Raw genomic sequence first — 72089 nt, 5'->3', positions numbered from 1 at the left:
CCATGCAGAAGCCAGAGAACAAGGATATCCATGTGAGTCATCCTCCCAGAACATGGAACGGAATGAAGAATGCTAAATGGGCACACCAGGCAACTTAGTGAGGAGATTTAAACCATAACGCTGAGTTTCAAATCACCGGGGTGCCACTTATAAGGTATGAGACCTTGGAAAAATTAACCCCACAAAATACAGTGATTATTATACTCATTATATAAAAACAATATTTGCTAAGATTTACACATTTACCATTTTCTTTATCCACCATTTTTGTACCTGAGACTTTCTTTCTTTCTGGAATTATTTCTACTAAAGTATGTCTTTGAAGTTTCTTTATTTTAGGTCTGGTGGTGGTAAACTGCTTTTATGCCTCATTTTGTCCTCATTCTTGAAAGAGTATTTTGTTAGTCAATTATTAATTCTTAGTTCACCTGATGATATTATTTCACTATTTCCTAGCTTCCGTTGTTGCTGTTAAGAAGTCTTTTGTCAGTCTACTTATTGTTCCTTCGTAGGTGCTCTATCTTTTCTCTTGGACTACTTTTAACATCTTCTTTTTGAATCTGGTATTTTGAAGGTTCATTACAATTAACTAGGTTGGTGGTATAGTGGTTAGCATAGCTGCATTCCAAGCAGCTGACCCAGGTTCGATTCCTGGCCAATGCAGACAAAAGCACTACTTTTGGAACCCTGGTGGTACAATGGTTAAGTGTTTAGCTGCTAACCAAAAGGTCAGCAGTTCGAATCTACCAGCTGCTCCTTGGACACCCTATGGGGCAGTTCTACCCTGTCCTATAGGGTCGCTATGGGTTGGAATCTGCTCAAAGGCAACAGGTTGGGGTTTCGTTAGGCCTTATACAACTTTGCATTCCAGTCTTACACCACTTCTGGAAAATCTTCATTAGCCACTATTCTTTCAAATGTTGTTGTTGTTAAGTGCCATCAAGTAGATTTTCAACTCATAGTGACCCCATGTGGCAGAGTAGAACTGTCAACAGGATTTTCTTAGCTGTAACCTTTGCGGGGACAGATCACTAGGTCTTTCTCCTGTGGAGAGCTGGGAGGGCTCAAACCACCAGCCTTTTGGTTAGCAGCTGAGTGCTTAACCATTGTACCACCAGAGTGCCTATCCCTTCAAATAGCAACTATAGATGTCTATCCTTCACAGGTTTAACCTTTCCTTCATATTCTGCATTTCTTTAGCCACACCCTGCTTTCAATTCACAAATTCTCTCTTCAGTTGTATTTTATCTGTTATTTAACCCATCCATTGAGTATTTTATTTAAATAATTGAATTCTTCTAATCATTCTAGTTGGTTCTTGTCTTAGTTATCTAAAGCTGCTATAACAGAAATACCACAAGTGGGTGGCTTTAACAGATAAAAATTTATTTTCTCACAGTTTAGAAACTAGAAGTCCAAATTCAGGGTGCCAGCTCTAGGGGAAGGTTTTCTCTCTCTGTCAGCTCTGGAGGAAGGTCCTTGTCTCTTCAGCTTCTGCTTCCTGGTTCCTTGGAGAACTCCATGTAGCTTAGCATCAATATTCCCCTGCCTCTGCCTCTACTTCTTTCTCTTGCTTGTTTAATTTCTTTCACATCTCAACACTCATTAACCCTACACTAATCTTGTCTCATCAACATAAAGATAATCCTTTCCCAAATGGAATTATAACCACAGATATAGGGGTTAGGATTTATAGCACGTATTTTGGGGGGACACAATTCAATCCATAACAGCTCCTTTGCAACTCTGGTGATTATTTTTTATATCTCTTACTACAGATTTGCTCATAATAGAGTAGTAGAGTGAGTAGAGTGCATCTTTAAAAAAAAAAAAAAAAAGTCTATATGAGACCAAAGGATCAACAATTACCCTAAAGCAAAGATGGAAGGGTAAGATACAGAGGAACTACATTATTGAAAATGAAACATTCAGAATGGAATTAATGAAAATGTTGACATATTGTGAAAATGTAACCAATGTCACTGAACAATTAGATAGTAATTTTTAAATATTAACCTAATTTGCTGTGTAAACTTTCACCAAAAACACAAAATATTATTTAAAAAAAAAGTAAATAGTCGTAGAATAGTGAGTCACTATAGTCATGGCTCAGTAACACTGGACTTGAATATCTTTGGTAGCAGGTATTTACATTTAGCATTCATATGAAGGTTGTGTATGTAAACATGAACAATTTCATGATACTGCCAGATGAAGATGTTTTATTTACCTGTCAATTTTCACAACTTAACAGAGTAACGTTCTATAGTATTCCTTATAGATCAAGGATATACATTTTTTCAGGGCTGGAGGATTAAACTAAGGTTAAAGAAGAAAAGTCATTACAGTTATCTGTCCAATCTGGGCTGGCAAAAAGCCCTTAGCTTTTTTTGTGACACTGTTGCTTTGGAGACAGCAAGAAGTCAAATCAATAAATATTTCAAGGCAATACTTCATACTTAGCACCGTATCAGGAACTGTGGGGACTAGAAGACTAAGAAAAAAGTAGAAGATGCATTCCCTGCATTTAGGAAATGTACACATTTGTTGGAAAGTAGGATATGTATACATGTGTATGAGAATGAGAGACACTGAAACACAATATTAGCCAGCTTGGCCATCAATGCTATTGATATAGATCCAATTATTTGCACAAGAGACATTAGAAAGGGAAATATTAGGTACAGCAGGAGTTAGAGAAAGCTGCATGGAGAAGAAGGAGCCTTCAAACTTATGTAGTTACAGTAGAGCAGGGTAGGCATTCCAGATAAAAAGAAAAGCACAGGGAGCACAACAGAGAACCCCTGAGGGAGCAGGAGATCAGTGCGATGCAGACCCCAAATTCTCAGAAAAAAACCAGACTTAATGGTCTGACTGATACTAGAGGAATCCCGGTGGTCATGGTCCCCAAACCTTCTGTTCGCCCAGGACAGGAACCATTCCCGAAGACAACTCATCAGACATGGAAGGGACTGGACAATGGGTTGGAGAGAGATGCTGATGAAGAGTGAGCTACTTGTATCAGGTGGACACTTGAGACTGTGTTGGCACCTCCTGTCTGGAGGGGAGATGGGAGGGTAGAGAGGGTTAGAAACTGGCAAAATTGTCACGAAAGGAGAGACTGGAAGGGCTGACTCATTAGGGGGAGAGTAAGTGGGAGTAAGGTGTATATAAGCTTATATGTGACAGACTGACTTGATTTGTAAACGTTCACTTAAAGCTCAATAAAAATTATTAAAAAAAAAAAAAAAAGTAATCCAGCAAGGGGAGAGGGGAGATGGGAGGGAGGTTAGTAGACGAAACAAGATTAGTCATAAACTGATAATTGCTAAAGCTGGGTGATGGGTACATAAAGGTTCATTATATACTATTCACCCTAAAAAAAAAAAAAAAAAAAAAGAATAGCACAGGTAAAGGCAAAGATATTCCCTTTTGCCTTCATTAATTCATTCACCAATCATTTAATAAGCACTTAGTTCACACCAGGACCAGTAACCAGTAACTTCAATGATGAAAGCATGCTCCCTACCTTTACAGGAATGGCTTAGGGGGATCTTCAATCTTCAAGCCGAGCTCCTACTGTGTAATCAGCATTTGTTCAACAGTTATTAAAAGAATGAAGACTAGAGGCTTGTGCTTCTTTCCCAATGTATCCACTTGTTTTTAATACCATCTGTCCGGGTCGCCCATGCTGTCATATTTTTCATAAGATTGTTTTCTTATGGTCTCAGCCTACAGTCATAAGCAGTATTAGCAGTTCCCTGGGAGCAACTACCAGAAACCCAGACGAGATGTGTGGGTCAATGAACTTCAACAATGAAATGACTTGTAAGCAGGGCTATTCCAGGGCATGCTAAAGGATGATCATGATTTGGAGCAGCCAAACACCACTGTCATCTGGCAGCTGAGGCACTGGTGGTGTTAGGCACCATCGAGTTGGTTCCAACTCATAGCAACCCTGTGTACAACAGAATGAAACACTGCCCAGTCCTGTGCCATCCTCAGAATCATTGCTATGTTTGAGCCCATTGTTGCAGCCACTGTGTCAATCCATCTTGTCAAGGGTCTTCCCCTTTTCCGATGACCTTCTACCTTACCAAGCATGGTATCCTTCTCCAGGAAATGGTCCCTCCTGATAACATGTCCAGAGTACATGAGAAGTCTCGCCATCTTGCTTCTAAGGAGCATTCTGGCTGTACTTCTTCCAAGACAGGTTTGTTTGTTCTTCTGACAGTCCATGGTAGATTCAATAGTCTTCACCAATACCATAGTTCAAAGGTATCAATTCTTCTTCAGTCTTCCTTACTCATTGTCCAGCTTTCATATAAGGTGATTGAAAATACTATGACTTGAGTCAGGTGCACCTTAGTCCACTAAGTGACTCCTTTGCTTTTTAGCACTTTGAAGAGGTTTTTTTGCAGCAGATTTGCTTGATTTCTTGATTGCTGCTTCCATGGGTAGTGATGCTATTCATAAGGTTTTCACTGGCCAATTATTTTTTTTAGAAGTAGATCTCCAGGTTTTTCTTCCTAGTATGTCTTAGTCTGGAAGCTCCACTGAAACCAGTCCAGCCTGGGTAACCCTGCTGGTATTTGAAAAATTGGTGGCATACCTTCAAGCATCACAGCAACATACAAGCCACCACAGTACAACTAACTGACAGACAAGTGGTGGCCGAGGAGCTAACTCCTGGGAAAAAACAGGGACTGCCCTTCCAGCTGAAGCTAAGTGAAGGCAAACGGAATCATCTTCTCCCCTGCCCCAAAGCCTGAACGGTGTTAGGCTCACATCCATAGTGATTAATGCAATGCCAGGACAGCCCGAAGGAACAATGTGATATGAGCTCTTTGTCTCCGGTGCCCTACTGTCATCTTCTTTGTTTCTCCTTTGGAGCTCCTTCTCTGTTCAATTGCCTGTTTCTTCAGGCCAAAAAACGGTTGTCCGAGGTTGGCCGAGTCCTGTCCCCAAAGTGGACCTTTTATGTGTCTACAGAGAGACAGCTGAGCATTTCTAGGGAAAATCACTCAATTGGGCAGAGTGGTTTCCTGGCATTTATCACAAACTTCTACTTCAAGAAGTAAATGACGGTCATCTCTTTCCACCATGAAATTTAAACCTGCCTGCATACATGTTCATCATCTCTTTTCCTGCCATTTCAACTGAGAGTTATAGTTAAGCACATGGAATTAGGTTATCTAAGTTCAGAGCCCAGCTCTACTGTTTACTAACAATGTGATCTTGGCCAAGTCTTTTAGCCTCTGTTTCTTCAAGAGTAAATCATAGAACCCACCTCACTGGATTATTGTGAACTGATAAAAGAAAGCCAGTGACCAGTACCGTGATCAATAAAGCAAGTTCCAACTACCTTCCAGGCAAGGAAACATGACCCAGTGAAGGGGGAAAAGTTAGTGGGCTTATACAAACAAATAAAGGAGCAGGATGGGGTTCATGGTGGTTTTGCTAATTAAGAAGAAGAAGCTGGCACTCTGGATAGGGAAGAGTAAGTCTATGAGTCTGTATAAGTTCTGGTTTTCATTGGTCAAGAAAGAGTCTTCAGTTAGGTTGAGTGAGGATTTGGTTTACAGTTCACTCAGAGTTCTTAGTGGTTTGTTTATCAGTTCCAGCTGATTAGAACCAGTTGTAGTAAAATACAATATTCACTTTTGGTTTCCCCTGAGCAAGTGCTGTTGTAAATGAGCACATGTCCTTATTTGGAGGATTAAATTATTTAATCCAGATGAAGCACTTAGAACATTGCCTGGCACATCATAGGCACTCATGAAATGTTAACTATCATTATTTATTATTACAATGATCTGGACCCTGTTCCTTCTTATCGTCTCATGGGTTTTGCTCCTGAATTTTCAAATCTCTTCCTCTTTACTGGATCATTTCTGTCAGTGTCCAAATATATTCCAGAACTTCCATAAAGTCTTCTTTTTTACTTAGTAAAGATACAGCTGGTATCTTAAACTCAATGGTGAAAAAGTAGATTTATTCTATAAATGATGCCGAGAACCTGAGTTGCCATACTAAAATAAAAATAAAGTTGTGTCAACACCTCCCACCTTACCTTCAGAAAAAACTCCAAACAGATCTAAGTGTAAATGATGAGACTATAATCATGCTGTAAAAAACCATGGGAAAATTCTTTCATAAACTTAAAGTGGGGAAAACCTTCCTAACAATGACACAAAACACAAGAACCATAAACAAAGATATTTGAGAATTTGATAACATAAAAAATCAAACATTTCTACAAGGCAAAAGCACAATAAATGGTCAAGAGGGAAACCACGAACTGAGAATGTATATTTGCAAGTTACATCACCACAGAGGGCTAATTTTACTAATGTACAAACTGTTAAGAAAAAAATACCAAACACTCATTTTTTTTTTTAAATGGACAAAATTCCATTAAAAAGGAAATACAAGAAATGGTCCTCAAATAAGAAAATGTGTTGAATCTCACTCACAGTTAAAGAAATACAAATTAAAATAACACTAAGCTACCATTTTTACCTATTAGATTAGCAAAGGTCAGAAGTTTGAGAATACTCTGTGTTGATGAGGTTATGTGGAAATAGGCATATAGACACTTTCATACTGCTGATGGGAATGTAAATTGGTACAATTTCTATGAAGAGGAATTTAGCGCTATCAAAATTTCAGTTATTCACACCTTTTGACCCAGCAAATTCCACTTCTAGGAATTATTCCATAGATTATATGTACACACATTTTCAAAATAACACCTAAATAAGGTTATCCATTAAAGGATTGTTTGTAAATGAAAAATATTAGAAACAACCATGACCTCCATCAATCTAAGTTAAATAAACTATGGCACATCTACACAAAGAGCTAGAGCACTGGCTCCTCCTCCACACACCCAGTTTATGTTGACTGTCCTCTACACTTGGTCCTAGGCCTTCTTCCATTTTCAGTCTCACTGGTATCATCCAAACCATGGTTTTAAATATCTTCATAGAAAATGGCTCATTCCAGAAACATAATAATCATCTTTATTGTTTCACTCTCCTTCATTCCCTTAACCAAATCCTTTTAATCTACCCTCAAAATATATTTTAAAAGTTTTTTTTAATTGCTTTATTGACGTATACAAGAAACAAAAAACCAAACTCATTGCTGTCGAGTTGATACCGACTCATAGCGACCCTATAGGACAGAATAGAACTGCCCCCATAGGGTTTCCAAGGAGCGCCTGGTGGATTTGAACTGCTGACCTTTTGGTTAGCAGGTGTAGCTCTTAACCACTACACCACCAGGGTTTATCAAATAAACTGTGCATATTTAAAGTGTGTAATTTGTTAAGTTTTGGCATGTGTATAAACCTGAAACTATCATTACAATCAAGATCAAGGACATATCTATCACTCCCAATAGCTTCCTAATGTATGTTGTAATCCCTCTTGCTCACCTCTCTCTGTCACTCCATAACCCTCCCCAGGTAGTCACTGATATGCATTATATCACTATACTTTAGTTTTCATTTTATATAAATAGAATCATATATTATGTACTCTTTTTTTTTTTTTAGGTGAAATTTACATAACAAAATCAAGCATTTTAAAGTGTACAATTCAGTGCATTTAGTACACTCACAGTACTGGGCAACCACCATCTCTATCCAGTTCCAACATATTTTCATCACCCCAAAAGGAAACCCTGTACCCATTAAGCCATTACTAGCCATTTCCGCTCCTGGCAGCCCCTGGTAACCAATCTGCTTTCTGTCTCTATAGATTTGACTATTCTGGACATTTTATATAAACAAGACCATACAACATGTGGTCTTTTGTGACTGAGTTCTTCCAATTAACATAATGTTTTTGAGGTACATTCACATCGTAACATATATCAGTACCTCATTCTTTTTATGGCAAAACAATATTCCATTAACCTGGACAGATTGTAATTTGTTTATCCACTCATCTGTTGATGGACATATGGATTTTTCCACTTTTTGTCTATCGTGAAGATTGTGAAGAGGTTAAGAACATCGTGTACGTGTATTTGAGTACCTGTTTTCAATTCTCTTGGATATATACTTAGGAGTGGAGTATCTGGGTCATAAGGTAATTCTAAGTTTAATTTTTGAGGAACTGCCACACTGCTTTCCACAGCAGCTGCATCATTTTACATCCCCACCAGTAATGCACAAGGGTTCTAATTTTTCCACATGCTCACCAACCTTATTTTCCAATTTCTTTTTTTATTATAGGTATCTTAGTGGGTGTGAAGCAGTATCTCGTTGCAATTTTGATTTGATTTTCCATAATGGTTAATGATGTTGGGCATCTTTTCATGCGCTTTTTGGCCATTCGTATATCTTCTTTGGAGAAAAAGCTATTTAAGTCCTTTATCCATTTTTTTAATTGAGTTGATTTTCTTTCTATCGTTGAGTTCTAAGAGTCCTTTATATATTCTAGATACTAGACTCTAATGAAATATATGATTTTTAAGTTTTTCTCCCGTACTGTAGGCTCTCTTTTCACTTTCTTGATAGTGTGCTTTGATATATAAAAGTTTTTAATTTTCAACCCACAGAAACTGTGAGATAATACATGCTGTTATTTTAAGCTGCTAAATTTTGGAGTAATTTGTTACACAGAATAGATAACTGATATACCTGTCTCTTGGCAAAAGGACTCACTATATATTTTTTTATAAAGTCTAATTTATCTCTTTTTTTTTTTTTTCCTTTTGTTGCTCATGTTTTTGTTGTCATATGTAAGAATCCTTAGCCAAATCCAAGGTCATGTTGACATGTAGTAAGCATGTAAATGAGTGATTAACATTATTAAAATTATCTGAGACATTGCACTGGGCTAAGAACATTCTTCATATGCAAGCTGCCTTTTCCATTTGTGTTGTCTCCTTTTCATCAGCCGGTTGTTTCACTATGTCTGCTATGTGCTCCTTTCCACTCCCAGAGACCTACTTTATGCTCAGCCCTGTCTCCTTGACTTCACACGGATTTTCCCCTTACTCTGAGCAGCAAGAACCAAGTCAGCTCTACCTTTGTTCCAGGTCAAGTCCTCCTCCACTGTGAAGCCTGTTTAGGCTTCTTAGTTTCCAAGGATCCCTCCCTTCTCTGAACTATTGAATTCTCTCTTCCATCTTGTAAGCCACTTCACTGATTTCGCTATACCTTCATATATGCTTGCTCAGCCTCCGCAAAGAGTGCATAAGCTTCTGTAAGACTCCACTTCTTTTTTATTATTATTATTTTCCATCTGTCATAGCACAGCTTGAGCTATAGAAGGGGCTCAGTAAATAATTAATAGATGGTTTGATATATTGTGCCCACCAATGATACAAGCCAAGTGCAAGGGCAAATCAGGATTATAGAGATCCGTATTTTTCAAACCAAAATTTAGAACACGTGATCTAGCAAGTATAAGTAAACTTGGGGGAAAATGGAGCCAGGATTCAAGTCCAGGTTGATTGACTACAAAACCCAAATTCCAGAACTCGATACCATCCTGATGTCAGGTACAGAAAATAATCAGCTTTTATGTGCCATCATGAGGACCAAATAAACACTAATCCTTTTTTTTTTTTAATTTTTATTGTGCTTTAAGTGAAAGTTTACAAATCAAGTCAGTCTCTCATACAAAAATTTATACACTCCTTTTTTTTGCTATATGTTCCTAATTGCTCTTCCCCTAATGAGACAGCATAGTCCTTCCCTCCACTTTCTCTTTTTGGTTCCATTCAGCCAGCTTCTGACCCCTCTGCCCACCTATCTCCCCTCCAGTCAGGAGATGCCAACATAGTCTCGTGTGTCTACTTGATCCAAGAAGCTCATTCTTCACCAGTATCATTTTCTATCCCATTGTCCAGTCCAATCCCTGTCTGAAGAGTCGGCTTTGGGAATGGTTCCTGTCTTGGGCTAACAGAAGGTCTGGGGACCATAACCACCGGGGACCTTCTAGTCTCAGTCAGACCATTAAGTCTGGTCTTTTTATGGGAATTTGGGGTCTGCATCCCACTGCTCTCCTGCTCCCTCAGAGGTTCTCTGTTGTGTTCCCTGTCAGGGCAGTCATCGGTTGTAGCCGGGCACCATCTAGTTCTTCTCGTCTGCGGATGATGTAGTCTCTGGTTCATGTGGCCCTTTCTGTCTCTTGGGCTCGTAATTGCTTTGTATCCTTGGTGTTTTTCATTCTCCTTTGATCCAGGTGGGTTGAAACCTGTTGATGCATCTTAGAGGCTGCATGCTAGCATTTAAGACCCCAAATGCCACTATCCAAAGTGGGATGCAGAATGTTATCTTACCAGATTTTATTATGCCAATTGACTTAGATGTCCCCTGAAACCATGGTCCCCAAACCCCCACCCCTGCTACACTGGCCTTCAAAGCACTCAGTTATTCAGGAGACTTCTTTGTTTTTGGTTTAGTCCAGTTATGCTGACCTCTCTCCTATATTGTGTGCTGTCTTCTCCTTCACCTAAAATAGTTCTTATCTACTAACTAATTAGTGAAAGTCCTCTCCCTTCCTCCCTCCCTCCCTCACTTCCCCCTCTCTTAACCATCAAAGAATACTTTCTTCTCCATTTAAACTATTTCTCGAGTTCTTATAATAGTGGTCTCATACAATATTTGTCCTTTTGCGACTGACTAATTTCACTCAGCATAATGCCTTCCAGATTCCTCCATGTTATGAAATGTTTCATGGACTCATTATTGTTCTTCATTGATGCGTAGTATTCCATTGTGTGAATATACCATAATTTACATATCCATTCATCCATTGATGGGCACCTTGGGGTTGCTTCCATCTTTTTGCTCTTGTAAACAGTGCTGCAGTGAACATGGGTGTGCATGTATCTGTTCGTGTAAAGGCTCTTATTTCTTTAGGATATATTCCAAGGAGTTGGATTGCTGGATCTTATGGTATTTCTATTTCTAGCTTTTTAAGGAAGTGCCAAATTGATTTCCAAAGTGGTTGTACCATTTTACTTTCCCATCAGCAGTGTATAAGTGTTCCAGACTCTCCACAACCTCTCCAACATTTATTATTTTGTGTTTTTTGGATTAATGCCAACCTTGTTGGAGTGAGATGGAATTTCATTGTAGTTTTGATTTGCATTTCTCTAATGGCTAATGATCATGAGCATTTCCTCATGTATCTGTTTGCCACCTGAATGCCTTCTTTAGTGAAGTGCCTGTTCATATCTTTTGCCCATTTTTTAATAGGGTTCTTTGTCTTTTTGTAGTTGAGCTTTGGCAGTATCATGTAGGTTTTAGAGATCAAGCACCGATTGGAAATGTCATAGCTAAAAACTTTTTCCCAGTCTGTAGGTAGTCCTTTTACTTTTCTGGTGAAGTCTTTGGATGAGCATAGGTGTTTGATTTAAACACTAATTCTTAAAACACTCTAAACTCTTCATAGGTAAGTGCTGTTATTTACTTGAGTACTTGACCTGCTGGTTATTATGGATGTATCAAATGCAGGAATGCTGCCTAGTATAGGAGGCACACACTCTTCCAGTCTTGGCCAAGCTGCTAATCAGCTGGGGGACTCTTACAAAGCCATTGATGCTTTGGTTCCTCTATGTGACCTTTAAGGTCACTCTTGTCTTTAAAATCTACATGCAGTATTTGTTTTGCATGCAAAAGGCTTACTTCTACTGACTACACCAAACATATCCTAACACAATGGTTGGTTGTATTGATTTAAAACATTCTTTGTTGCAGCTTTGAACTACTGATCATACAACCTGTTGACTGTACCTTTGTTATCCTTGGGTGTAGCAACAAATGCAACTAGGTATATTGCTTTAAAAATACAATACTCTCTATTGTGTAGAGACCAAAAGTTAGTTAGTGATTACCAGAAGAAGGAGGAAGGGGAAAAGGGGGACTTTTTGTTTATGGGACAATGAGTTTTTGTTTATGATGATGAAAAATTCACATTGCACAGCCAATTAATGTAATTACTGTCAAAAAATTGTACATCTGTAAAAAGTTGAATGAGCAAATAGTGTGTGATATGTATTCTCATAAGAAAAAAAGAGCAGCTGCAGAGGCTGCTTATGTACACTAAACACCTCATGGGATTTGGTTTCTTGGTTTGGAGATTTAAGGTTATGGTTTCATGGGATATACCAGGTAATTGGCCTAGTATCATTTTTCTAGTATTTCTGTTGTACCTCCTAATTTGGTGCAGTGGGGTCCTAAAACCCTGTAAGTGGCCATCCAAGGTACAACTGGTGTCCACTCACTTGGAGCAGCAGAGGAAGATGAAAAGTCAGGAAAACTAGGAGGAAATGAAATGTGTGCATAATCGCTTCCATGAACATCTGCCTCCTTGGCCATAGACCAGAAGAACTGAATGGTGCCCGGTTACCATTACCAAACATTTTCATCAGAGATTCTGTAGAAGAATCCTAATCAAAAGCTGGAGAAATGCAGAAAACAATTCCAAATTCTCATAGAATCCAGATTTTGTGGAGCCACTGAAGCTGGATGAAACTCCTAAACTGTTGCTGCAAGATAATTTTTTAACGTTAAACACTAAACCAAAAATATCCCCTGAAGTCTTCTTTAATCCACGCAATAACTTAGCTTATTTAGTAAAGAATGTTGCCTTGAACATCATGCTCTTTTTTTTTTTTTTTTCTGTGCTTTAGGTGAAAGTTTACAGCTCAAGTTAGCTTTTCATACAAAAATTTATACACACGTTGTTATATGACCCTAGTTGCTATCCCTATAATGTGAACGCAGGTTTGTCCTTTTCACCCCAGATTTCTCGTGTCCATTCAAGAAGTTCCTATCCTTTTCTGCCTTCTCATCTCGCCTCCAGACAGGAACTGCCCATTTAGCCTCCTGTATCTACTTGAACTAAGAAGCACACTCTTCATGAGTATCATTTAATGTTTTATATTCCAGTTTAATATTTGTCTGAAAAGTTGGTTTCGGGACTGGTCTTAGTACTGGGTTAACAGAAAGTCTGGGGGCCATGTCTTCTGGGGTTCCTGTAGTCTCAGTCAGATCATTAACGCTGGTCTTTTTACTAGAATTTGAGTTCTGTACCACAATTTACTCCTGCTTCATTAGGGACTCTCTCTTGTGTTCCCTGTCAGGACAGTCATTTGTGGTAGCCAGGTACCATCTAGTTCTGATTTCAGGCTGATGGAGTCTCTGGTTTATGTAGCCCCTTTTGTCTCTTGGGCTAATATTTTCCTTTTTTGTTTGGTGTTAATTCTCCTTTGTTCCAGGTGGGTTGGGACCAAGCGATGCATCTTAGAAAGCCGCTTGCTAGCTTTTAAGACCCCAGACACCACTCGCTCACCAAAGTGGGATGCAGAACTTTCTCTTAATAAACTTTGTTATGCTATTTGACCTAGATGTCTCCTGAAACCATGGTCCCCAGACCTCTGCCCCTGCTATCCTGTCCCTCAAAGTGTTTGGTTGAAACATCATGCTGTTTTGAAGAACTATCTATATAGAACCAAATTGACAACAGCAACTCAAAAGATCAGATAGGAAGCTTAGGGGGCAGTGAGTTCGTTTTAATGGGGAAGAAAAATTAGGCAAAGGAGGGTGAGAATGTCTGCACAATTTGAAGAATGTAACCCATGTCACTGAATTGTACATGTAGAAATTGTTGAATGGGTGTATGTTTTGCTGTGTATACTTTCAACAACAATAAAAAAACTGCTATATATATATATATATATATAGTAAACACATGTGTGTGTGTATGTGTGCCAGTTTTCTCACAAAGCTAAACATAACCTTACCATTCAATCCAGCTATCTCACTCCTAGGTATTTACCCAAGTGAGATGAAAACATATGCCCACATAAAACCCTGCACATGAATGTTGATAACAGCTTTATTCATAATTGCCAAGAACTGGAAGCAACTAAAATGTCCTTCTGTCTTGGAAGAAGTGCAGCCAGAATACTCCTTAGAAGCAAGGATGGCAAGACTTCGTCTCACACACTTTGGACATATTATCAGGAGGGATCGATCAGTCCCTGGAGTAGGACATCATGCTTGGTAAAATAGAGGGTCAGCAAAAAAGAGGAAGACCCTCAACAAGATGGACTGATGCAGTGGCTGCAACAACGGGCTCAAGCATAGCAACAATTGTGAGGATGGCATAGGACCAGGCAGTGTTTCATTCTGTTGTGCATAGGGTCACTGTGAGTCAAAACAGACTAGACGGCACCTAACAACAACAGCAAAATGTCCTCCAAGAGGAGAATGGATAAATAAACTGAGATTCACCCATACAATGGAGCTTTGCTCAATGATAAAAAGAAATGAACTATCAAGCAACAAAAAGATATGGAGGAACTGAAATGAATAATGCTAAGTGAAAGACACCAGTCTGAAAAAGCTATATACTATATGATTTCAACCATGTGACATTATGAAAAATGCAAACGTACAGAGACAGTGAAAAGATAAGCGGTTGCCAGGGTGTCAGAGGACAGGGAAAGGGATGAGTAGGTGGAGCCCAGGGCATTTTTAGGGCAGTGAAACTATTCTGTATGATACTGTAACAGTGGGTACATGGCATTATATATTTGTCAAAAATCATGGGACTATGCAACACAAAGAATGAACCCTAATGTGAACTATGGATTTCAGTCAGTAATAATGTATCAATATTGGTCAGTCAATGCACTAGGGAATTCAGGATGTTAACAGTAGAAACAGTGTGCAGGGGGGAGGGAGTAGAGGGGAACTCTGAACTTTCTGCACAATTTTTCTATAAAGTTCAAACTGCTCTAAAAAATAAAGTCTATTAAGAAAAAGTAAATGATCGCCATGCTGCTCAATTTGGGCCCAAGAACTGCAAGGTGTCAAGGCAAAGGGGAAGCTCTAAGTTATTCCGGAAAGAACATAAATTACAAAAGATATGTGAATGTCTAAGAAGCTGAGAGAAAACTTGTTTTTGTTGTTGTTGTTTTATTCCTAACTGAGCTCCCAAAACTTACTTGGTAGTGTTCAAGACATTTCTATGAAGAGAAAATCTCTTTTACTTTCTCTAGAGACTTTAACATTCTTTTAATCCAAGGAAAACAAAAATATTTCCAAAGCGGGTGTACTGTGTTTTAATGAACAGGGCATATTTTCGCATTAGGTTACTGCTTGTTTTCATTTTGTTTTGTTTTTCTCTAATTGGCTTAATGAAGTTAACTTCACATGAATCTCTGAGCATTATCTCCAAAACTGCAGGGCTGTGTTTAACCTATTTCTATAACAAAATATGCTGCTTTCCTTGTGCTTTAAATGGATAGCTTCTTCCATTTATTCTCACGCACCATGTTTATTCCTGTGACGTTGCTCCTCTTAAACACTCTTTTTTCTTACTACAGAAAATGAGAAACCTAAGGAACATAGGACTTCTAATGTAGGGTGATGAGAATGCTCAAGGATCAGTGGGGCTGGATTACAGCTAGGTCTTCCCACATGCCAATATCCATATTTCAAAATCTTGGGATGGGGCCTGAACTGTATTCTATTCCAGAATTTGTGATTTCATTCACTGTATTCTTCTATTCCAGATTTTGGAATCTCATTGGTATAGTGAGGCAGCCTGTTAAGCTACAAACTGTGAAGGGTTCAAGATTTTACCCTGCTTGTGAGCTAACAAGCTAGCCTGCTACATACATATATTGACAGAACACAAGACCTTTGGATCAGAGACAAAGACTGTTTATTAATCACAAATAAAAGCAACAAACAGAGCACTCTCTTGTGTTGGTTCCTCAAGCCCCAATCCCCACAAGGTGACGCAGTGAGGGCCAGATGTTACCTCGGTGTGCAGTGGAATACCTCAGAGGAGAGGAATCCCCAAATTAAGAAAGACTAAGAGAACACATATTGAGGTGTACACCAAAGGCAGGTTGAATATGAAAAATGTTCTTTGTCCACTGCTACGTATCTGATAATTACAGTAGTCATTCATTTCATGGTTACTAGGAAACCCAATGGGGCAGCTCTGCTCTATCCTATAGAGTCACTACGAGTTGGAATCGACTCAACCGCAAACAATAACAACACATGCCAAGTACTACGCTAAGTGTTTTGCATGTATTTTCTCATTTAATTTTTATGAGTAAGATACTTGTTTATACTTACTAGAAAACTCTGAACTTACATTAAGGCTGCTGGTGGCCTGCCCATCCTGCTCTCCATAGAGAGAGAGAACTTATTTTTACTCTGGGATGTCAGCAAAACTCTTCGGGGAGAGGAGGAGGATTTTACTATCCTCGAATGTCTCCAGGAAGGGACATATCTCTAAGGTTTATTAGTTCTAGCTTCCAAGGCCATTTCTTATCAAACATCCTTGAACAGATAGTTTGAAACATGTAGAAATGACATGAAGAACTGCCTCCCAACACAAACAGCACTGGGGACAGAAAGCAAGTGCCTCCAGAAAGCAGTTTACCAGAAATAAAAGCCAGAAGCTCTCAGGTCTCCCTCCCAGACCAGCTCACACCAGCAGGCCCTGGGCTCCAGGCTGGGGTTTCACATCCCAGCACTATCTTAGGGAGAAATTGAATCCAAAATTTGATGGACTATATATACACTGACAATCAGAAAAGGCTTGGCACAGAAGAGGAAGAACCCAAATACAAAACCATTAAGATGGAAATCAAGGAAATCAGATAATAGGTCCAAGGTGGTACCTGTGGGGTGTCGGGGATGTTTAAGGATTTGGAGAAATGTCTGAATCTGACCTGAATGACTCATTGCTCTTTTATAGGATACATAGAGCTTTGGACGCAGGTAGAAGAGAAGCCATTTAAGGTGCTGACCATTTTTTACAACATCCCTGGAGTTGGTGGATTACTCAAAGATCCCTCAGGTACGGCCGAGAGAAAAACGGTATTATCCATGATGGGTTTGGAGTGCAAGAGAATTTATCCTGTAATGTCCTATGACTACAGACTATACAATCTGGCTCCTCATCACATAGGCACACCATTCTGCCAGGAGAAGCTCATGTCAACAGCCCCCACAGTAAAGACACTTTGTTAGTATATTTCCATTTCTCAGTGAAAAAAAGACTGGTCTGAAATGGAACAAGCTATAGTTGACAATCCAGGGTACTGATCAATGTACTGTTTGAAAATACTGAAGTGGTTCCTCGGCAAGAAGAGCTTTGAAACTGGGTTACATTCTCAGAGGAAGCCCTGATGGTGTGGCGGTTAAAGCGCTCAGCTGCTGTTATGGATTGAATTGCGTCCCCCAAAAATGTGTGTCAACTCGACTAGGGCATGATTCACAGTATTGTGTGATTGTCCACCATTTTGTCATCTGATGTGATTCGACTATGTGTTGCAAATCCTACCTCTATGATGTTAATGAGGCAGGAGCAGAGGTGGTTATGTTAATGAGGCAGGACTCAATCTATGCGATTAGGTTGTATCTTGAGTCAATCTCTTTTGAGATATAAAAGAGAGAAGCAAGCAGAGAGATGGGGGACCTCCTGCCACCAAGAATGAAGAACCAGTAGGGGAGCATGTCCTTTGGACCAGGGTCCCTGTGCTGTGAAGCTCCTAGACCAGGGGAAGATTGAAGACAAGGACTTTTCCCCAGAACTGACAGAGAGAGAAAACCTTCCGCTAGAGTTGGCACCCGGAATTCGGACTTCTGGCCTCCTAAACTGTGAGAGAATAAACTTCTGTTTCTTAAAGCCATCCATTTGTGGTATTTCTGTTATAGCTGCACTAGATAACTAAGAAAGCTGCTAACCAAAAGGTTGGCTGTTTGAACCCATCAGCCACTCTTTGGCAGAAAGATGTGACAGTCTGCTTCCATAAAGATTACAGCCTCGGAAGCCCCGTGGGGCAGTTCTACTCTGTCTTATAGGCTCACTGTGAGTAGAAATCGACAAGATGGCAATTTCTTGGATTTTATGCTCTCAGCAACGAATCACCAGATGCTCCCGAAAAATTGAAGGCATCTTGTCTGGGAGAGAGGAGTTTCTTCATTTTCTAGTTCAGGTGCTCTTTTCTAGCACTCACTAGCTGGGCAGGCAAACAACCAAGATGCAATCTCTTCGGACTTTCATTTGCTGAGAAAAATGGCCCTTCAGGCTGCTTGTGATATTTTGGGAACATTAAGCTGAGTGAAATTCAGGGTCATCTAACAGGTTAATGATCCACATCATTAAAGGGCTACACTAATCTACCTTTCCACGAGAACAACGTCAGTCCTTTGACTTCTAAAAATGAAGAGAGTACGAAAGAGAAATTGAGATGAGAGAAACTGTGGGCAGCTTACATGCTCCTTAAACCAAAGTTTCCATTCTGACTAATTGAAGAGAACGAAGGTTTTTTCAGAAGGGCCTTCTCTCTCTGCATACAAGTTATACATAAAGATTATTTTTTCCTTTGCTTTTAGAATGTTATAAATTATAGTATTTAACCGCTAGGTTTATTGCCTGCATTTCTCATAGCTAAATTATGCTTTATATACTATAATTAAATTAAGCACTAAGTTAGGGGTAGATTACCCAGTAAGCAAGGTATGCACCAGTTTACATTAAGCAAGGTACGCATGGGTTTACTTGTGTTGATTTACTAATCTGTAGTGCACAATTTCACATGGGTTTTACCACATCTTTTTTTTATTTTTAGATGCATGTATATGCCAAAGACTGTTAATTACTCCCAATATCCATTCTCCTCTTCTTAAATACTACTAGAAGTTTTAGTTGGGCACATGGTTGTGAGGAATAAAACTATATTCCCTGAGCTCCCTTACAGCTAGCTATGGCTAGCCTCAGTGCCATTGAGTTGATTTCGACTCATTGTGACCCTATAGGATGGAGTAGAACTGCCCCATAGGGTTTCCAAGGAGTGCCTGGTGGATTCGAACTGCTGACCCTTTGGTTAGCAGCCGTAGCACTTAACCACTACACCACCAGGGCTTCCTAGGTATGGCTAGGATATAAATAGAAAGGTTATGTGGCAGCTTTCAGGAATCTTCCTTGGTGTATGCCCTTTGCTCCTCTTCCTTTTCTCCACCTTGCTGCCTGGAAAGTGGATGCTACCTCGAACCACAGGACAGGACGATGCCCTAAAGATGGTGAATTAGTGAGCTAGAGGAAACTGGCTCCCTGGGTAGGTCATGAAGCAGAGCCCTGCTCACAGTCCTGGTCTGCCAGCCCCCAGCCATTTAAAGAGAGAAATAAACTTCTATTTTTTAAAGCTACTGTTCTTTTTGGGTGTTCTGTTTCTTGAAAAAAAAAAAAAAAAAGACCTAATTCCTAACAAATACAATATTTAGGAAAATAAGAACACGTAGTCTCTCCACCCCTTCATTTACATAAATAATATTGAAAAGTTTCATATTACACTGTTCTGCACTTTTTTTGACTTAACAATATATTTTGTAGATCTTTCCATTTTGTATTATCAGAGAGGACAGGAAGCAGATGGCACACTACAAATAGATGATTAAAGAGAGTTTAATAATGGGACTACTGATACAGATTTGGGCACGGTTAGGGGAAACCAAAAGGGGATGGTGATGCACCCCAGGGATAGCAACAGCAGGAAGCCACTAGCACACTTAGGCCTTGTCTTAGAGAAGCAAAACCAGTGAAGTATATATAAATAGAGAGAGAGAGAGATTTATATCAAGGAAATGGCTCACACGGTTAAAAAAAAAACCAAACCCACTGCCGTTGAGTTGATTCCGACTCATAGCGACCCTATAGGACAGAGTAGAACTGCCCCATAGAGTTTCCAAGGAGCGCCTGGTGGATTTGAACTGCCAGCCTCTTGGTTAACAGCTCCAGCACTTAACCACTACACCACTTACAGAGGCTAGAAAGTCCCAAGTCTGAGGGTCAGGCTGGAGCCTTCTCCTGATTCACATAGCTGCAGGGGCTGGTGAACCCAAGATCAGCAGGTCAGATAGCAGTCCTCTGGCTCTCAGGGTGAGAAGGCTGACAAATCCCAAGGTCAGCAGATAAGCTACTACCTCAAGTCTCAAAAATTGGAGAGGTCAGTCAGATGAACAGGAGCCAGCTGCAGGATTCAGAGTAAGCAAAAGCCAACAAGGTTTGCCAGAATGTCCACCTATATTGGATTCAGGCTACACCCTCGAGGAAACTCCCTTTCAACTGATTGGCTGCTCATAACAGATCTCATTATGGGATTACATCATTATATAGCTACCAAACTACATCCTAACTGCCAAACAACTGAGAATCACGGCCCCACCAAGTCGACACACAACCTTATCCATCACAGGCCTGAAAAGGTAAGTAGAGAGACCAGTTATCAGAACCCAAAGAGATCTGTTACTTCAGGACAGGTTTACACAACAAGAATGTGGCTTTTGGTGGAGGAACATGGTCACTGCTGACCTTTGCATCAGCAAGACAGGAGCCAGAGAAATCCCTCCCTCTTTCTTCCCACCCTCCAGTCTCTGTTGGTGCCTCTAATTGACTGAATCCAACCAACAGCCAGAGGGCAAGGGAGCTTGGCTGGTGAAGTCCACAAGGGTCAGCCTCCTGGGGCTACAGCAGGGTGTAGAAAGGTAAGGAGTGCATCTGGAGGGACACATAGAAAATACCCAGCATTGTCCACCCCTGATGCTTATCAGCATCTATGTTTTATTATCCTTTGTGCAGATGCTTGGCTGCTAACCAAATGATCGGCAGTTTGAATCCACCAGCCGCTCCTTGAAAACTCTATGGCGCAGTTCTACTTTGTCCTATATGGTCACTATAAGTCAGAATCAACTCATCAGCAATGGGATTTGTTTTTCTTTTATATGGATGAGAGATTGTATGCCCCCCAAAAAAGGCTCTTCAACTACCATATCATCATAGGGTAATAGCATCATAGGGTAATACATTCAGTTGTATTCTTAAAATCTTAAGCTTTAGCCACTATAGTGCTCTTCATTCAAATCAGCAGGGGGGATCTATAGATTCAACAGAATTCTTATCAAAATTCCAACTGCCTTTCTTTTTGTGTCATCTCCTGAATAACTTTGCAATAATCTACAGTCATTCTGTAGACTCTGACTCTTGCATTGTTCAAATGGGTGAGGTAAATGGGGATATGGGAGGAATTATTCATGTTGTGTTTTTTAAATCATGGGTCTCTGTAATTGCCCAGGAATGCGAAATTGATTTTAGTTTACTACATTGGCCTGGAAGTTGAGATGGGTATAGTTCCAGGGGCTTCTATTTGACCCCCCTACTTAGTAGCCCTCACTTCATGAGCCAAGGAGTCAATACGAGGATTCATTCATTATTGATAACATCTGTTCCTAGGAAGGACCCAGGGTCCCACCGGATCCACTTTGCGATGGGGTTGGAACAAGACTTCATCTGTCACCTAACCTGCATAATTCCCCTCTCTGACAGGTGGGCCACAATGGCATTTGGGGGCTCTAGAAATTAGCATTAGTTCAGAGCCAGTACCTAATAGCCCAGGAAGGTCTGAGTATTTAACTTTTTCCATTCCATAGTCAGTCTGGTAATTGGCTTCAGGTTCCTCTGTGGAAGACTTGTGTCCACCTGCAGTCCTTCCTTAATGGGACGCTCCGTCCCCCCAATCATGGAGCTCCAAGTCTATGTACTGGCTCAGATCTCAGAACTGGACAAGAGACCAGGTCACATTTTTACCTACCTTTCCTAGAATTTTTTTCCACTTTTCAGATCAAACAGTACCTTAGAAGTTTACCCATCTATTTCATTCCTAAGAATGGTCCATCAGCCGCCACCACAGATCCCTATACATTAAAATCTCTGATTTCCACTCCAGAGCCCTTGCAGCTTATTTAAACAATGCATCTTCCTTGTCTCTTACTGTCACTTGGCCTCCACCACTCGAGGATTCTACTACTCCAATTGAAATCATGGAAACTAATTCCATTGCCCTCATTTCTGGCCCGGGGAGAATAATTTCCACAGAATTTTTCAAAGATGCCGGTGCTCCTCTCACTAAGGTCTTAGAAAATGCGCCTCCTCTGAAACACCTGTGCTTTATGGCTAGGGGGGTGATTTAGTGGTTTGCACATAAACAATCCACAAAACATTTCTCTGTCCCTAAGCCTTCATATTTCTGTTGTTGTTAGCTGCCATTTGTAGATTCTGACTCAGGGCAACCTCATGTGTACAGAATAGAACTGTTCCATAGGGATTTAAAAGCTGTGACCTTTCAGAGGCAGCTTACCAGGCCTGTCTTCCAAGGTGCCTCTAAGCAGGTTCAACCTGTCAACCTTTCAGCTGAGTGCTTAACCATTTGCACTTCCTAGGAATTTCTACTTGTACAGCATTCCAGTGAAGTTTCAACATATCAGCTTCAATGATTACATGTTGCCATTGAGTCCAGAAATCAATAAACATCATAGTAGACCATCAAGGATGGTGAAGTACCCCAAAACTAGCAATATTGGGAAGCCTCCTCTATCCCTAAGCCTGAAGGTACAAGGTAGGAATTTTGCCAAAATCCTGCCCAGTAAGGGCTGGGGCCTGCAGAATAGGAACACAGACACAGCCAACCTAAGGCCTAGGAGAGAGGGAGCCCAGGAACTAAATCCCACAGGGTTCCCTCCTGCCCACCAAACCGCTGCTATTCTTCTCACTAGCCTTACTAACAAGAAGCAATAGGGCAATGGAGCCCAGTTGATTCAGTCCATAAATGGCAGCCTTCCAGGAAATCTAACAAGGCACAGAAGGAAAACAGTGGATTTGGATGGAAAAATAAATAATACCCAGCATACATGTCAATGTATTAAAAACTTCCTTTTTTAAACTGCAAAGCATTTCATTGTATGAATATACCTCTATTTATACCTTGCTTGCTGAAAGTGACGAGGACTTGAAGCACTTACTGATGAAGATCAAAGACGACAGCCTTCAGTATGGATTGCACCTCAACATAAAGAAAACAAAAATCCTCACAACTAGACCAATAAGCAACATCATGATAAATGGAGAAAAAAAATTGAGGTTGTCAAGGATTTCATTTTACTTCGATCCACAATCAACACCCATGGAAGCAGCAGTCAGGAAATCAAAAGACGGATTGCATTGGGCAAATCTGCTGCAAAAGACCTCTTTAAAGTGTTAAAAAGCAAAGATGTCACCTTAAGGACTAAGGTGCGTCTGACCCAAGCTATGGTATTTTCAATCGCCTCAAATGCATGTAAAAGCTGGACAACTAATAAGGAAGACCAAAGAAGAATTGACACCTCTGAATTTTGGTGTTGGCGAAGAATACTGAATATACCATGGAAGGAACGAACAAATCTGTCTTAGAAGAAGTACAACCAGAATGCTCCTTAGAAGCAAGGATGGAGAAACCACGTCTCACGTACTTTGGACATGTTATCAGGAGGAATCAGTCCCCAGAGAAGGACATCATGCTTGGTAAAGCAGAGGGTCAGTGAAAAAGGAATTTTTCAAGGATGCTGGTGCTCCTCACTAAGGTCTTAGAGAATGCGCCTCCTCTGAACCACCCGTGTTGTACGGATAGGGGGGTGGTTTAGTGGTTTGCACTTAAACAATCCATATAACATTTCTCTGTCCCTAAGCCCTCATATTTCTGTTGTTGTTAGCTGCCATCTAGTAGACTCTGACTCACCTGGATGAATTGACACAGTGGCTGCAACAATGGGCTCAAGCATGGCACAACTGTGAGGATGGTGCACAACCAGGCAGTGTTTTGTTCTGTTGTGCATAGGGTTGCTATGAGTTAGAACGGACTCAGCAGCACCTAACAACAACAACAACACCACCTCTATTTATATGTAACCAGTCCCCTGCTAGTAGATATTTAGGTTGTTTCCAGCCTTTGCTATTACAAACTATACTTTAATGAATAACCTTGCACATATAATATTTCACATGTAGGTTAGCTTATTATATGATAAAGTCCTAGAAATGGAATTACTGCATCCAGGGATACATACATTTGCAAATTTTATGCCTTCTGCCAAATTGTGCCCACCCCTATCCCATTGAAGTGTACCAATTTACACTCTCAGCAGCAATGTATGTTGTTGTTGTTGTCAACTACAATTCATGGTGAGCCCACATGTGCAGAGTAGAACTGCTTCATAGGGTTATCAAGGTTGTGACCTTTTAAAAGCAAATTGCTAGGCCTGTCTCCCAAGACACCTCTAGGTGAGTTCAAGCTGCCAAGCTTTCAGTTAGTAGTCGAGTGGTTAACCATTTGCAACACCTAGGGACTCCAGCAAAGTATGTTGTTGTGTGCTGTCAAGCAATTCTGACTCATAGTGGCCCTACAGAACAGGGTAGAACTGCCCCCATTGGGTTTCCTAGGCTGAAATCTTTACGGGAGCGAATCACCAAATCTTTTCTCCTGCGGAGCTGCTGGTGGATTCGAACTATTGAACTTTTGGTTAACAGCCGACTGCTTAACCGTTGTGCAACCTGAGTCCCTTTTCAGCCAAGTACAAGATTACCTAATTCCTACGTCCTTGCTAATGCAATGTGTTGGCTTTGGCTATTTGTTAACTTAACAAGTGAAAAATGGTATTGCAAGTCTCTTATCCATTTCAAGACCTGTGGGACCATACGGTATCCCACCCACTTTTTAATGCCTCTGGAGTTCTTTTGAAAGGAGGTAGCCTGATTTTAACGAGTTTAGCCTCAAGGTGGGAGCCTTCTGAAATGCATGAAACTCAATAACTCTTTGCTGGAGCCTCATTTTTGTGTAGATTGGGCATTGTCTTAGGTGATGCCTTCTGGATGTGTGAATTTTCTAAATTTTTGACAGGTTTGCCTTTATTTCTGTAAGATTAGCCTCCTCCCTATGTTTACCAGTTACTACGTCCCCTTGAGAATGTACTTATTTTGAGAAAAAGCTATTGCTTATCTCCGCTCAGTCATAGTGGCCATTTTCTCCTCGATGCCGTTCATTGTATCCAGTGTTACTGACTCCATGCTTTTCTAGCTTCTGAACAGTAAATCACGCCTTTGTAATAAGAATGGTGCATTGCAGTGGTACTTTTCAAGAGACTGAAATTCCTATAAGTTATTCTTACCCTGCATTCATTTGTAGGGCCCAATCATTGCTTCCACGTGTAGCAGGTGGAATGCACCACTGTGAGCAGTTCTACTGTATTCCAGGGCAGCTGATTCTTCTCAGCTGTTAGTAAGGCTTTTGTTACAATGAAGAACACATAATAGCGATAATTTTCCTAAGATTCAACTTTCTTTAGTTTTATTTATTTGGTCTGTAAGTACTGTTTTTCCAGTAAGGAAGAGTGCATTGTAGTGGTAATTTTCCTGAGATAAAAAAATCCCTTGGCTTTATTTATTTGAGCTGTGAGAACTGCTTTACAGGAAGGAAGAATGCATTGTACCGTGTTTTGAAAAGTTTCATGAAAAATAATAAAAAGTCTAAGAAGGAGGAAATTAGAATGAAATGTATGTGCAGTTATTGTCAGATGCCTTCAGGTTTACTTCATGTTTTGCTAATTTTTAAGGAAAAAAAAAAGATATTGAGTCATACCTGCAAGATTTACATCATCCAAGATCCACAGGGACACATGACCCCAAAATGGGTATCAAAATGCATAACTCATAACAAAAACTCTGAATTGGTCCTTTAATAGGCATGCCTTCATTAGTGGAAACACACAGTATCAACAAAAAAACTCAAAGGAGAGGTGAGGCCAAGATGGCAGAGTAGACAGATGCTTCTGGTGATCCCTCTTATAACAAAGACCCAAAAAACCAAGTGAAACAATTATATACGTGACAAGCTAAGAGCCCTGAACATCAACAGCCAAGTTAGAAAACAGGCTGAGTGGCAGGGAGAAGGAGAGACGATTCAGAAGCAGTTAGGAGCTGCCGAACCTGAATTGCAGGGAACCTTCAGGAATCATTCCCTGGAGCGACCGTTATGGGGCTGGCGGTAGCATTTCAGATGCAGTTTCTTCAGGGAGAGACAGTGAGGCGCACAGCCTACTCACACCTCTGGAACCAGAGAAGAACGGTGCTCTCGGCAAATGATAAGTACTTGTGTGTTTATTTTCCCACATCCCCAGCCCCCAAGCCAGCTTCAGTGGCTGTCAATTTCCCTGGACTGAAATAGGTCCTGCTGCACACACTGGGGCATTCTCCCGTCCTTGGAGAAGGAATAAATTCACAATTAGGGGAAAAGATAATCTGCCAGCTCCACTAACCTGGGGAGCTCAGGACAGAAGCACCTCCTGTCCAGGCATAAATGGTACGTGGACTTTGAATACCTTTTCCCCTTCATGGACCTGTGTGGGCCCATTTCAGGAGAATAGGCCTTTGTTGAAAGACTGCAACTGTTTTTGCTGTGCGTTGAAGAGGTGGTTGTTTGATATTTGACACCGCTTTGCTTATTCAACAGGGTCCTCACCTACCCACATCAGGGGCCTAAAGACTGGTGGCTCCACCAATGTCACCTAGCCACCCGCAACAGGGGTCCAAGGATGTGTGGTACCTCCCAGTCCTTACAACCAAAAGCATTGAGTGCCCATGGTCTGGCTGCAGAACCCATCCATCTGTGAGCTCTAGTGAACAGGGACACACTTTCCTCACAGACTCTTGGGGGACGGTTGTCAGTTCCCTGCCTTGTTCAGAGTGTGACCCCCTGCTACAGCAAGATACCTGTACCTACACCAATCACCCCTGCCCCTCTAAGACTGTAGGACAGAGCCTGTACCACACACTTGATGACCAACTACCTGGACACCTGAGCTGAATCCATACAGGAAAAGTGAAAGGATTCCTAGGCTTATATATACCGGGTAAAAGCTCTAGCCATCCGGTGACAGGACATTAGAGTTTCAAAGGCAAAAATTATCAAGCTAGCTCACTCAAGCAGCCTGCTTGGGCATATCAAAACAAAACAAAGCAAGAAGCTAGGATACAGTAAGCAAACATAAACTAACACAATAACTGATAGATGAGTCAGAGACAACAGTCAACATCAAATCACATAAAGAAGCAGACCATGATCGCTTCAACAAGCTCTCAAAACAAAGAATCAAGCAGTCTTCCGGATGAACGTGTCTTCCTGGAATTACCACATGCAGAATACAAAAGACTAATATACAGAACCCTTCAAGACATCAGGAACAAAATCAGGCAAAACACAGAAAAAGCCAAGGAACACACAGATAAAGTAGTTGAAGCAATTAAAAAGGTTATTCAAGAACATAATGAAAAATTTAATAAGCTGCAAGAATCCATAGAGAGACAGCAATCAGAAATTCAGATTAGACAACTCAATAGAAAGTCTGAGGAGCAGAACTGAGCAAGTGGAAGCAGAATTAGTGAGATTGAAGATGAAACACTTGGCACCAATATATTCAAAGAAAAATCAGATAAAAGAATTTAAAAAAATGAAGAAACCCTAAGAATCATGTGGGACTCTAACAAGAGAAATAACCTATGAGTTATTGGAGTACCTCGACAGGGAGGGATAGCAGAAAATACAGAGAGAATTGTTGAAGATCTGTTGGCAGAAAACTTCCCTGATATTTTGAAAGATGAGAAGATATCTATCCAAGATCCACATCGAACGCCATATAAGGTGGGTCTCAAAAGAAAGTCACCAAGACATATTATAATCAAACTTGCCAAAACCACAGATAAACAGAAAATTTTAGGAGCGGCTAGGGATAAATGCAAAGTCACCTACAAAGGAAAGTCAGTAAGAATAAACTCGGACTTCTCGGCAGAAACCATGCAGGCAAAAAGGCAATGGGAAGACTTATATAAAGCATTGAAGGAAAAAAATTACCTGCCAAGAATCATATATCCTGCAAAACTGTCTCTCAAATATGAAGGTAAAAGTAGGGCATTTCCAAATAAACAGAAGTTTAGGGGAATTTGTAAAAACTAAACCAAACTACAAGAAATGCTAAAGGGAGTTCTCTGATTAGAAAATCAATAATATCAGATATTAACTCAAGACTAGAACACTGGACAGAGCAACCACATGTCAACCCAGATGGTGAAATCACAAAAATAAATCAAGATTTAAAAAACCCTCAAAACAGGGAAACAGAGATGTCATTATCCAAAAGAAGACAACATTAAAACAATAAAGAGAGACTAAGAAATGCAGTCACAGATCTTTCATATGGAGAAGTCAAGGTGATATAAAGAAATAAAAGTTAGGTTTAAACTTAGAAAAATAGGGGTAAATATTAAGGTAAACACAAACGAGACTACCAATCCTACTCATCAAATAAAATACAAGATAAAAATACTCAGCAAAAACAAAATCAACAACAACAAATAAGAAGAAAAGACAATATATAAAGATAAACTACTCGGGACAAAAAATTAAGTGGGAGAAAGAAACTGTCAACAACACACAAAAAAAGACATCCAAGTGACAGCACCTAACTCATACCTATCCATAATTACGTTGAATGTAAATGGACTAAATGCTCCAATAAAGAGATAGATAGTGGCAGAATGGATTAAAAGAAAAAAAAAAAAAAAACACGATCCATCTATATGCTGCCTAAAAGAGACACATATTAGACTTAGAGACACAAACTAAAACTCTAAGGATGGAAAAAAATATATCAAGCAAACAACAATCAAAAAAGAGTACAAGTGGCAATATTAATTTCTGACAAACTAGACTTTAAAGTTAAATCCACTACAAAGGATGAGGAAGGACACTATATAATGATTAAAGGGACAATATTTTTTATACCAGGAGGATATAACCATATTAAACATTTATGCACCTAATGACAGGGCTTCAAGATACATAAAACAAACTCTAACAGCATTGAAAAGTGAGATAGATAGCTCCACAACAATAGTAGGAGACTTCAACACACCACTTTCGGTGAAGGACAAGACATCCAGAAAGAAGCTCAATAAAAACACGGAAGATCTAAATGCCACAATCAACTTACTTGACCTAATAGACTTATACAGAACACTCCACCCAAGAGCAGCCAAGTATACTTTCTTTTCCAGCGCACACGGAACATTCTCTAGAATAGACCACATATTAGGTCATAAAGCAAGCCTTAGCAGAATCCAAAATATCAAAATATTACAAAGCATCTTCTCTGACCATAAGGCCATAAAAGTAGAAATCAGTAACAGAAATAGCAAGGAAAAGAAATCAAACACCTGGAAACTGAAGAATGCCCTGCTCAAAAATGACTGGATTATAGAAGACAGTAAGGATGGAATAAAGAAATTCATAGAATCCAATGAGAATGAAAACACTTCCTATTGGAACCTTTCAGACACAGCTAAAGCAGTGTCCAGAGGTCAATTTACATCAATAAATGCACACATACAAAAGAACAAAGGGCCAAAATCAAAGAATTATCTCTACAACTTGAACACAGAAAGACAGTAACAAAAGAAAACCTCAGGCACCAGGAGAAAGCAAATAACAGAAATTAGAGCAGAATTTAATGAAATAGAAAACAGAAGAACAACTGAAAGAGTTAACAAGACCAAAAGCTGGTTCTTCGAAAAAATTAATAAACTTGATAAACCACTGGCCAAACTGACATAAGAAAAACAGGAGAGGAAGCAAATAATCCAAATAAGAAATGAGATGGGCGATATCACAATAGGCCCAACTGAAATTAAAAGAATCATATCAGATTACTATGAAAAATTGTACTCTAACAAATTTGAAAACCTAGAAGAAATGGATGAATTTCTGGAAATACATTACCTATCTAAACTAACACAAACAGAGGTAGAACAACTAAATAAACTCACAACAAAAGAAGAGATTGAAAAGGTAATTAAAAAAATTCCCAACAAAAAAAAAGTCCTGGCCCGGACGGCTTCACTGCAGCGTTCTACCAAACTTTCAGAGAAGAGTTAATATCATTACTACTAAAGGTATTTCAGAGCATAGAAAAGGATGGAACATTCCCAAACTCATTCTATGAAGCCAGCATATCCCTGATATCAAAACCAGGTAAAGATGCCACAAAAAAGAAAATTACAGACATATATTCCTCATGAACTTAGATGCAAAAATCCTCAACAAAATTCTAGCCAATAGAATTCAACAACATGTCAAAAAAATAATTCACCATGACCAAATGGGATTCATACCAGTATGCAGGGATGGTTGAACATTAGAAAAACAATTACTGTAACCCATCATATAAATAAACAAAAGTATCACACGATCTTATCGATTAATGCAGAAAAGGCATATGACGAAGTCCAAAACCCATTCACGATAAAAAACGCTCAGCAAAATAGGAAGGGAAGGAAAATTCCTCAACATAATAAAGGGCATTTTTACAAAGCCAACAGCCAACATCATCCTAAATGGAGAGAGTCTGAAAGCATTCCCCTTGAAAATGGGAACCAGGTAAGGATGCCGTTTATCACCACTCTTATTCAACATTGTGCTGGAGGTCCTAGCCAGAGCAATTAGGCTAGATAAAGAAATAAAGAGCACCCAGATTTGTAAGGAAGAAGTAAAAGTATCTCCATTTGCAGATGACATGATCTTATACACAGAAAACCCTCAAGAAAACTACTGAAACTAATAGAAGAGTTCAGCAGAGTATCAGAATACAAAAAGAACATCGAAGAGGAAATCACCAAATCAATACCATTTACAGTAGCCCCCAAGAAGATAAAATACTTAGAAATAAATCTTACCAGAGATGTAAAAGACCTACACAAAGAAAACTACAAGACACTACTGCAAGAAACCAAAAGAGACCTAAAACAGAAAAACCAAACCCAGTGCCATCGAGTCAATTCTGACTCATAGTGACCCTATATAAGTGGAAAAACATACCTTGCTCATGGATAGGAAGACTCAACATTGTAAAAATGTCTATTCTACCAAAAGCAATCTATAGATGCAATGCAATTCCAATCCAAATTCCAATGACATTTTTTAACAAGATGGAGAAACAAATCACCAACTTCACATGGAAGGGAAAGAGGCCCCGGGTAAGTAAAGCATTACTGAAAAAGAAGAACAAAGTGGGAAGCCTCACACTATCTGATTTTAGAACCTATTATACCACCACAGTAGTCAAAACAGCATGGTACTGGTATAACAACAGATACGTAGACCAATGGAACAGAATTGAGAATCCAGACATAAACCCAGCCACTTATGAGCAGATGATATTTGACAAAGGCACAAAGCTCACTGAATTGGTAAAAGACAGCCTCTTTAACAAATGGTGCTGGCGTAACTGGATATCCATCTGCAACAAAATGAAACAATACCCATACCTCACACCATGCATAAAAACTAACTCAAAATGGATCAAAGACCTAGATATAAAATCTAAAACAACAAAGATCATGGCAGAAATAATAGGGACAATGCTAGGAGCCCTAATACATGGCATAAACAGTATACGAAACATTACTCACAAGACACAAACACCAAAAGAGAAACCAGATAACTGGGAGCTCCTAAAAATCAAACACCTATGCTCATCCAAAGACTTCACCAAAAGAGTACAAAGATTACCTACAGACTGGGAAAAAGTTTTTAGCTGTGACATTTTGGATCAGCGTCTGATCTCTAAAATCTACATGATACTGAAAAAACTCAACTACAAAAAGACAACCCGGCGGAGCCAAGATGGCGGACTAGGCAGACGCTACCTCGGATCCCTCATACAACAAAGACACGGAAAAACAAGTGAATCAATCACATACATAACAATCTATGAACCCTGAACAACAAACACAGATTCAGAGACGGAGAACGAGCTAATACGGGGAAGAAGCGATTGTTTCCAGAGCCTGGAGCCAGCGTACCAGTCAGTTATGGCACAAGCACAGAGAGCTGCTCCACCCCCCTGAACTAACCCTGGGAGGGAGACCAGCTGGTTCCGCGGGCGGCGTGGGACGCAGCCGGTAGAAGTCCCCGGGAGGCAGTGACTGGTCTTGGAGCAGGAAGAGCAGCGTCCCAGCCGGGGAACCGTCTCGCCGGGATTTGGACTGGACGCAGCGGATTTTCTGGAAAAACTAGTTTCCCAGTGATGGCTCGGAGACAACAATCCATATCAAACCACTTAAAGAAGCAGACCATGACAGCTTCTCCAACCCCCCAAACAAAAGAATCAAAATCTTTCTCAAATGAAGATACAATCCTGGAATTATCAGGTACAGAATATAAAAAACTAATTTACAGAATGCTTAAAGATATCACAAATGAAATTAGGATAACTGCAGAAAAAGCCAAGGAACACACCAATAAAACTGTTGAAGAACTCAAAAAGATTATTCAAGAACATAGTGGAAAAATTAATAAGTTGCAAGAATCCATAGAGAGACAACATGTAGAAATCCAAAAGATTAACAATAAAATTACAGAATTAGACAACGCAATAGGAAGTCAGAGGAGCAGACTCGAGCAATTAGAATGCAGACTGGAACATCTGGAGGACCAGGGAATCAACACCAACATAGCTGAAAAAAAATCAGATAAAAGAATTAAAAAAAAAATGAAGAAACTCTAAGAATTATGTGGGACTCTATCAAGAAGGATAACCTGCGGATGATTGGAGTCCCAGAACAGGGAGGGGGGACAGAAAACACAGAGAAAATAGTTGAAGAACTCCTGACAGAAAACTTCCCTGACATCATGAAAGACGAAAGGATATCTATCCAAGACGCTCATCGAACCCCATTTAAGATTGATCCAAAAAGAAAAACACCAAGACATATTATCATCAAACTCACCAAAACCAAAGATAAAGAGAAAATTTTAAAAGCAGCCAGGGAGAAAAGAAAGGTTTCCTTCAAGGGAGAATCAATAAGAATAAGTTCAGACTACTCAGCAGAAACCATGCAGGCAAGAAGGCAATGGGACGACATATACAGAACACTGAAGGAGAAAAACTGCCAGCCAAGGATCATATATCCAGCAAAACTCTCTCTGAAATATGAAGGCGAAATTAAGATATTTACAGACAAACACAAGTTTAGAGAATTTGCAAAAACCAAACCAAAGCTACAAGAAATACTAAAGGAGATTGTTTGGTCAGAGAACCAATAATATCAGATATCAGCACAACACAAGGTCACAAAACAGAACGTCCTGATATCAACTCAAATAGGGAAATCACAAAAACAAACAAATTAAGATTAATTAAAAAAAAAAATACACATAACAGGGAATCATGGAAGTCAATAGGTAAAAGATCACAATAATCAAAAAGAGGGACTAAATACAGGAGGCATTGAACTGCCATATGGAGAGTGATACAAGGCGATATAGAACAATACATGTTAGGTTTTTACTTAGAAAAATAGGGGTAAATAATAAGGTAACCACAAAAAGGTATAACAACTCTATAACTCAAGATAAAAGCTAAGAAAAACGTTAACGACTCAACTAACATAAAGTCAAATACTATGAAAATGAGGATCTCACAATTTACTAAGAAAAATGCCTCAGCACAAAAAAGTATGCGGAAAAATGAAATTGTCAACAACACACATAAAAAGGCATCAAAATGACAGCACTAAAAACTTATTTATCTATAATTACCCTGAATGTAAATGGACTAAATGCACCAATAAAGAGACAGAGAGTCACAGACTGGATAAAGAAACACGATCCATCTATATGCTGCCTACAAGAGACACACCTTAGACTTAGAGACACAAACAAACTAAAACTCAAAGGATGGAAAAAAGTATATCAAGCAAACAATAAGCAAAAAAGAAGAGGAGTAGCAATATTAATTTCTGACAAAATAGACTTTAGACTTAAATCCACCACAAAGGATAAAGAAGGACACTATATAATGATAAAAGGGACAATTGATCAGGAAGACATAACCATATTAAATATTTATGCACCCAATGACAGGGCTGCAAGATACATAAATCAAATTTTAACAGAATTGAAAAGTGAGATAGATACCTCCACAATTATAGTAGGAGACTTCAACACACCACTTTCGGAGAAGGACAGGACATCCAGTAAGAAGCTCAATAGAGACACGGAAGATCTAATTACAACAATCAATCAACTTGACCTCATTGACTTATACAGAACTCTCCACCCAACTGCTGCAAAATATACTTTTTTTTCTAGCGCACATGGAACATTCTCTAGAATAGACCACATATTAGGTCATAAAACAAACCTTTGCAGAGTCCAAAACATCGAAATATTACAAAGCATCTTCTCAGACCACAAGGCGATAAAACTAGAGATCAATAACAGAAAAACTAGGGAAAAGAAATCAAATACTTGGAAAATGAACAACACCCTCCTGAAAAAAGACTGGGTTATAGAAGACATCAAGGAGGGAATAAGGAAATTCACAGAAAGCAACGAGAATGAAAATACTTCCTATCAAAACCTCTGGGACACAGCAAAAGCAGTGCTCAGAGGGCAATTTCTATCGATAAATGCACACATACAAAAAGAAGAAAGAGCCAAAATCAGAGAACTGTCCCTACAACTTGAACAAATAGAAAGTGAGCAACAAAAGAATCCATCAGGCACCAGAAGAAAACAAATAATAAAAATTAGAGCTGAACTAAATGAATTAGAGAACAGAAAAACAATTGAAAGAATTAACAAAGCCAAAAGCTGGTTCTTTGAAAAAATTAACAAAATTGATAAACCATTGGCCAGACTGACTAAAGAAATATAGGAAAGGAAACAAATAACCCGAATAAGAAACGAGAAGGACCACATCACAACAGAACCAAATGAAATTAAAAGATTCATTTCAGATTATTATGAAAAATTGTACTCTAACAAATTTGAAAACCTAGAAGAAATGAATGAATTCCTGGAAAAACACTACCTACCTAAACTAACACATTCAGAAGTAGAACAACTAAATAGACCCATAACAAAAAAAGAGATTGAAACGGTAATCAAAAAACTCCCAACAAAAAAAAGCCCTGGCCCGGACGGCTTCACTGCAGAGTTCTATCAAACTTTCAGAGAAGAGTTAACACCACTACTTCTGAAGGTATTCCAAAGCATAGAAAATGACGGAATACTACCCAACTCATTCTATGAAGCCACCATCTCCCTGATACCAAAACCAGGTAAAGACATAACAAAAAAAGAAAATTATAGACCTATATCCCTCATGAACATTGATGCAAAAATCCTCAACAAAATTCTAGCCAATAGAATCCAACAACACATCAAAAAACTAATTCACCCTGATCAAGTGGGATTTATACCAGGTATGCAAGGCTGGTTTAATATCAGAAAAACCATTAATGTAATCCATCATATAAATAAAACAAAAGACAAAAACCACATGATCTTATCAATTGATGCAGAAAAGGCATTTGACAAAGCCCAACACCCATTTATGATAAAAACTCTTACCAAAATAGGAATTGAAGGGAAATTCCTCAACATAATAAAGGGCATCTATGCAAAGCCAACAGCCAATATCACTCTAAATGGAGAGAACCTGAAAGCATTTCCCTTGAGAACGGGAACCAGACAAGGATGCCCTTTATCACCGCTCTTATTCAACATCGTGCTGGAAGTCCTAGCCAGGGCAATTAGGCTAGACAAAGAAATAAAAGGTATCCGGATTGGCAAGGAAGAAGTAAAGTTATCACTATTTGCAGATGACATGCTTATATACACAGAAAACCCTAAGGAATCCTCCAGAAAACTACTGAAACTAATAGAAGAGTTTGGCAGAGTCTCAGGTTATAAAATAAACATACAAAAATCACTTGGATTCCTCTACATCAACAAAAAGAACACCGAAGAGGAAATAACCAAATCAATACCATTCACAGTAGCCCCCAAGAAGATAAGATACTTAGGAATAAATCTTACCAAGGATGTAAAAGACCTATACAAAGAAAACTACAAAGCTCTACTACAAGAAATTCAAAAGGACATACTTAAGTGGAAAAACATACCTTGCTCATGGATAGGAAGACTTAACATAGTAAAAATGTCTATTCTACCAAAAGCCATCTATACATTTAACGCACTTCCGATCCAAATTCCAATGTCATATTTTAAGGGGATAGAGAAATAAATCACCAATTTCATATGGAAGGGAAAGAAGCCCCGGATAAGCAAAGCACTACTGAAAAAGAAGAAGAAAGTGGGAGGCCTCACTTTACCTGACTTCAGAACCTATTATACAGCCACAGTAGTCAAAACAGCCTGGTACTGGTACAACAACAGGCACATAGACCAATGGAACAGAATTGAGAACCCAGACATAGATCCATCCACGTATGAGCAGCTGATATTTGACAAAGGACCAGTGTCAATTAATTGGGGAAAAGATAGCCTTTTTAACAAATGGTGCTGGTATAACCAGATATCCATTTGCAAAAAAATGAAACAGGACCCATACCTCACACCATGCACAAAAACTAACTCCAAGTGGATCAAAGACCTAAACATAAAGACTAAAACGATAAAGATCATAGAAGAAAAAATTGGGACAACCCTAGGAGCCGTAATACAAGGCATAAACAGAATACAAAACATTACCAAAAATGATGAAGAGAAACCCGATAACTGGGAGCTCCGAAAAATCAAACACCTATGCTCATCTAAAGACTTCTCCAAAAGAGTAAAAAGACCACCTACAGATTGGGAAAGAATTTTCAGCTATGACATCTCCGACCAGCGCCTGATCTCTAAAATCTACACGGTTCTGTCAAAACTCAACCACAAAAAGACAAACAACCCAATCAAGAAGTGGGCAAAGGATATGAACACACATTTCACTAAAGAAGATACTCAGGCAGCCAACAGATACATGAGAAAATGCTCTCGATCATTAGCCATTAGAGAAATGCAAATTAAAACTACAATGAGATTCCATCTCATACAAGCAAGGCTGGCATTAATCCAAAAAACACACAATAATAAATGTTGGAGAGGCTGCGGAGAGATTGGAACTCTCATACACTGCTGGTGGGAATGTAAAATGGTACAACCACTTTGGAAATCTATCTGGCGTTATCTTAAACAGTTAGAAATAGAACTACCATACAACCCAGAAATCCCACTCCTCGGAATATACCCTAGAGAAATAAGAGCCTTCACACAAACAGATATATGCACACCCATGTTTATTGCAGCTCTGTTTACAATAGCAAAAAGTTGGAAGCAACCAAGGTGTCCATCAACGGATGAATGGGTAAATAAATTGTGGTATATTCACACAATGGAATACTACGCATCGATAAAGAACAGTGACGAATCTCTGAAACATTTCATAACATGGAGGAACCTGGAAGGCATTATGCTGAGCGAAATCAGTCAGAGGCAAAAGGACAAATATTGTATAAGACCACTATTATAAGATCTTAAGAAATAGTAAACCTGAGAAGAACACATACTTTTGTGGTTACGAGGCGGGGAGGGAGGGAGGGTGGGAGAGGGTTTTTTTATTGATTAATCAGTAGATAAGAACTGCTTTAGGTGAAGGGAAAGACAACACTCAATACATGGAAGGTCAGCTCAATTGGACTGGACCAAAAGCAAAGAAGTTTCCGGGATAAAATGAATGCTTCAAAGGTCAGCGGAGCAAGCGCGGGGGTCTGGGGAACATGGTTTGCGGGGACTTCTAAGTCAATTGGCAAAATAATTCTATTATGAAATCATTCTGCATCCCACTTTGAAATGTGGTGTCTGGGGTCTTAAATGCTAACAAGCGGCCATCTAAGGTGCATCAATTGGTCTCAACCCACCTGGAGCAAAGGAGGATGAAGAACACCAAGGCCACACGACAACTAAGAGCCCAAGAGACAGAAAGGGTCACATGAACCAGAGACCTACATCATCCTGAGACCAGAAGAACTAGTTGGTGCCCGGCCACAATCGATGACTGCCCTGACAGGGAGCACAGCAGAGGACCCCCGAGGGAACAGGAGATCAGTGGGACGCAGACCCCAAATTCTCATAAAAAGACCAAACTTAATGGTCTGACTGAGACTAGAGGAATCCCGGCGGCCATGCTCCCCAGACCTTCTGTTGGCACAGGACAGGAACCATCCCCGAAGACAATTCATCAGACATGAAAGGGACTGGTCAGCGGGTGGGAGAGTGACGCTGATGAAGAGTGAGCTAATTATATCAGGTAGACACTTGAGATTGTGTTGGCAACTCTTGTCTGGAGAGGGGATGGGAGGATAGAGAGAGAGGGAAGCCGGCAAAATTTTCAAGAAAGGAGAGACTGAAAGGGCTGACTCAAGAGGGGGAGAGCAAGTGGGAGTAGGGAGTAAGATGTATGTAAACTTATACGTGACAGACTGATTGGATTTGTAAACGTTCACTTGAAGCTTAATAAAAGTTATTTAAAAAAAAAAAAAAAGACAACCGAATTAAAAAATTGGCAAAGGATATGAACAGGCACTTCACAAAAGAAGACATTCAGGTAGCTAACAGAAACATGAGGAAATACTCACCATCATTACCTATTAGAGAAATGCAAGTCAAAACTACAACGAGATTCCATCTCATTCCAACAAGGCTGGCATTAATCCAAAAAACACAAAATAATAAATGTTGGAGAGGCTGTGGAGAGACTGGAATACTTATACACTACTGGTGGGAATGTAAGATGGTACAACCACTTTGGAAATCATTTTGACACTTCCTTGAAAAGCTAGAAATAGAGCTTCTGTAAGATCTAGCGATCCCACTCCTTGGAATATATCCTAGAGAAATAAGAGCCTTTACATAAACAGATATATGCACACCCATGTTCACTGCAGCACTGTTTACAATAGCAAAAAGATGGAAGCAACCACGGCGCCAATCAACAGATGAATGGATAAATAAATTATGGTATATTCACACAGTGGAATAGTACACATCGATAAAGAACAATGATGAATCCATGAAACATTTCATAACATGGAGGAATCTGGAAGGCATTATGCTGACTGAAAGTAGTCAAAAGGACAAATATTCTATAAGGCCACTATTATAAGAACTCCAGAAATAGTTTAAACAGAAAAGAAAACATTCTTTGATGGTTACGAGAGTGGGGAGGGAGTGAGGGAGAGGGGTATTCGCTAATTAGACAGTAGGCGGGAAATATTTTAGGTGAAGAGAAAGACGACACACAATAGAGGAGAGGTCAGAAGAACTGGAATAAATCAAAAGCAAAAAAGTTTCGTGAATAAACTGAACGCTTCGAAGGCCAGTGTAGCAGGGGTGGTGGCTTGGGAACCATGGTTCCAGGGGACACCTAGGTCAGTGGGCATAAAAAAATCTTTTAAGAAAACATTCTGCATCCCACTTTAGAGAGGGAAATACAGGGCGCAGAGAAGGAGTGTGCTGCTTCATTGCTATATACGAGGAGTATATAGTAAGGTGTATATAAATTTTTGTATGAGAGACTGACTTGATTTGTAAACTTTCACTTAAAGCACAATAAAAATTAAAAAAAAAACTTAAAGGAGAAAATAATTGGGTCTTGAAAGGGTTATTGTCAGTGAGGTTGAGGATTATATGTTTAAAATGGAGGTGGGGAGACTTCAAAATACTTTACTAAATATTAAAGGGTATTTTAAGGAAATTAAGAGTACAATAAGTATTTTTAAAATTCAGCTTAGAGACTAAAGTCTTTATATCTCCCATAGACCCCTGACATTCATTCTGTAAACGGTCTTAGTATTTCTATACTCCATCCTAAAAGGGCTGTAACTACTCACAGGCCTCCACTAGAGTCCCTGACTTTCTATTTGAGGACCTATCTCTATGTAGCCAGTGCTTCTTGATGACAACCACCAGGGATCCCTCTTTTAGATATTGGATCTTTCTAAGGAAAAGAGCCTGTTCCTCCTTTCGAAGGTCTTCTGTCTTGATCTCTGTTTCTGGTCTGAAAAATACACAACAACCCAGGTAATTGATGCCAGAGCTGACGTCAACCTTCAGGTGAAAGAACAAGAGCGAGTTGGCAGCAGCATCTGTCATCCCATTGATCTCCATGTTGATACTGATAATCTGGCCAAAAAGGTATTATCGTCTTTCCCATTGCTGCTCACTAATCCTTCCAAAGCTGTGCATTCAATCAGAAAGGACATTAGCCTAGATGGAAGGTCTTAATAGGGTGACCATGTCTTAACTGCAATCACAGATAGCCTTGATAAGGCAATAATTTCATACCCAGTGTTTCCCAAACTCACTTGTTAATAAGAATTACTTGGAATACTTGTTAAAAACCCAGTTCTAGAAATAGAACTACCTTTGATCCAGCAATCCCACTTCTAGGTCTATACCCTAGAGATCTAACAGTAAGACATGAACAGACATATGCGCTGCTATTTTCACTGCAACACTATTCACAATAGCAAAAAGATGGAAAAAACCTATGTGCCCATCAGTGGATGAATGGATAAACAAAATGTGGTACATACATACAATGGAATACTACACAGCCGTAAAGAATAATGATGAGTACTCAAAACACTTTATAATGTGCATGAATCTAGAGGACATTATGGTGAGTGAAAGAAGTCAGTCAAAAAGGGCAAATATTTTATGATCTCACTCTTATAAAAAGACAAGGATAGGTATATATACAGAAACCAACATTCCTTGGTGGTCCCAGCAGTGGGTTGGGGAGGGGGAGTCACTCTCTAGATAGCAGACAATTGTTATTTTTGGTGATGGAAAATGCAACACCAAATGTGGGTGAAGTGTCCACAGCCTGACCAAGGTCAAAGATGTCACTAAGATGTACTCAAGAAAAAAGGATCTTCTGATAATTGCAAGAGCATATATAATTTTGCAACAACCAAAAAATACATGTTAAGTATTTATGTATATATAAATACACAGATATGTGTATAGGTATGTATATGTGAGTATATATGTGGGTATACATAGGTGTATGTGTATGTATATGCATGTATGTGTGCACATGTATATATATTCATATATATAATAAAGAACATAGAAGACACATTTATGGATACTTCTTAGACATAACTAAACATCTCACAAAATCGGTTTTCTGGATTTGAAAACTTAGTACCATAATCTCTTGGAACTACTCGGTCAATGGGCATAATACAGTGCATAAAGTTTATGTTCTACATTCTAGTCTGGTAAGTAGTATCTGGGATCCTAAAAGCTTGCAGAGGGGCATTTAAGATACAACTTTTGGTCTCTATTCATTTGGAAGAAAAAAAGACAGAAGGAAACCCAAGTCTCAGAGAAGAAACTAGTCTACAGGACTAACAGTCTACACAAACCACAGCCTCATTCATCCTAAGACCAGAAGAACTAGATTGTGCCTGGCTACCATTACCAATTGTTCTGATCAGGCCACACGAGATGAATCCCAATAGAACGGGAGAAAAATGTGGAAGAGAACCTCAAATTCTTAAAAAATGCGAAATTACTGGACTGGTTGAGATCAGAGGACTCCTCAAGACTACTGCCCGGAGATATTCTTGAAACATTGAACCAAAATTATCCCCTGAGGTCGCCGTTTAGCTAAATAACAGATTGGCACAAAATAAAAAATATCACCCATGAGTTCCGTACTGCCTTAAAAAAATCCGCTATATGAGACCAAACAATCAACAGTTACTTTAAAAATAAAAAAAAGAAGATGAGACAGTAATGGGGCAGGGAAACTAAGTTACTGGAAACAGAACAACCAGAACAGAATCAATGAAAATGTTCACACATTGTGAAGAATGTAACTAATGTTGCTGAACAATATGTGTAAAAATTGTTGGATAAACTTTCACCAAAAACACAATAAAATATTATTTTTTAAAAATCCAGTTTGTCAGGCTCCTCCCGTAGAGATTCTGTTTCAGTAGGTTAAGCAACTTTCCAGGGTCATACAACTGGTAAACGGCAGAGCCAGGACCGTGCGATTCCAAGGCCCCACTCTTATACGTTACAACTTACTAACCAGTTCCACTTACTATGTACATTTAGCAAGTCACTTAATAATAATTGTTGTTCACAGAGGGCTTTATAGTTTATGAAACAATTTCATTCACATTATTACTTAATTCCTAAAGCCCTTCGAGATTGATAAAAATACTCCCATTTTATAGATAAATAAACTGAGGCTCAGAAATGTCAACTGATTTGGCAAAAGCCAGGGTTGCACATTCAAATGCCTATAGAAGCCAGGCAGCTTCATTCATTCTTTCAGTCACTGATTTATTCAGTTGTTTGTTTAGTAAGACTTCATCCATTCATCTAGTTAAAAATTATTTATTGAGAACCATTTTAGCTGATGGCTAGGGATACAGCAGTGAATGACGCAAAATACCTGCTCTCACATCAAATCCAGCAACATAAAAAGAAAATTATATTCCATGACCAAGTGGGATTTATCCCAGGAGTATATACATCATAGCAATACAATGAAAATTAAAAACAATATTACCTCAGTAGATGCAGTAAAAGCATTAGACAAAACCCAAACCTTTCATGATAAAAACAGTAAACAAACCAGGCATATAAGGGAACTTCCTCAACATGATAAAGGGCATCTACAAAAACCAAAGTTAACACCATACTTACTGATGAAAAACTGGATATTTCTCCTGATGATTGGAAACAAGACAAACATATCTGCTATAACCATTTCTAGTCAACAATTAGCAAGTAAAAAAAAAAAAAAAAGGTATCCATACTGGCACACACGACATAATCTTGTATACAGAAACTCCTAAGGAATCCACTAAAAAAAAAAAAAAAGAACTAATAATCAAGCTTGTCAAGGTTGCAAGACACAATATCAATGTACAAAAATCAATTGTATTTCTATTTACTTGTAATAAACAATCTGAAAATGATATTCATAAAACAACTTCATTTACATAGCATCAAAAACAATAAAATACTTGAGAATGAATTTAACAATTGTTGTTAGGTGCTGTCCAGTTGGTTCTGATTCACAGCGACCCTATGCACAACAGAATGAAACACTGCCCTGTCCTGCACCATCCTTACAATTGTTATGCTTGAGCTCATTGTTGCAACCACTGTCAGTCCACCTCGTTGAGGGTCTTCCTCTTTTCTGCTGACCCTGTACTTTGCCAAGCATGATGTCCTTCTCTGGGGACTGGTCCCTCCTGACAACATGTCCAAAGTATGTAAGACACTTTCTCACCATCCTTGCTTCTAATGAGCATTCTGGTTGTACTTGCTCCAAGACAGATTTGTTCATTCCTTTGGCAGTCCAAGGTATATTCAATATTCTTCGCCAACACCACAATTCAAAGACATCAATTCTTCTTCAGTCTTCCTTATTCATTGTCCAGCTTTCGCATGCATATGATGCAATTGAGAATGCCACAGCTTGGGTCAGGCGCACCTTAGTCTTCAGGGTGACATCTTTGCTCTTCAACACTTTGAAGAGGTTCTTTGCAGCAGATTTGCCCAATGCAATGCGTCTCTTGATTTCTTGACTGCTGCTTCCATGGCTGTTGATTGTGGATCCAAGTAAAATGAAATCCTTGACAAAGTCAGTCTCTTCTCCATTTGTCATGATGTTGCTTATTGGTCCAGTTGTGAGGATTTCTGTTTTCTTTATGTTCAGGTGTAATCCATACTGAAGGCCGTGGTCTTTGATCTTCATTAGTAAGTACTTCAAGTCCTCTTCACTTTCAGCAAGCAAGCTTGTGTCACCTGCATAACACAGGTTGTTAATGAGTCTTCCTCCAATCCTGATGTCCTGTTCTTCTTAACATAGTCCAGTTTACTGGATTATTTGCTCAGCATACAGATTGAACAGGTATGGGGAAAGGATATAACGCTGATGCACACCTTTCTTGACTTTAAACCACTCACTATCCCCTTGTTCTGTCCAAACAACTGCCTCTTGATCTATGTACAGGTTCGTCATGAGTACAATTAAGTGTTCTGGAATTCCCATTCCTCACAATGTTATCCATAATTTGTTATGATCCACACAGTCAAATGCCTCTGCATAGTCAATAAAACACAGGTAAACATCCTTCTGGAATTCTCTGCTTTTGGCCTTGATCCATCTTACATCAGCAATGATATCCCTGGTTCCACGTCCTCTTCTGAATCAGGACTGAATTTCTGGCTGTTCTCTGTTGATACAGTGCTGTAGCTGCTTTTGAATGATCTCCAGCAAAATTTTGTTTCTGTGTGATATTAATGATATTGTTCTATAATTTCCGCATTCGGTTGGATCACCTTTCTTGGGAATAGGCATAAATATGGATCTCTTCCAGTCAGTTGGCCAGGAAGCTGTCTTCCATATTTCTTGGCATAGACAAGTGAACACTTGCAGCACAGCATCTGTTTGTTGAAACATCTCAATTGATATTCCATCAATTCTGGGAACCTTGTTTTTCACCAATGCCTTCAATGCAGCTTAGACTTCTTCCTTCAGTACCATTGGTTCCTGATCATATGCTACCTCTTGAAATGGTTGAACATCGACTAATCGTTTTCAGTATAATGACTCTGTGTATTCCTTCCATCTTCTTTTGAGGCTTCCTGCGTCATTTAGTATTTTCCCCATGCAATCCTTCACTATTGCAACTCGAGGCTTGAATTTTTTCTTCAGTTCTTTCAGCTTGAGAAAGGTCGAGCATATTCTTCCCTTTTGGTTTTCTATCTCCGGCTCTTTGCACATGTCATTATAATATTTTGTCTTCTCAAGCCGCCTTTTGAAATCTGTTCAGTTCTTTTACTTCACCATTTCTTCCTTTTGCTTTAGTTGCTCGACGTTTGAGAGCAAGATTCAGAGTCTCTTCTGATATCCATCTTGGTCTTTTCTTTCTTTCCTGTCTTTTCAATGACTTCTTGCTTTCTTCATGTATGATGTCCTTGATGTCATTCCACAACTCGTCTGGTCTTCTGTCATTAGTATTCAACGCATCAAAGCTATTCTTGAGATGATCTCTAAATTCAAGTGGGATATACTCAAGGTTGTATTTTGGCTCTCATGGGCTTGCTCTGATTTTCTTCGGTTTCAGCTTGAACTTGCATATGAGCAATTGATGGTCTGTTCCACAGTCAGCCCCTGGCCTTGTTCTGACTGATGATACTGAACTTTTCCATCACTCTTTCCACAGATGCACCTGATTTGATTCCTGTGTGTTCCACCCGGTGAGGTCCATGTGTATAGTCTCCATTTATGTTGGTGAAAGAGGGTGTTTACAATGAAGAAGTTGTTGTTCTTGCAAAATTCTATCATTCAGTCTCTGGCATTGTTTCTATCACCAACACCATATTTTCCAAATACCAATCCTTCTTCATTTTTTCCAACTTTCACATTCCAATCAGCAGTAATTATCAATGCATCCTGATTGCATGTTCGATCAATTTCAGACTGCAGCAGCTGATAAAAATCTTCTATTTCTTCATCTTTGACCTTAGTGGTTGGTGCATAAATTTGAATAACAGTTGTATTAACTGTTCTTACTTGTAGGCGTATGGATATTATCCTATCACTGACAGCGTTGTACTTCAGGATAGATCTTGAAATGTTCTTTTTGACAATGAATTCAACACCATTCCTCTTCAATTTGTCATTCCCAGCATAATAGACTATATGATTGTCTGATTCAAAATGGCCAACACCAGTCCATTTCAGCTCACTAATGCCCAGGATATCAATGTTTATGCATTCCATTTCATTTTTGACGATTTCTAATTTTCCTAGATTCATACTTCGTACATTCCAGGTTCCAATTATTAAAGGATGTTTGCAGCTGTTTCTTCTCATTTTAAGTCATGGCACATCAGCAAATGAAGGTCCCAAAAGCTTTACTCCAAACACGTCATTAAGGTCGACTCTATTTTGAGGAGGCAGCTCTTCCCCAGTAGTCTTTTGAGTGCCTTCCAACCTGGGAGGGCTCATCTTCCAGCACTATATCAGACAACATTCTGCGGCTATTCATAAGGTTTTCACTGGCTAATTCTGTTCAGAAGTGGACTGCTGGGTCCTTCTTCCTAGTCCGTCTTAGTCTAGAAGTTCAGCTGAAACCTGTCCTCCATGGGTGACCCTGCTAGTATCTGAATACCAGTGGCATAGCTTCCAGCATCACATCAACACGCAAGCCCCCAGAGTATGACAAACTGACAGACACATTTAACAACAGAAGTGAAAAAAACAAATATTCTTAAGTCTACAAGACATTGTTGAAAGAAATTAAAGAAAATGTAAATAATTATAAAATCCCATGTCCATGGATTAGAAAACTTAATATTATTAAGATGGCAATACTCCTCAAAGTGATCTACATATTCAATACATTCCCTATCAGAATTCCAGATTTCTTTGTACAAATTGACAAAGTGATTCTAAAATTCATATGGAATTGCAAGAGGCCCAGAAGAGTCAAAACAATCTTGAAAAAGAATAACAGAACAGGAGAGGGCTGAACAGTTCCCCATTTCAAAACTTACTGTAAAGCAAGGTTACTGGTACAAGGATGAATGGAATAGAATTGAGAGTCCAAAAATAAACCCATGCATCTATGATCACCTAATTTTCGACAAATGTATCAAGACCAGTCATGGTGAAAGAATAGTCTTTTCAACAAATAGTGCTAAGACAAAGATAGCTACATACAAAAGAATGAAGTTGAACACTTACCTCACACCATATATAAAAATTAACTCAAAATGAATCAAAGATCTAGATGTAAGAGATAAAACTATAAAAGCCTTAAGAGAAAAAATAGGGGTAAATCATCATGACCTTGCATTTTGACTAAGGAGTCTTAGCTATGACACCAAAAACACAAGCAATAAAAGAAAAAATAGATTAATTGGGCTTCATCAAAATTAAAAACTCTTGTACATCAAAGGACAGAACCAAGAGAGTGAAAATGCAACCCAGGGAATGGGAAAAATATTTGTAAATCATATACCTGATAAGGGTCTAGTATCCAGAATATATAAAGAACTCTTACAACACAATAATAAAAAGATAAATAACACAATTTTCAAAAGGATCTGAATAGTCATTTCTCTAAGAAGATACACAAAAAGCAAATAAGCACATGAAAAACACTCAAATATCATTAATCCTCAGGGAAATGCAAATCAAAACCCAAATGAGATACCAGTCATACCCACTAGGATGGTGTCTTAGTCATCTAGTGCTGCCGTAACAGAAATAACACAAGTAGGTGGCTTTAACAAAGAGAAATTTATTTCCTCACAGTACAGTAGGCTGAAAGTCCAAATTCAGGGCTTCACAGGAAGGCTTTCTTCTCTCAGCTCTGGAGGAAGGTCCTTGCCCTCAAACTTCCCCTGCTCAAGGAGCTTCTCAGACGCAGGGGCCCTGGGTCCAAAGGACATGCTCTACTCCTGGTGCTGCTTTCTTGGTAGTATGAGGTCACCCACTCTCTGCTTGCTTCCCTTTCCTTTTATCTCTTGAGAGATAAAAGGTGTTGCAGGCCACACCCCAGGGAAACTCCCTTTACCTTGGAGCAGGGAGGTGACCTGAGTAAGGATGGTATTACAATCCCACCCTAATCCTCTTAACATAAAATTACAATCACAAAATGGAAGACAACCACATGTGGCCTAACCAAGTTGATATACAGATTTTTGAGGGGACATAATTCAATCCATGACAGATGGCTAGAAAGAATCAAAAAGTCAGATAATAACAAGTGTTGGTGAGGCTATAGAGTAAACAAACCCTAATATACTCCTGATAAGAATGCAAAATGGTACAGCCACTTTGGAAAACAGTCTGGCAGTTCCTCAAACAATTAAACATAGAGTTACCATAAACAAATCAAACCCATTACCGTTGAGTCGATTCCAACTGATAGGACCCTATAGGACAGAGTAGAACTTCCTCATAGTGTTCCATGGAGTACCTGGTGGATTCGAACTGCCGACCTTTTGGTTAGCAGCCATAGCTCTTAACCACTATATCACCATGTTTCCAGAGTTACCATATGACCCAATGATTCTACTACTAGGTATATCATTTGGTCATAAAAATGAATGAAGTACTGATACACACTACGACATAGATGAACCTTGAAAACATTATTCTAATTGAAAGCGGGACAACTCTCCTTTGAGGAGGCAGCTCTTCCCCAGTCATATCTTGAGTGCCTTCCAACCTGAAAGGCTCATCTTCCAGCACTATATCAGACAATATTCCACTGCTATTCATAAAGTTTTTGGAAGTAAAATGCCAGGTCTTTCTTCCTAGTCCACCTTAGTCTGGAAGTTCTGCTGAAACCTGTCCACTATGGGTGACCCTGTTAGTATTTGAAATAAGATAGCTTCCAGCATCATAGAAACACGAAAGCCACCACAGTATGACACACTGACAGATGAGTGGTGAAGCCTGCATCTACCGATGTGCCATGACTTAAAATGAGAAGAAACAGCTACAAACATCCATTAACAATCTGAACATGAAATGTAGATAGTATGAATCTAGGAAAATTGGAACTCAACAAAAATGAAATGGAACATATAAAATCGATATCCTAGGCATTAGTGAGCTGAAATAGACTGGTATTGGCCATTTTTAATCAGACGATCATATGGTCTACTATGCCAGGAATGACCAATTGAAGAGGAATGGCATCTCACTCACCATCAAAAAGAACATTTCAAAATCTATCCTGAAGTACAATGCTGCCAGTGATAGGGTAATATCCCTACACCTACAAGGAAGACCGGTTAATACGACTTTATTCAACTTTATGCAACACTTACTAATGCCAAGGATATAATTGAAGATTTTTACCAACTTCTGCAGTCTGAAATTGATCAAACATGCATTCAAGATGCGTTGATAATTACTGGTGACTGGAATATAAAAATTGGAAAATATAACCTTGGTGATGAAAACAACACTGGAGACTGCATATAGAACTTTGCAAGACCAACACACCTTTTTTCAACAACATAAACGGCAGCTATACATGTGGTCGATGGCAAAGGGTTTACGGGTTATATGTTTGGACCTCGCCAGATGGAATAATCAACTGCATCTGTGGAAACAGACAATGGAGAAGCTCGATATCATCAGTCAGAACAAGGCCACAGGCTGACTTCGGAACAGAGCATCAATCACTCATATGAAAATTCAAGTTGAAACTGAAGAAATTTTTTAAACGTCCATATGAGCCAAAATACAACCTTGAGTATATCCACCTGAATTTAGAGACCATCTCAAGAACAGATTTGACACGTTGAACACTAGTGACCAAAGACCAGGGGAGTCGTGGATGACATCAAGGGCATCAAACTTGAAGAAAGCAAAAGGCCATTAAAAAGAAAAGACCAAATGGACATCAGAAGAGACTCTGAAACTTGCTCTTGAAATAGATCAGCTAAAGCAAATGGAAAAAATGATGAAATAAAAGAGCTGAACAGAAGATTTCCAAGGGCGGCTCCAGAAGACAAAGTATTATAATGAAATGTGCAAAGACCTGGAGTTAGAAAACCAAAAGAGAAAAACATGCTCAGCATTTCTCAGAAAGAACTGAAGAAAAAATTCAAGCTTCAAGTCGCAATATTGAAGGATTCTATGGACAAAATATTGAACAACGAGGGAAGCATCAAAGGAAGATGGAAAGAATACACAGAGTCACTATACTAAAATGAATTGGTTGATGTTCAACAATTTCAGGAGACAGCGTATGCTCAACAACCAATGGTATTGAAGGAAGAAGTCCAAACTGTACTGAAGACATTAGCAAAAAACAAAGCTCCAGGAATTGATGGAACACCAATTGAGATGTTTCAACAAACGGATGCAGTACTGTGGTGCTCACTCATCTATGCCAAGAAATTTGGAAGACAGCTACCTTGCCAACTGACTGGAAAAGAGATCCATATTTTTGCCCCTTCCAAAGAAAGGTGATCCAACAGAATGCAGAAATTATCAACAATATCGTTAATATCACACACAAGTAAAATTTTGCTGAAGAAAATTCAAAAGTGGTTGCAGCAGTACATCAGCAGGGAATGCCAGGAATTCAAGCCTGGTTCAGAAGAGGACGTGGGACAAGGGACATCGTTGCTGATGTCAGATGCATCACGGCTGAAAGCAGAGAATACTAGAAAGATGTTTACCTGTGTTTTATTGACTGCACAAAGGCGGTTGGCTACGTGGGTCATGACAAATTATGGATAACATTTTGAACAATGGGCATTCCAGAACACTTAATTGTGCTCATGTGAAACCTGTACATAGTTCAAGAGGCAGTCGTTCAAACAGAACAAGGGGATTCTAAGTGGTTTAAAATCAGGAAAGATGTGTGTCAGGGTTGTATCCTTTCACCATACTTATTCAATCTGTATGCTGAGCAAATAATCCGGTAAACTGGACTATGTGAAGAAAACTGTGTCCAGATTGGAGGAAAAGTCATTAACAACCTGCGATATGCAGATGACACAGCCTTGCTTGTAGAAAGCAAACAGGATTTGAAGAACTTACTGATAAAGATCAAAGACTACAGCCTTCAGTAGTCAATCAGCAACATCATGATAAAGGGAGAAAAGATTGATGTTGTCAAAGATTTCTTTTTACTTGGATCTACAATCAACACCTACGGAAGAGCAGTCAAGAAATTGAACAACGTATTGCATTGGGCAAACCTGCTGCAAAAGACCTCTTTAAAGTGCTCAGAAGCAAAGATGTCACTTTGAGGACTAAGGTGCGCCTGACCCACACCACGGTATTTTCAACCACCTCACGTACATGCAAAAGCTGGACAATGAATAAGGAGGATCAAAGAAGAATTGATGCCTTTGAATTAGAGCATTGGTGAAGAATATTGACTATACCATGGACTGCCAAAAGAACGAACAAATCTGTCTTGGATGAAGTACAGCCAGAATGCTCTTTGGAAGCAAGGAAGGCAAGACTTCATCACATGTACGTTGGACATGTTATCAGGAGGGAACAATCCCTGGAGAAGGACATCATTCTTGGTAGAGCAGAGCATAAGCGAAAAAGAGGAAGACCCTCAATGAGATGGATTGACACAGTGGCTGTAACAATGGGCTTAAACGTAGCAAGGATCGCACAGGATCAGGCAGTGTTTTGTTCTGTTGCGCATAGGGTCAATATTAGTGGTAAATGACTGAACAACACCTAACAACAACAAGTGTTAGAAGCCAGTCACAGAAGACCACATATTATATGATTCCACTCATGTGAAATGTCTAGAAGAGGAAACTACAGAGACAGAAACTAGATTAGTGGTTGCTTGGGACTGGGAGTAGGAAATGGAGGGGTAGGGGTGATAGCTAAAAAGTTATGACTTTTTTTTTTTTGAGGTGATGAAATTTTCTAAAATTGACTGAGATGATGATTGCACTGTATTGTACACTTTAATTGGGTAAATTGTATGGTATGTGAATTATATCTCAATAAAACTTACAAAAAATTCCTGCCATCATGGAGCTTATATTCTAGTGGGGAAGGCAAACAGTAAACACATAAAGAACAAATAAGTAAGATAATTTTAAATTGTGAAAATTGTTATGCAGGCAATAAATCAGGCCTTTGGAGTAGAAAGAGTGGAGCCACTTTGTCTAGGGCTATCCAATATTGTAACCTACATGTTTCTACTGTGCATTTGAAATGTGGCTAGTCCAAACCGAGATGTTTTGTGAGTATAAAATACCCACTGAATCTTGAAGACTTAGTACAAAGAAAACAATTGTGAAGTATTCCAGAGTAATTTTTATAGTGATTATATGTTAAAAGGAAACCCTGGTGGCGTAGTAGTTAAGTGCTACAGCTGCTAACCAAAAGGTCAGCAGGTCGAATCTACCAGGTGCTTCTTGGAACTATGGGGCAGTTCTACTCTGTCTATAGGGTCACTATGAGTCGGAATCGACTCGACAGCAATGGGTTTGGTTTTGTTTTTTTTTATATGTTAAAATTATATTTTGGACATATTGAATTAAGTAAAATATATTATTAAATGAATTCCACCTGTTTCTTTTTTACTTTTTTTAATGTGGCTCCTAGAAAAATTCATATTAGATTTGTGGTTCACATTATATGTCTTTTGCTTTTGCTTCTTTAAGCAAATTTTTGTTTTTTTAACATTTCATCGTGTTTTAGGTGAAAGTTTACATAGCATATTAATTTTCCAATCAATAATTCTTACATGAATTGTTTCGTGACATTGGTTGCAAACCTCACAAGTGTCAGCACTCTCCCCATTTCCGCTCTGGGTTCTCTGTCCAATTTCTCTGTCCCTTCCTGTGATAGTTAAGATTGTGTGTCAGCTTGGCTGGGCCATGAGTCACAGTGTTTATACACGATCACCCCTGTGATGGGATCTGCTATGAGTAGCCCATTAGTTGAAAGGGAGCTTCCTTGGGGGTGTGGACTGCATCTGAATATAAGCAGATGTTCTGGCTTTTTGCTCACTCTGGATCTGCGGCTGCCTCCTGTTTGTCTGACCTCTGGTTCTTGGGATGTGAGTTATCAGCTTATCTGCCAATCTTGGGATTTGTCCATCTTCACAGCCTGTGATCAGAGCCCTGCTCTCCGACTGCTGATCTTGGGTTTGCCAGCCCCTGCATCTACATGAATCAGAAGAAGCCTTGTGGTCTTGCCTGCCAATCTTGGGATTCGTCCATCTTCACAGACTGTGAGCCAGAGCCCTGTTTTCCGATCTACTGATCACCACCAGTCTCTTCGGCTACGTGAATTGGGAGAAGCCTCTATCCTAATCCAGAGACTTGGGATGTTCTAGCCTCTACAATTGCATGAGCCATTTCTTTGATATAAATCTCTCTCTGTATATATTTGTATACTTTACTAGTTTTGCCTCTCTAGGGAACCCAGCCTAAGACACTCCCTGTCTTCTCACCTTTGGTTTTTGTCAAATGTTGCCCTTTTGGTTTTGTATAGTTGATTGTTCTAAGGAGCAAATGCTTCACAGATGTTATTGTTTATTTTATAGGCCATTTTGTTCTACATTTTTACTCATTCTAACCAGGACCTTCTACTGTGATCCTGGTTAGAGTAGTCGGTAGTAGTGGCTGGGCACCATCTAGTTCTTCTGGTCTGAGGTTAGAGGAGGCTGTGGTTCATATGGGCCCTTAATCCTTTGGACTAATTGCTTCCTTGAGTCTTTTGAGTTCTTTGTTCTCCTTTATTCCAGGTGGGACGAGACCAATAGTTGCTTCTCAGTTGGCTGCTCACAAGCTTTAAAGACTCCAGACGCTATTCACCAGACTAGGATATAGAACATTATCTTTAGAACTGTATTTTGCCAACTGACCTAGAGGTCTCCTGAAACTATGGTCTTTAGCCCTCATGTTCAGTAATTCAGCCCTGATGTCTAAGTAGTTTCCATAACTGTGCTCCCTACGTGCTCTATTATATATGAGTATTTAAAAAAAAAAAAAAAACCCACTGCCATCAAGTCGATTCCAACTCATAGCCACCCTATAGGACAGAGTAGAACTGCCCCATTATATCGTACGTCTTTTAGATGGTGCAAATCTAGAGTGGTTCAAACCCACCAGCTATTCCATGAGAGAAAGATGTGACAGTCTACTTCTGTAAAGATTTACAGCCTTGAAAACCCAAAGGGGCAGTTATACTCTGTCCCATAGGGTTGCTATGAATCAGATTCAACTCGATGGCCACAGGTTTGATTTTTCGGTTTTTAATCTGGGGTGGCCCAAGAAAGCCTCTTAGAAGAAATGACATTTGAGCTAAGACCTGAATAAGGAGATAACCACGAGAAGATCTGAGGGCCAATTTCTCCTGGAAGAGGGAGCCTCAGGGGAACTGACACAACACAGACTGGGAATCCTTGGCTTGTAATACAATAGGGAATGGCAGACCCTGTAGAGAGCTAGAGCGTGTCCCACTAAAACCATTCAAATTCAAAATGTTTAAACACTGTGGAGGTAGGTGAGTGCCAGATTTGTTTTTGACCCCTGGGGCAGCATATTGTTAAGTCATACTGTTCCCTCATCATTAAAAGGAATGACAGTCCTGGGCCTGGGAAGGCCAGATCAGCACACTCAGCAATTCCAACCAACCAGATGACAGCCATCTCTCAAATCTTCCTCACACCCAATCACACAGCCAGCAAATACTGGGATAATTGTTCCTCCAATTTCAAGTCCCATGTTATGTTTTGTCCACTTAGCCTTTTTTGAGCAATCCAAAAAAAAAAAAAAAACAAAGCCATTGCTGTGGAGTCCATTTCGACTCATAGCGACCCTATAGAAGAGTAGAACTGCCCCATAGAGCTTCCAAAGAGTGCCTGGTGGATTCGAACCGCCAACATTTCAGTTAGCGGCCATATCTCTTAACCACTACACCACCGTTTCCTTTTTGAGCAACAGACTGCTTTAAAAACCTGATGAAAGCTATAGGCTAAATGCCCCCACCATCACCACAACCACCACAATATGCTCACGTGCATATTACATATAATTCCACAAGGCTCAGAGGTCTGCCTCCAAAGCACACCCAAGACTCCGGATTAAGAAGCTCCACAGCACAGTTAATTGGCTCTCTTCTATGCACCAAAACTCTAACATGAGGATAATCATATCAGTTCTCTCTATGTCACTGAAATACTGTGACTGAGAGGTCATTGGTGAAACTGTTGTGCAACTGTCGGGTATAATTATTACATTCAGCCAGGATTACAGGGCATATAAGGACAGTACTAATGCCATGGAGTGATTTTTTTTTTTAAACTGAGGACCTAATCAGAGATTTATTGATAAATGAAAGAGCCAAAGTAATGTTCAAGTGATATAAGAAGTTTTTGGAACTCTACTGTCTAGAGCGGTATTTCTCAATGCCAGCAGCACTTAAAGAACTTTAAAAAAATATGATGAAATGATAAGATCCCTAAAGAAGGGAACTGGCAATATCTAGAAAATTTGCATCTGGCTTTTGACCTAGCAATGCTTCTTCTGGGACTTAATCTCAAATTCCAAATGAGGTTTGCACAAGGCTATTCATTGCTGTACTACTTCCAAGGGTAAAAGCCAAGAAACAACCCAATGTCCAGAGATGAAGGGATTAGCTTGCCCAAGTCTGATTTCCTGCAGGCTAGTCTTCCAGAAAAGGAGCCAGCCACCTGTGAAGCTCCCTGGAGACTATCTGGCCCTGTGCGTAAGGCAATCAGTTCTGGTCAATGCATGGCTTAGATTCCAGCACCCGCCTTACTCCAGTAACACCGGGCTGGTGCTTCAGCGGAAACTTCCTCAACCCTCAACACTCACATGGAAAATCATGCCACCAGCACACTGCATCATATACCTGTAACCAAAAGTCTTAGACCCCAGGCCCCGACCTCTGTATAGGAGGGGCTGGTGATTCTCCCAATCCAAAAACTGATTTGGCAGGATAGGACCAGAGATAAGAAGCTGCCACATCATATCGCTATTGTATACAGCCCTGATCACAGCACAGGAGGGGCCTGTGCTTCCCCCATCTTTCAGCTTACATGCCCCACAGCAAAAGGATCAGAGTATCTCTTCCGGAGTCTGATGTACAGCCCCACCTATGACGGACAATGAGAGACCAAGCACCTGCAAACAGTTCTGTGTCCATGAGTTTTCCCCGGTGAATACTGTGCTAACAAGCTTGATATACATACTACTTGGCCATATGCTCGTATTTGCACTCAACTGGCGCAACAATCTGGGCATCTGGCCAGGCACCATCATGATTATCTGGAAGGTAATCATCAGATCAGGGATTTGGGGGTGGGACAAATCCTGTTGGCCAGTCATTGGAATTCTTAAACACTAATTACTTACAGTAATTCCACAAAGTCCTCAGCAACAAAAGACCCAACAAAAAACCTCCTAGAATAGAATTCCTTTGTTGTCATTAATGATCTGGAAAGACAGTTTCCCAGGAAGGGGCAGCTCCGTTGAAGAGGAGACTGAACCAATACTCCTGATAATAGTACAGCCTCCCTGAGTTGCTGAAGAATGTACACCATCAGCCTCACCCTTAATACACAAGAGAGAGAGGGACTATGGCAGAGCACAGACCATCCTAACGACTGGGACAAGGAGGACCCCAAAATGGTGCCCCCTTACTTTTAGAATAAAAGTTAAGTGGTTAATCTGATGATCAACAGTCAACCACCCCCATGAAACTCCACAGTCCTCTGATGACTCCCATACCAAGATAAGACATCGGCTGTCCACCTGCAGATACTCCCACAATATTCAAGCATTTGAGAACAATTCTGCTTACTGTTGGTATATGCAGACATCTTTCAATCAAAACTACCCAAGCAACAAGACCTCAGACTGCATTGCACAGGTTACAATTGGCTACTCCATGCCCCTCACCTCTTGTAGATCAAGGGGGCAATGGTACTTTGGAGCAGTCAAACCAAAGACAGCATCAGCCCAGGTCTTGTCCCTGACTGGCATATTGGCTGGACTGCTTGACTAAGGCTATTCATGGTCTGAATATAGCCTTTACCTGCAAAGTGCCATAGACTCTCATCTGTTAGGGGTGCAGAAGTTGAGGGTAAAGAGTATCTGGAGTGCCAAGGAGTATACAGACACCAACCCAGACACCACTCTCTCCTAGCTGGCTATCATGGCCTACTGGACTAGAGTCTCCCATGTGATACTGTTTCAATATCCACTCTGTCACAAAGGCACTGTAGTGGCCATCCTCACCCAGTGTGGGTACAGATGAGTGCTCCCATCAACCAGAGGGTCATGGTAGTGGGAAAGTATGTTGTCAATGGTGGGACTCCTGGGTCCGCTCTAAGGTTATTGCCCTGGACATGAGCCACATAATATGGATACTTCTAGAAGAAGCAGCAGCCGTCACCTAGTATAAAGGAAGCACTGGAGGTAGAGAGAGACAGGTATACCTTGCAGTTGGATCCCTACAGGAGAAATGTCACCCAAGATGCCCAAATTCTTTGGTACGTTCCTCATAGGTGGTGGGCTTCTTTGCTGATCTGCCACCCAGTACCACATATGGTAGGCAGAAGGACATGACCAGTCCAGTATCTCTAAAAAATTTTCCAGACCCTTGGCAAATTCTACACGGTTATACCAGCTAGTATATGATCATGAAACTGACTGTACCCCCATAGTGGACTCTAGGATCTGAAGCTGAACAAGCCATGTAGGATAGCACTTCCTTCCCAAGGTGACAGAGAATCCCCCCTGATTATTGGAAGAATCTCGGGGAGCAATGCTGGAGGTCCTGGTTAGCCTTTTTCACCCCAAGCTAAGCTGCAGCCATAGATGTCAGCCTTGTTACACTTTCTGGACTAGGGAGTGTATATCTCACAGGCTAGTCTTTCAAATGTCCATACTACTCCCCCAATTGGTCTCACCCTGGTGTAGTCACCTGGTGTTCTTAGCCATCCTCTGTGTTTCCTATAGCAGTGACAGTAACTTACAGACTGAAATAAATAATCTGTCTGCAACAGGTTTGGAAAATCATACCTATTAGATGCCACATTTGGAATCAGGGTGGACTGAGAGGTAAGGTTAATTTGTCCAAAATTGGTGCTCTGCAACTGGCCCATCTAAAAAAAGTTGTTTTTTCACAAAGCTCCATGAAACCTGCTATGACTCAGTGTTTAAGGCAATCAGTCCTGATGTTCCATAGGCCTAGAAACCAGTCCCCTTCTACCTTGCCACACACACATACACATTATACACTCATGCCAAATGAGGAGCTGGTTCTTCCTCAACCATGGTGGTAAATTCTGCTGCAGCTTACTATATGATATGATTTGGCCTTTGTCTTCTACACAGTCTCATCTCCCACTTTATGTAGCAGCAACATAAACATACTTGTAGGTTCTCACACACACCATGTTGTCTCTTGCTCTTTTGCTTTTGCTAAGATTATCCCTCAGCCTGGAATGCCCTTTGTCTTCAACCTCCCATTATCTCATCAATCTTAATGACCTCACTCATACCTTCCCCCTTTAAGTCCCAGCCAAGTCATCATCTTACAGAAAGTCTTCCTAATCTGAACACACACACATATACCACCCAGGCTGGGTTCTGTGTCCTTTTTGATACTGTCATAATACCATGAGTATGTTTCTATCCCTACACTTAGCAAATGATTCTCCAGTCATTTGTTTGTACATCTGCCTTGTCTTTTAGTCTGTGAGCCCTTTGAGGACCAGAGCTCTGTCTTGATGCTCTTGGTATCTCCAGTGCCTGGCCCACTTCTTGGTACCCAGAAAGCAGCAGATATTTTTTCTATTGAAGGAATGAATGAAGGTGGAATGGATTAGGGCAAGGCAGGAATGCCAGTAAGGAAAGCATTGCAATCAGATGACAAAGTCCAGAGTTAAGGCAGGACAAACAGGAAAGGAGACAAAGAGCCAGGACTGAGAGACTTTAGAGACCAACTCAATAGACATTTAGGAGTAGAAGAGAGGAAAAAATCAAGGTTGACTCAATGGTGTCTTCCTCTGGTGACCAAGAGGTGGAAATACAGAGAGAGGTGCACTTTTTGTGGGGAGGGGCAAAATAGTGAGCTCAGTTTTAGGATGTGTTGATATATCTGAGATATCTGAGAAAGAGCTAATCTAAGAAATGGGAGTTGTCAACAATGAATGGTATCAAAAACAGTGGGCATAAATTAATTCACCCAGAAAAAGTGTGAGACCTGAGGATAGTTGCCTTTTGTCTTCATTTTAAAGCCTCATTTCCCACTTAATGCTCCTTGATACTCATTTTAAGCTGATTTCACCTGTACCAAAATTGGTGCTTATTTGGGGCTGAGGGCAGAGGGAAGAGAAGAAGAACTCATAGTGTCATTTGCCTGTCCAGATTCCCCAGGGATAGCTTGACAAAAGGAGACCTCCTGAGATAAAATGTATCAAGAATGAGATCAGATGGCAGAACCTTGTGTTTGCAGAGGAAGCCAGTCCTTGGCAGACATTATTTGGGATAGCTACTGTTAGAGAATTCTGGAGTTAAACAATTGTTCATCTCTCTGCTTTGCTCTGCTATTAAAACTATGTCCTCAGTTCATATACATAATCTTGGATTATTTACCATTTCTAAATCAAGATAAGGAAAATATATATACCCACTTTTATGTAGGAGTAGGTTTAAACTCAGTTAAAATAATTTCTGGCCCCAACCTAGCTCAGATAAAATATAAATTCACAAGGTGTGACTTAATCATCAAGAAATAAGGTAGGAAGAGAATTGCATATTTTAGATTTTGTTGTTTCTTTCATTTCTTCATTCAGCAAGGATTATATTAAGAATCTATCATTTGCCAGGCACTTGCTAGAGCCTGGGCACACAGTCATGAATAAAACACAGTTACTGCCCTCACAATGCCTACAGTCTGGTGGAGGAGAAAGCAATCTGGTCTGTAAGATGAAAATCAGGGAATAAATATAGACTATTAAGAGAAAAAAGGAGGCACAGGTAGTACCCAACTTAAGATGTATTTGAGTTAAAAAAAAAACACACTTACAACCATCTTTTTTTTTTTTTAAATCCTCCCAGCTGCTAACCAAAAAGTTGGCAGTTGCAATCCACCAGCCGCTCCTTGGAAAACATGTGGGGCAGTTCTACTCTGTCCCATAGGGTGACTACAAGCAGGAATCAACTCGAAGGCAACAGGTTTGGTTTTCTTTCTGGGGCGGGGGGGGGGGGGGGTGGGATCTATCATTAGTAACATGTATGTATGTATTACAATATATCTGTAAGTTTATATGTAATGTTTCCTCTCAAAGACAAATAAAGACCAGATTTATGAAGATACTGATAATGTTGTTGTTGTTAGGTGCCATTGGAGTTGATTCTGACTCATAGCGACCTTAGGTACAACAGAACAAAACACTGCCCAGTCCTGTGCCATCCTCGCAATCTTTGCTATATTTGAGCCCATCATTGCAGCCACTGTGTCAATCTATCTCATGGAAGGTCTTCCTCTTTTTTGCTGACCCTCTACTTTACCAAGCATGATGTCCTTCTCCAGGGACTTGTCCCTCCTAATAACATGTCCAAAGTATATGGGATAACTTATCATCTTCCCTTCTAAGGAGCATATTGGGTGTACTTCTGCCAAGACAGATTTGATCCTTCTTCTGCCAGTTCATGATATATTGAATCTTCTTCCCCAACACCATAATTCGAAGGCATCAATTCTTTGGTCTACCTTATTCATTGTCCAGCTTTTGCATGCACATATGGTACTGAAAATACCATAGCTTGGGACAGGTGCACATTAGTCCTCAAAGTGACATCTTTGTTTTTGAATACTTTAAAGAGGTCTTTTACAGCAGATTTGTCCAATGCAATATGTCACTTGATATCTTGACTGCTGCTTCCATGGGCATTTGGGGATACAAGTAAAATGAAATCCTTCACAACTTCAATCTTTTCTCTGTTTATCATGATGCTGCTTATTGGTCCAATTCTGAGAATTTTTGTTTTATGTTGACACATAATCCATACTGAAGGCTGTAATCTTTGATCTTCACCAGTGTTTCCAGTTCTTTTTGCTTTCAGCTAGCAAGGCTGTGTCATCTGCATATCACAGGTTGTTAATGAGTCTTACTCCAATCCTGATGCCGTGTTCTTCTTCATATAGTCCAGTTTCTTGGATCATTTGCTCAGCATACAGATTGAATAAATATGGTGAAAGGATACAACCCTGACACACACCTTTCCTGATTTTAAATCATGCAGCATTCCCTTGTTCTGTTCAAAAGACTGCCTGTTGGACTATGTACAGGCTCCACATGAGCACAATTAAGTGTTCTGGAATTTCCATTCTTCCCAATGTTATCCATAATTTGTTATGATGCACACAGCCTTTGCATATTCAATAAAACACAGATGAACATCTTTCTGGTATTCTCTGCTTTTAGCCACGATCCATCCGACATCAGCAATGATATCCCTCATTCCACGTCCTCTTCTGAATCCAGCTTGAATTTCTGGCAGTTCCCTGTCAATGTACTGCTGCAACCATTTTTGAATTATGTTCAGCAAAATTTTACTTGTATATGATATTAATAATATTGTTCAATAATTTCCACATTCAGTTGGATCACCTTACTTTGGAATGGGAACAAATATGGATCTCTCCCAGCTGGTTGGCCAGGAAGCTGTCCTCCAAAGTTCTTGACATACATGAATGAGCACATCCAAGGCTGCATCCATTTGTTGAAATATATCAATTGGTATTCTGTCAATTCCTGGAGTTTTGTATTCTTAGTCATCTAGTGCTGCTATAACAGAAATACCACAATTGGGTGGCTTTATCAAAGAGAAGTTTATTTTCCCACAGTAAAGTAGGCTAAAAGCCCAAATTCAGGGTGTCAGCTCCAGGAGAAGGCTTTTTCTCTCTGTTGGCCTTCTCATCAATCTTCCCCCAGACTAGAAGCTTCTCTGTGTAGGAACCCTGGGCCAAAGGATGCACTCTGTTCCTGACACTGCTTTCTTGGTAGAATGAGGTCCCCAACTCTCTGCTTTCTTCCCTTTCCTTTTTATCTCTTGAGAGATAAATGGTGGTGCAGAACATACCCCAGGGAAACTCCCTTTACGTTGGATCAGGAATGTGACCTGGGTAAGTGTGTTACAATCCCACCCTAATCCTCTTTAACATAAAATTACAATCACAAAATGGAGGACGACCACACAATACTGGAAATACAGCCTAGCCAAATTGATACACACATTTTTGGGGGGACATAATTCAATCTATGACACTTGTTTTTTTACATTCCTTTCAGTGAAGCTTGGACATCGGTACTTGATCATATGCTACCTCTTGAAATGGTTGAACATTGAGCAGTTCTTTTTGGTACAGTGACTCTGTGTATTCCTTCCATCTTCTTTCAATACTTCCTGTGTCGTTCAATATTTTTCCCATAAAATCTTTCAGTATTGCAACTCGAGGCTTGAATTTTTTCTTCAATTCTTTCAGCTTCAGAAATACTGAACATGTTGTCCCCTTTAGGTTTTCTAGCTCCAGGTCTTTGCATATTTTATTAAAATAATTTACTTTGAAATCTTCTGTTCAGCTCTTCTGCGTCATCATTTCTTCCATTCACTTTAGATATTCTGTGTTCGAGAGCAAGTTTCAGAGTCTTTCCTGATCCATTTTGATCTTTTCTGCCTTTTTAATGAACTTTTGCTTTCTTCGTATATGATGTCCTTGATGTCATTCCACAATTCATCTGGCTTTGGCCATTAGTGTTTGATGGATCAAATCTATTCTTGAGATGGTCTCTAAATTCAGGCGGGAAACACTCAATGTCGTATTTTGGCTCTTGTATAGTTGATCTAATTTTCTTCAGCTTCAACTTGAGCTTGCATATGAGCAATTGATGGTCTATTCAGTAGTTGGCCCCTGGTCTTGTTCCGACTGATGACATTGAGCTTCTCCACCATCTCTTTCCACGGATGTAATCGATTTGACTCCTATGTATTCCATCCAGTGAGGTTCACGTGTACAGTTGCTGTTTATGTTGTTGAAAAAAGGTATTTGCAATGAAGAAGTCATTGACTTTGCAAAATTCTATCATTCTATCTCTGGTATCGTTTCTATCACCAAGGTCATATTTTCCAACTACAGATCCTTCTGTTTCCAACTTCTGCATTCCAATCACCAATAATTATCGATGCATCTTGATTGCATGTGTGATCAATTTCTAACTGCAGAAGTCAGTAAAAATCTTGTTTCCTCATCTTTGGTATTAATGGTTGGCACATAAATTTTTTATGAGTCAGAACCGACTTGACAGCACTGGGTTTTTGGTTTACATAAATTTCAATAATAGAACCTCCAACATTTCTGTATATACAGGACTAATTTTTGGACTGGAGTCAGAAAGCAGTGTTGAGACATTAAAATGTTTTCAATAACTTTCATATTTTCTGTATAATACTGGTATGCTAGTGTAGTGAGAACAATTGCTACCTATTAGGATTATCTATGCACATAAGAAGTGTCATTTCAACATATTCCACTGAGAAAGCAGGAAAATGGAAGGTGGGACCCCCAACACATGCCCATTCCACTCCATCAGCTGCTTCACTCTGCTCTTCTACAGTCTTTTGCCCATCTGTTTTCCCAGCTCCCCATCATCTTCCTTCTGCTTCTTCCCAGGAACAACAGAGGAAAAACAAAAGTTTTGCCACAGATTTTCAGTCTTGGGAATTAAAATAAAGAACATCTTAATATAACCCAAAACCTTTGCCACAGATTTTCAGTCTTGGGAATTAAAATAAAGAATATCTTAATATAGTCTTTAAATGAGGGAGAGTGAATTGTCATTTCTAAGCCTATCAGGATTTCCTGCATTTTTTGTAAATACTGATGAGCTGAATCTAAAAGTTTTATAGAAATGCAAAAGACCTAGAATAGTGGAAACTATCTTGAAAAAAGAAATAAGGTGAAGTAATTATCCTACCTGACTTCCCAATTTACGTTTTAAGGCTACAGTAATCAAGACAGTGTAAGATGTGATTAACACACATCACTTTTTTACCTAATTTTCATTGGAAAATTAGTGTTCACATATTTCATTATTAAGTGAGATGCTGGCATTTTCTTTGAAATATATGCATTTTATCAGGTAAAGAGTATATTAATCTACACCTATTTTACTAAAAGAACTTTTATCAAAAATGAATGTTTACCACTGAATGCTCTGACAGGGATCACAATAGAAGGTCTGAGACAGAGCTGGAGAAAAATGTAGAACAGAAGTCTAACTCACAAAAAAAGACCAGACTTACTGGCCCGACAGAGACTGGAGAAACCCTGAGACTATGGCCCCTAGACATGCTTTTAACTCAGTAATGAAGTCACTCCTGAGGTTCACCCTACAGCCGGTGATTAGACAGGCCCATAAAGCTAAACAAGACTAAAGGGGCACACCAGTCCAGAGGCAAGGACTAGAAGGCAGGAGGGGACAGGAAAGCTGGTAAAAGGGAACCTGAGGACAAGAAGGGAGAGTGTTGACGTGTCATGGGGTTGGTAACTGTCATGGGTTGAATTATGTCCCCCCTATTTTTTATGTGTATCAGTTTGGCCGGGCCATGATTTCCAGAATTGTGTGGTTGTTCTCCACTTTGTGACTGTAATTTTATGTTAAAAGGGTTACGGTGGGATTGTAACACCCCCCTTACCGAGGTCACATCCCTAATCCAATGTAAAGAGAGTTTCCCTTGGGTGCGGTCTGCACCACATTTTATTTTTCGAGAAATAAAGAGTAAAAGGAAGCAAGCAGGGAGTCAGGACCTCACACCACCAAGAAAGAGGCACCAGGAGCAGAGTGTGTCCCTTGGACTCAGGGTCCCTGCAGGAAGAAGCTCCTAGTCCAGGGAAACACTGATGAAAAGGCCAACAGAGAATGTCTTGCCCTGGAGCTGATATCCTAAATTTGGACTTTTAGTCTACTTTACAGTGAAGAAATAAATTTCTCTTTGTTAAAGTCATCCACTTGTGGTATTTCTGTTTTAGCAGCACTAAATGACCAAGACAGTAACCAATGTCACAAAACAATATGTGTCCTAATTGTTTAATGAGAAGCTAGTTTGTTCTGTAAACCTTCATCTTAAGTACAATAATTAAAAAAAAAAATAAAGGATGTTGAATTTTGTCAGGTGCCTGGTTAGCATTTATGAGAATGCTCATAATATTTTTTATCTACTAGTATGACTACTTATAATATTAATCCCATTTTAAATCTACTTTTGCATTTCTACAAAGAACCTTGCTCTGCTGAAATATACTGCTGAATTCTATTTACCAATATTTCAAATCCTGTTGAAATTTTAGTGTAGTCATTTATTCTATTTGTTAGTACTTTGTCCAAGATATTAGACTAAATGTGGCATTTTAAAATTATTTGAATGATAAGAAAAACATGCACTCCCTGGGCAAAAGGACACATTGATTTTGGACTTTTATAGCTGCAGAGTCCTGAATTGAAAATGAAACAAGAATAACAGCAGAAGGCTCATGCTCTCTACTTGAAATCTTTGTTTAATGCTGCTTTTTGAGGACGTTAATTCACCTGGGCATGATTAAATAGCCTAGACTCTGATTTGTCAAAATGTAAGGGCTAACAAGTAACAATGCACAAACCCTACCAACACTTAACAATGCACAAAGCTTAAGAGCATGCATTTGAAGTCAAGCCCACCTGGGTTCAAGTCTTGGCTCTACAACTTACTGGCTCCAGGACCTTGGGAAAGCCATTAACATCCTCTCTGGTCTACAAAATGGGAACCATCACCCTAACCACCTTATAGGGTTGTGATTAAGATGAAATAAGATAACACATTAAAGTGATTAGCACTGTGCCTGGCATGTTGGGCATGTTCAATCACTGTTAGCTATAGTCTTGATGTTATTGCCACTCTTCCCTCAGAATCTTTTAAAGTTAAGGTTAAAAAGGCTTTGAAATCCATATGCTGAAGGTGATTCCTAAACTGAAAAGCTTATGCTCCTCCAACCCACCTTGGTTAACTATAAATCAAGTATGGGTCACAACTTCAGTAAGACGTTCTGCCTTAGAAAGTTTACAAATTTAGGGAAAACTGATATTTGTATAGCACTTTTTTTTTAATAATTTTTATTGTGCTTTAACTGAAAGTTTACAAATCAAGTCAGTCTGTCACATATAAGCTTATATACACCTTACTCCGTACTCCCACTTACTCTCCCCCTAACAGGTCAGCCTGCTCCCTCCTTCCAGTCACTCCTTTCAAGACGATTTGCCAGTTTCTAAACTTCTCTACCATCCTATCTTCCGTCCAGACAGGAGATGCCAACACAGTCTCAAGTGTCCACCTGATACAAGTATCTCATTCTTCGTCAGCACCTCTCTCCAACCCATTGTCCAGTCCCTTCCATGTCTGGTGAGTTGTCTTCGGGAATGGTTCCTGTCCTGGGCAAACAGAAGGTTTGGGGACCATGACGGCCGGGATTCCTCTAGTCTCAGTCAGACCATTAAGTATGGCCTTTTTATGAGAATTTGGGGTCTGCATCCCACTCTTCTCCTGCTCCCTCAGGGGTTCTCTGTTGTGCTCCCTTCAGGGCAGTCATCGGTTGTGGCCGGGCACCAACTAGTTCTTCTGGTCTCAGGATGATTTAAGTCTCTGGTTCATGTGGCCTTTTCTGTCTCTTGGACTCACAGTTATCTTGTGACCTTGGTGTTCTTCATTCTCCTTTGATCCAGGTGGGTTGAGACCAATTGATGCATCTTAGATGGCTGCTTGTCAGCATTTAAGACCCCAGATGCCACATTTCAAAGTGGGATGCAGAATGTTTTCATAATAGAATTATTTTGCCAATTGACTTAGAAGTCCCCTTAAGCCATAGTCCCCAAACCCCCGCCCTTGCTCCGCTGACCTTTGAAGCATTCAGTTTATCCCGGAAACTGCTTTTGGTCCAGTCCAGTTGAGCTGACCTCCCCTGTATTGAGTGTTGCCCTTCCCTTCACCTAAAGTAGTTCTTATCTACTATCTCATCAGTAAACAACCCTCTACCACCCTCCCCTGCTCGTAACCACAAAAGTATGTGTTCTTCTCAGTTTATACTATTTCTCAAGATCTTATAATAGTGGTCTTATACAATATTTGTCCTTTTGCCTCTGACTGATTTCGCTCAGCATAATGCCTTCCAGGTTCCTCCATGTTATGAAATTTTTCACAGATTCGTCACTGTTCTTTATTGATGCATAGTATTCCATTGTGTGAATATACCATAATTTATTTAACCATTCATCCATTGATGGACACCTTGGTTGCTTCCAGCTTTTTGCTATTGTAAACAGAGCTGCAATTAACATGGGTGTGCATGTATCTGTTTGTGTGAAGGCTCTTATTTCTCTAGGGTATATTCCGAGGAGTGGGATTTCTGGGTTGTATGGTAGTTCTATTTCTAACTTTTTAAGAAAACGCCAGATAGATTTCCAAAGTGGTTGTACCATTTTACATTCCCACCAGCAGTGTATAAGAGTTCCAATCTCTCCGCAGCCTCTCCAACGTTTACTATTTTGTGTTTTTTGGATTAATGCCAGCCTTGTTGGAGTGAGATAGAATCTCGTCGTAGTTTTAATTTGCATTTCTCTAATGGCTAATGATCGAGAGCATTTTCTCATGTATCTGTTAGCTGCCTGAATATCTTCTTTAGTGAAGTGCGTGTTCATATCCTTTGCCACTTTTTGATTGCGTTGTTTGTCTTTTTGTGGTTGAGTTTTAACAGAATCATGTAGATTTTAGAGATCAGGCGCTGGTCGGAGATGTCATAGCTGAAAATGCTTTCCCAATCTGTAGGTGGTCTTTTTACTCTTTTGGTGAAGTCTTTAGATGAGCATATGTATTCGATTTTTTTTTTCCCCCAGTTATCTGGTTTCTCTTCGTCATTTTTAGTAATGTTTTGTATTCTGCTTATGCCTTGTATTAGGGCTCCTAACGTTGTCCCTATTTTTTCTTCCGTGATCTTTATCGTTTTAGTCTTTATGTTTAGGTCTTTGATCCACTTGGAGTCAATTTTTGTGCATGGCGTGAGGTATGGGTCCCGTTCCATTTTTTTGCAAATGGATATCCGGTTACGCCAGCACCATTTGTTAAAAAGACTATCTTTTCCCCAATTAACTGACACTGGGCCTTTGTCAAATATCAGCTGCTTATATGTGGATGGATTTATATCTGGGTTCTCAGTTCTGTTCCATTGGTCTGTGTGCCTGTTGTTGTACCAGTACCAGGCCATTTTGACTACTGTGGCTGTATAATAGGTTCTAAAATCAGGTAGTGTGAGGCCTCCCACTTTCTTCTTCTTTTTCAGTAATGCTTTACTTATCCGGGGCTTCTTTGCCTTCCATACGAAGTTGGTGATTTGTTTCTCCATCACATTAAAAAATGTCATTGGAATTTGGATTGGAAGTGCATTGTATGTATAGATAGCTTTTGGTAGAATAGACATTTTTACTATGTTAAATCTTCCTATCCATGAGCAAGGTATGTTTTTCCACTTACGTAGGTCCTTTTTAGTTTCTTGCACTAGTACTTTGTAGTTTTCTTTGTATAGGTCTTTTACATTCTTGGTAAGATTTATTCCTAAGTATTTTATCTTCTTGGGGGCTACTGTGAATGGTATTGATTTGGTGATTTCCTCTTCGATGTTCTTTTTGTTGATGTAGAGGAATCCAAGTGATTTTTGTATGTTTATAACTTGAGACTCTGCCAAACTCTTCTATTAGTTTCAGTAGTTTTCTGGAGGATTCCTTAGGGTTTTCTGTGTATAAGATCATGTCATCTGCAAATAGAGATAATTTTACTTCCTCCTTGCCAATCCGGATGCCCTTTATTTCTTTATCTAGCCTAATTGCTCTGGCTAGGACTTCTAGCACAATGTTGAATAAGAGCGGGGATAAAGGGCATCCTTGTCTGGTTCCCATTCTCAAGGGAAATGCTTTCAGGTTCTCTCCATTTAGAGAGATGTTGGCTGTTGGCTTTGCATAGATGCCCTTTATTATGTTGAGGAATTTCCCCTTGATTCCTATTTTGGTGAGAGTTTTTATGAGGAATGGGTGTTGGACTTTGTCAAATGCCTTTTCTGCATCAATTGATAAGATCATGTGGTTTTTGTCTTTTGTTTTATTTATATGGTGGATTACATTAATGGTTTTTCCAATATTAAACCAGCCTTGCATACCTGGTATAAATACCACTTGGTCATGGTGGATTATTTTTTTGATATGTTGTTGAATTCTATTGGCTAGAATTTTGTTGAGGATTTTTGCATCTATGTTCATGAGGGATATAGGTCTGTAATTTTCTTTTTTTGTGATGTCTTTACCTGGTTTTGGTATTAGGGAGATGGTGGCTTCATAGAATGAGTTAGGCAGTATTCCGTCATTTTCTATGCTTTGAAATACCTTTAGTAGTAGTGGTGTTAACTCTTCTCTGAAAGTTTGGTAGTACTCTGCAGTAAAGCCGTCCGGGCCAGGACTTTTTTTTGTTGGGAGTTTTTTGATTACTGTTTCAATCTCTTTTTTTGTTATGGGTCTATTTAGTTGTTCTACTTCTGATTGTGTTAGTTTAGCTAGGTAGTGTTTTTCTAGGAAGTCATCCATTTCTTCTAGGTTTGCAAATTTGTTAGAGTACAATTTTTCATAATAATCTGATATGATTCTTTTAATTTCAGTTGGGTCTGTTGTGATGTGACCCATCTCGTTTCTTACTCAGGTTATTTGTTTCCTTTCCTGTATTTCTTTAGTCAGTCTGGCCAATGGTTTATCAATTTTGTTAATTTTTTCAAAGAACCAGCTTTTGGCTTTGTGAATTCTTTCAATTGTTTTTCTGTTCTCTAATTCATTTAGTTCAGCTCTAATTTTTATTATTTGTTTTCTTCTGGTACCTGATGGATTCTTTTGTTGCTCACTTTCTATTTGTTCAAGTTGTAGGGACAGTTTTCTAATTTTGGCTCTTTCTTCTTTATGTATGTGTGCATTTATTGATATAAATTGACCTCTGAGCACTGCTTTTGCTGTGTCCCAGAGGTTTTGATAGGAAGTGTTTTCATTCTTGTTGCATTCTATGAATTTCCTTATTCCCTCCTTAATGTCTTCTATAACCCAGTCTTTTTTCAGCAGGGTGTTATTCGGTTTGCAAGTATTTGATTTCTTTTCCCTAATTTTTCTGTTATTGATTTCCACTTTTATGGCCTTTTGGTCTGAGAAGGTGCTTTGTAATATTTCGATGTTTTGGATTCTGCTAAGGTTTGTTTTATGACCTAATATCTGGTCTATTCTAGAGAATGTTCCATGTGCGCTAGAAAAAAAAGTATACTTTGCAGCTGTTGGGTGGAGAGTTCTGTATAAGTCTATGAGGTCCAGTTGGTTGATTGTAGCAGTTAGGTCTTCCATGTCTCTACTGAGCTTCTTACTGGAAGTCCTGTCCTTCTCTGAAAGTGGTGTGTTGAAGTCTACTATAATTGTGGAGGTGTCTGTCTCACTTTTCAGTTCTGATAAAGTTTGTTTTATGTATCTTGCAGCCCTGTCATTGGGTGCATAAATATTTAATATGGTTATATCTTCCTGATCAATTGTCCCTTTAATCATTATGTAGTGTCCTTCTTTATCCTTTGTGGTGGATTTAACTTTAAAGTCTATTTTGTCAGAAATTAATATTGCCACTCCTGCTCTTTTTTGCTTGTTGTTTCCTTGATATATTTTTTTCCATCCTTTGAGTTTTAGTTTGTTTGTGTCTCTAAGTCTAAGGTGTGTCTCTTGTAGGCAGTATATAGACGGACCGTGTTTCTTTATCCAGTCTGAGACTCTCTGTCTCTTTATTGGTGCATTTAGTCCATTTACATTCAGCATAATTATAGATAAGTATGTGTTTAGTGCTGTCATTTTGATGCCTTTTTGTGTGTTGTTGACGATTTCATTTTTCCACTTATTTTTTTGTGCTGAGACATTTTTCTTTGTAAATTGTGTGTTCCTCATTTTCATAGTAGTTGACTTTATGTTTGCTGAGTCGTTATGTTTTTCTTTGTTTTTATTTTGAGTTATGGAGTTGTTATACCTCTTTGTGGTTACCTTAATATTTACCCCTATTTTTCTAAGTAAAAACCCAACTCGTATTGTCCTATATCGCCTTGTTTCCCTCTCCATATGGCAGTTCAATGCCTCCTGTATTTAGTCCCTCTTTTTGATTATTGTGATCTTTTACATATTGACTTCAATGATTCCCTGTTTTGAGCGTTTTTTTCTTTTTAAAATTAATCTTAATTTGTTTTTGTGATTTCCCTATTTGAGTTGATATCAGAATGTTCTGTTCTGTGACCTTGTGTTGTGCTGGTATCTGATATTATTGCTTTTCTGACCAAACAATTTCCTTTAGTATTTCTTGTAGCTTTGGTTTGGTTTTTGCAAATTCTCTAAGCTTGTGTTTATCTGTAAATGTTTTAATTTCACCTTCATATTTGAGAGAGAGTTTTGCTGGATATATGATCCTTGGCTGGCAGTTTTTCTCCTTCAGTGTTCTATATATGTCATCCCATTGCCTTCTTGACTTCATGGTTTCTGCTGAGTAGTCTGAACTTATTCTTATTTATTCTCCTTTGTAGACCTTTCTTTTATCCCTGGCTGCTTTTAAAATTTTCTCCTTATCTTTGGTTTTGGCAAGTTTGATGATAATATGTCTTGGTGATTTTCTTTTTGGATCAATCTTAAATGGGGTTCGATGAGCATCTTGGATAGATATCCCTTCGTCTTTCATGATGTCAGGGAAGTTTTCTGCCAACAGATCTTCAACTATTCTCTCTGTATTTTCTGTTATTCCTCCCTGTTCTGGGACTCTAATCACACACAAGTTATTCTTCTTGATAGAGTCCCACATGATTCTTAGGGTTTCTTCATTTTTTTAAATTCTTTTATCTGATTTTTTTTTTCAGCTATATTGGTGTCAATTCCCTGGTCCTCCAGATCCCCCACCCTGTATTCCAATTGCTCGAGTCTGCTCCTCTGACTTCCTATGGAGTTGTCTAATTCTGTAATTTTACTGTTAATCTTGGATTTCTGAATGCTGTCTCTCTATGGATTCTTGCAACTTATTAATTTTTCCACTATGTTCTTGAACAATCTTTTTGAGTTCTTCAACTGCTTTATCAGTGTGTTCCTTGGCTTTTTCTGTAGATTGCCTTATTTCATTTCTGAGGTCATCCCTGATGTCTTGAAGCATTCTGTAAACTAGTTTTTTATATTCTGCATCGGGCAATTCCAGGATTGTATCTTCATTTGGGAAAGATTTTGATTCTTTAGTTTGGGGAGTTGTAGAAGCAATGATGGTCTGCTTCTCTATGTGGTTTGATATCGACTGCTGTCTCTGAGCCATCTCTAAGATACTGTAGTGATTTATTCTATATTTGCTCACTAAGTCTTATCTTGTTTTTTTTTTTTTCAATATACGTAGATGGGCTACTAGATTGCGCTGTCTTGATTGTTGTAGCCCTTGAATCACTTATGTCCTATTACCAGCTGGTTTGGGCTGTTACCATATATATAAGCCTAAGAGTCCATTCACTATTCTTGAGTAGAATCTGATTTTGGGTCATCAAGTGTGTGGTGCAGACTGTCACCTATCCACCTAGAGAGGTAGTGGTGATAGTTGTATGCACCAGATTCTAGTAGCAG

This window comes from Loxodonta africana, chromosome 1 (genome assembly GCF_030014295.1).
Source record: "Loxodonta africana isolate mLoxAfr1 chromosome 1, mLoxAfr1.hap2, whole genome shotgun sequence".
Lineage (NCBI taxonomy): Eukaryota > Metazoa > Chordata > Mammalia > Proboscidea > Elephantidae > Loxodonta > Loxodonta africana.
The sequence above is the reverse complement of the archived record's forward strand: the minus strand, read 5'-3'. Positions refer to the sequence as shown.